This window comes from Engraulis encrasicolus, chromosome 8 (genome assembly GCF_034702125.1).
Source record: "Engraulis encrasicolus isolate BLACKSEA-1 chromosome 8, IST_EnEncr_1.0, whole genome shotgun sequence".
NCBI classification, from domain to species: Eukaryota; Metazoa; Chordata; class Actinopteri; order Clupeiformes; family Engraulidae; genus Engraulis; species Engraulis encrasicolus.
The window spans coordinates 53,587,578-53,643,488 of NC_085864.1; the positions used below are offsets into that span (position 1 = coordinate 53,587,578).

A 55,911-nucleotide genomic window follows, 5' to 3' on the forward strand; every position below is an offset into this window, starting at 1 on the left:
TGGTATTTTATTTGTGCATTCATGTTGGCAGTCAATATAGTTCCTTTCAAAATATTCCTCCTTGTGTTATTTTTAGAATTATCCAACTATTACAACATGTTTTGGCCCTGTCCCAACTTTTTTGATATTTGTTGCATGGGTCGAATTTTAAATGACCACGTATTTCCCTCAAAACAATGCTTTTGCCTCATTTTAACTCTTCCTATGTTGACCTTGTGCCATTGTGTATCTTATGCATGGATTGAATGTTTTGAAAATGGCAGCATTTTGATTTTATTCACAAAATACCAAGTGTTCCAACTTTTTTGGAATCCGCTTTGTATGAAAAGTGCAAATTTTCCAGTCATCATAAATACTTAGATTTGATGGTGGTGGTAAGTATTCATGAAAAGGTAACATTAGTGAATGGGCAGCATGCATTCTGGAAATAAGCAACTAAAAATCTCACACAGTGTCCCTTTAAGGTATGGGCTGACTTGATAAGGTGGTTAATTCACCCGAAAAAGTTTACACACCCTGAAGCGATAATAAACTAGAGGAACTCACCTTAAATTGTTAAAAAAAACCAAAAAACAATATATTTTGAAAAATCTAAAAACTTAGGTACTTGGAGTTATTTTCCTCCCAATTACCTCCTCCCCACTTACAGCAGATAAAATATGATGTAATGACTCAGGAGAAGCTGGTCCCTGGGGGAGGCTGTCATGCATTGACACCTACTACAATAGGTCCACTTAAATATGCTGTAGCCACACCACACACCACAGCTGCCATGCATTGACACCTACTACAATAGGTCCATTTAAATATACTGTAGTTGCACCACAACTTCATCTCTCTCACACAGGCTGTACTAGCAAGTAGTGTTGGGGGCACAGATCATCTACTATATATTATATTGTATTGTATTGTATTGTATTGTATTGTATTGTATTGTATTGTATTGTATTGTATTGTATTGTATTGTATTGCATTATACTATATTATATCATATTATATTATATTATATTATATTATATTATATTATATTATATTATATTATATTATATTATATTATATTATATTATATCATACTGTATTATATTCAGTTTAGTTTTCATCTCTGTACACGGGCCACACTGCAAGAAGGATCATTAGGCTTTGGGACAGCTGCCATCATGACCTAACAACATACCTCAAACACTTTTCCCCTCATATTACATATGTATGATGATAACCATGACAAACTTAACAAAATTCTCTACTGTTGTCCTTGCAGGATACATTGACACTGGTAATGTTGCATATTTTTATTTTGCTGTAATATTGCTGCTGTATGCTTGCATAATATTCGCCAATGTCCTGGTGATTTCGGCCATCTATGTGAACAGGGCTCTGCACGAGCCCATGTACATGTTTGTCTGCAACCTGTGTGTGAATGAGCTGTACGGCACCACCAGCCTATTCCCCTGTCTGCTGGCCAACGTCATCTCCGACTCGCATGAGATCTCTCTGGTCTACTGCTACCTACAGATGTACTGCATGTACACGTACGCCACGGCTGAGTTCTGCCATCTGTCGGTCATGTCGTACGACAGATACATGTCCATCTGTTACCCGCTGCAGTACAACAGCATCATGACACAGAGGAAAGTGTGTATTTTGCTTGCGCTCGCATGGTCGTCCTCCTTCTGCCAGTTCACCATCACTCTGTCTTTAAACGTGCAGCTGGAGCTGTGTGGCAACGTCATCCAGAAAGTGTGGTGTGACAACTACTTGCTTGTGCGACAGGCCTGCTCGGATACGACCATGAACAGCATATTCGGCCTCTACGCCACCGTTTTGTTCGTCGGCGGCCCTTCACTAATCATACTCTATTCCTACATCAGGGTGATCAGTGTTACGTTCAGGGCCAGTCGCGAGGCCAAGAGGAAGTCCCTGAGCACGTGTGGCCCTCACCTCGTCTCGCTGCTAAACTACGGCATCTGGTGCTCCTTCGAAATGATTCAGAGCAGACTGGGGAAAGCAAACATGCCAGATATACTGCGAGTCATAATTTCGTTAAACTTCCTGATAATTCCCCCGCTTTTTAACCCCATCATGTATGGGCTAAAGATGCCTAAGATTAGACAAGGGTGCTTACAGATCATGAAAATGACAGAGAAGAAGACGCCCCTTTGATTGTAATTAACCATTTTGGTAACCCTTTAGTTTAGGGATACATCTATTAGCACTAATACATACAATGTTAATGCCAGCATAAGTAACTTGTAAGGCATGTATACTAAGCAAACGCTAAGGCCTACTAGGTCCTTACTAAGGTTAAATTGGTAATAAATCAATTATTGTGCATGAACAAGACATTTGCGAATACATGCCTAACAAATGTTTGAGTTTGCTTTGTACATGCCTCACAAGTTACCTATACAGGCACATTGTATGTATTAGTGCCAATAGATGTATCCCTAAAATAAAATGTTACCTTAATTTTTGTTTGGCTTTTCAGTAAAAGTGTGGAGGGTGTCTCTCAGGTTCATCTCTCATCATCTCTCATGTTTTTATCAATAAAGAATGATTGTGGAAATTTGAGTTTTGTATCACAGGACGTATATGATGATCTGTAGCCTTTTCTTGAATTTTATTAGAAATGTAAAAATGGACATATTGTCAGGCGCCAAAATATTTGTAGCATAATATGTTACGGTTACGGTTAGGGTTTGCTGAGTGAATATGTAATAACCAATGGCCTCCTTTCACAGTAATACTGTATCTGAATGTACTTAAAGGACCAGTTCTGCTAATTCCAATATGCTGTTATTACTTACTTACTTACTTATTACTTATATGCTGTATTACTTACACTACCCTTGACTTGTCAGTACCCAGTGATGCTGCATTTTTCGAGTCAGCCCTTTCCGAGATCTGAGCAGAGCATAGGCCTACTCCAAATAATACCTCAAAAGGTACCAATGTTCGTTAGTTGTCTGCTGATGTTGCATAACCAAATAAATTTGGATGTTATTGGGAATAAATCTAAATTTTTTTTTGAAATGTAAACGAATGTAAACAAACACCTGCCCCCATTACAATGACCAGGATCTCGGAAAAGGCTGAAAAAATAATAAAAATCTCAGGTACTGACAAGTCCAGGATAGTGTGACCATTACAACTACATGTTGAAATTATCAGAAGTTATCCTTTAACATATTTGAGGTGGCGGTATAGCCACATTTTTGGTCCAATGTATCAAAGTTAAGTAGGCTAATATAGCAAAGGAAATATGTTGAAAACTGTGGCGGTGGTTTTCAGAAAGCTCTGTTTTACATGGACATATACGTACATCATATAAGGGATTATTCTTCTATTTATTTACAGTTTCACGCCAAAATAGGACAAAGCTCACATTTCACAAAGTTTGATTTTGAATGAAAACATGTCAGTGTATTCACATTTTTTTCATTCAACTACATAATGATGACACAGATGTTAACTTGTGAGTCTCTATGTTTACGCTTCTACAGTATTTTATACACACTGGCATGATGACTGTTGCTTTACTTGCATTGCTCAAACTTTGCAAACCATTGTGTGCTCATAGACATAGTAGTTAAAGGTGGGGTTGTAGGTTAACCATTTTAAGAATATGTACTATTATGACATCACGTTGGGGGTTCCAAAGGCCCATAGGAGTCTATGTAGAACCTTAGAATCCTGGGTGAGGTCCCGCAACGTGATGTCATACCTGCAACCCCACCTTTAACATACACCGCGCCCTGTGGTGTGTCTCCAGTTGAATAACTTGGAAGATGAAAAAGTGGATCGATCTCGGGTTTCTACTTTTCTTCTTTCTATTTTTTTAATTTATTTTTTACATAGGAGTAAAAACTTTTTAAAAAATTGAAAGAAGAAAAGAAGAACCTGAGTGTGATCCACTTTTTCACCTTCCAAGGAACACATTATATAATATATAAGATACACCGCGCTCTTCCGTGTGGTGCGTCTCCAGTTGAATAACTTGAAAGGTGAAAAAGTGTATCGCACTCGGGTTCTTCTTTTCTGCTGTCTATTTTTTTCATTTTTAACATAGCAGTAATTTTTTTTTAAGTTGCCTCTTACTGCAGATGGGGTCGCCGACGGCCCTATTCACTATTTGCTGAAAACACTCAACTACATCATAACAACATTGCTATGACAGTGCAGAGAGCCCTACGTAACATATTAAGACACAGACATTCAAATTTTGATGACAGTAAGGTTATAACATAGGTGCTGTGCTAAGGGGTTAATAGAAGAAAAGAAGAACCTGAGTGTGATCCACTTAAGCCAGTCTCAAACTACACGACTAGCGAATATGTGTCCGATTTTGACGTCGGGGTGCACCGCAAACTAGAAGAGAATCGCAACTGTCAATCTTATCGCTGCTCGCAGCCACTGAGACAATGCCCGACGTTCTATTTCCAGTCGCAAATATCAAACAGTGTTTGATTTCTACGACTAGCGATCGGCGACTCTTTGAGCTGCTAAAGTTCTATCTTAGAACGTCGCACACGACGAGGAAATCTTGCCCGACAATCGCTTAAGATGGCCCTGGGGGGGTAACGTTCCAGTGATTGTCCTAAGGGGGGTTTTCAGCCGAGAATCGGGCCGATAGTCGCGTAGTTTGAGCCAGGCTTTAGACATAACATCAGAGCAGCGCTCTCTGCTGTCCTTCTGGGGTACTGAGGTGCCCTGCTGAGCGTGGTACCGTTCCGTTTGGTACCGTTCCGTTTGCCAGGACCCGCACACATGTGATCGCAGATTCAACTCCTCAAAAGCTCCTCAACCACTTGGCCCCAAAAATTGGGGCCTCCTAAATTGAGATGGACTAAAACACGTCATGAAAAAATATTAAATTACATTACAAAATTAAATGTTAGTTCTACTGTTACTAGTATTGCAAAAATATTAATGTAACCTATTGGTAGATAAAGCAACACTTTGCATTTATTTCATTTTGCCATTTGCATATTGACATTTTTTTATAATAAACAATGTACTGAGGAAGAAAATTGTTTTGCCATTCGTACTGAAAATGAACTGAACCATCACAGCAAATCTGAGCTATGTACCGAACTGTGATTTTTGTATACCATTACACCCTTTTTTCTGAATGACTGCAAAAGCTTTGGTGCGGTGGACAACAGAATGAACAAACCCACAGAGCATTTGGAGATCATCCACATGTAAAGTCATTGGGTGCATCCCAATATGTGACCTTGCCTCCTCCACTTGCGCTTGTCTCCTCGCCCCGCCTCCTGGCCCCTCCTCCGTGGAGAAAACGATAAAGTTTCCCAGCTGTCAGCCTAGCCACAACAACTTTTGAGGGACTGTTTTTCATTCACCATAACAATTGCAAACGAGAAAAAGACTCTACAATTGAGCTTTTGCAAGATATTGAAATATAATGCTGTTGTCAGTGATGTCATCATGACGAGAAGCGAGTGGAGGAGGGAAGTGGAGGAGGCAAGGTCCCATATTGGGATGCACCCTATTTCTAAAGTTATTGGGACCAGAGAACCTGGAAGGTATGAAAAGGAAATCTCCCATTGGTGCCCATTATAGCCACAGTTCCACCTAGCTTCCACTAGTCGGCGAACACGGGCCAGTGGAAACAGAGCCGTCTGAGTGGAAAAGGAATGGATTGGAAAATGGAGTCCATGGGGCTAAATGCAAAAAAAATGCTACTGCCATTTTCAGTCACAAATGTCATGCATAAAATATTGCAGGTTAGAACTATGACTGCTGTAAGAGGCTGTATTGTCATTTTTTCCAGGTTTCCAGGTTTTTCCAGCAGGGCAGAACATTTTGACCTGTACTCGCTAGCATTCTGCGAATATTTTCAGCTTCCAAAATGGAGTTTCATGGAGCTCATTTCTGACATCCACTCAACAAATTACGTGCCACGTTACTGACTGAAGTAAGGTTGACCAGAAAGCTATATGGAAGACACTGAATGCATGGAGGTATTATAAGGTGCCCATCCACAGACCTGTAAATCTGTGTGCCTAACACTCGCGTATTTCACCCAACAGTATCCAATAGCTAGTTCTACTTGTGATTGCAAATGGGATACTCCTTGGTGACAAATTGACGTTACTTGTCCTACCAAGGCAAGAACACTAGGCTTGGAGAAAAGGCCACTGATTGGCTGGGTTACTGTGTGAAGCTGCCTGTGTGAAGCTGACCCCCAACCTTATTTTATTTACAGCACAATCCGGCACAAACATAGCACAAACAATCCGCAGGGTTATTTCAGCATTTTGGGTCGGAGGGGGGGCAGCTTCACACAGGTCACGTCACATGGCATATGGATCCTCAATAGCTGACAGTAAACATCAGCTCTCCCTGAGTAGACCACATAACATATATGGTGAGCTCAGGTAAATTGGGCCACTTTTTCCCATATAAGTGAATGACCCAAAGTGGCCCAATTCACCTGAATTCACCCCTACATGTACCAAACGAGACGTCAACATAACAAACAACAGATGTTAAAGCAGGAAAATAAAAGAAAACAAAACAAAAGAAAAAGGTTTCCTGGGGGTCCACACTAGAACAGATATGAGCTCCACATCAATGTACAAAAAACAACAAATACAAAAGCAGGAAAACATACAAACAACAGATACAAAAATAACTAATTGATTGATTGATTAATTGATTGATCAATTAATTGACCAATCTAAAGAAATAAACAGGAAAATGGTTAAAACTGTAACTAAACCTTACATAAACAAAACATTTAAACAACATTTACAACAACAGCATTTAAACAACATTTAAAAGTTAAGGTTAAACTCACTGACACTGTTCTGAGGCTGACAAGAACAGTGCACCAGTCACGTTAGGAACCAATGTTCCTGCCTAAGTTATACAGGTATACCTGTCTGTGAACCACCTGCATTCATAACCTTTAAAAAAATATCCATAGGATATGAAAATGCCTGGTTACGGCTGTGAATAATTTCACATTATCACTTTAACAATTTCACTGTATTACCTTATCAAATTTACCTGAAAGAACACACAGGAAACAGAGGTAGCATTTAAAATCTGCGAGCAGATTTTATTGTGTAACGGCCGGAGGAGTTACTGCGTGGGGAAACACCCAGCAAGTCCTGAAGTGTATACAGAAACAAACTTATTTAAAACAGTCCCAGTCCCCCCAGTCCATAACGTCATCTTTCCTATCATGAATATGTAAAACATAATATGAGGAACATATATGGTCCTAATTTCACATTATCACTTTAACAATTTCACTGTATTACCTTATCAAATTTACCTGAAAGAACACACAGGAAACAGAGGTAGCATTTAAAATCTGCGAGCAGATTTTATTGTGTAACGGCCGGAGGAGTTACTGCGTGGGGAAACACCCAGCAAGTCCTGAAGTGTATACAGAAACAAACTTATTTAAAACAGTCCCAGTCCCCCCAGTCCATGACGTCATCTTTCCTATCATGAATATGTAAAACATAATATGAGGAACATATATGGTCTCGTCTCCCCCTGTCTCCGTGGGCACTTAGTGGCGTCTGGTATGTGATTGATAGCTTCCATAGCCTAAACAAAGTTCAGCAAAGTCGTCTGGGACAGACTGGGAGGGGAGAGATGTCTCTGAGACGTCACATAAATCAATGAGCAAGGGAGAGAGAGAATAACAGGATACCAAAGTATAACCAATAAACTCCTAACGAAAGGTTACACTTTTATCACATTGTATATTTTCAATAATACATGTATAAATTTATTAACATAATTCCCTCCTCTTGAAAATATAATCATTATCACTAAACAATCACCATGGCTTTTACGCATGGTGTGTAGAATGAAAATATTCAAATATAACGGTCAGAGTTATTCAGTTATTCAGAACCATTACACTGCGTTAGTCTGCTCCATATTTGTTATTAACAGTTCCAAATTGTCTCAGTTCTTAAACAAGGCTGTACCCATGCTTGTCCAGGAAACGTCCTTCTCAAAGTCAGCAGTTTTCTTTTTTTCATCCATTGGAATCATTCTGATGGCACACGTGCATCTGCATAGACAACGCAGAGCGTCACTTTGAATCAGACACTATAAAGATCTGTCATCCAGACAGAAGCACAAATACCTCCCCAACCTCGTTGTGGGCAAAGGTTTCAACTTGTCTGACCAGTAGACTCCTTTAATAACCAGGGTTACTGCTGAGAGAGAGAGAAGTGTCGATTTCCTGCCAATCACCTAGGTCAACATAAATATTTAAGTTCTGGACCAGCAGCTTTCACATGAGCATAGGGAGCAACTAAGGCATTCCTTAAAAATTTTAAATTGGTATAGCGTAGTCAAAACATCTATGGTGTCATTCTAATCACATAAAATTAGGAAGAAATCATACCTATGTTTCGAATATACACAATGTTAAAACAAAATCATTATTTCTTGTTCTCTCAATGAAGTCTTAAACACACATAAGCCATGTATGACAGGTACAGGTACACGTAATATTCACTTCATCATCAGTGTCTATCAATCATCTTCGGATTTGTATCCACTCTCAAAGTCCATGTTCATAGAAAATCATGCAACTGTATGCAATTCACTTCAAAACCTAAAATCAGAACATTTTCTGAGAATAATAAAATAATAAGCCAATTAAATCAATGAGACAATAAAATAATGAAAAAGATTAACTCAGTGAAACAATCAGGTGTGCAGTATACCCCTAACCTGTTTTACTTGCAGAAGTGGTCACTAACTAATGTCCATAATGTCCATCTTGTTGTTGTTGTTGTTGTTGTTGTTGTTGTTGCCAGACCAGTCTCTCTCTCTCTCTCTCTCCTCGCCCATCGCTCTGTCTCTCTCTCTCTCGTGGCCACCCTTATGGGCAGCTGTCGTTGCTCCGTCAGATCCAGTCTTTGCATGTGTCCAGAGCACCCCTCCAGATGAGGGCTGTCCGAACCTTGGAAACACTCGGCCAAGCCCTTTGAGGAGAAGGTATCACGAGACACCCCCTACAAATCCAGTACCGTTCAACTCAGTCTTTCAGCAATCTTTCGACGATCTTTGGTACATTTCTTTGGCACAAGTCCGTGGATGCTGGCATCAGCTCCTTGCCTGCATGGCACTGTGGCAAACCCCCAGCGACTCCTCCAGTCTTTCTCAAGCTGGCAGGATTCAGTCCTGGCATTGTTTCACACCTGCCATCAGGTCCAACTGACCTCAGCTCCTTTAACTCTGTCCATCGAAACTCCTGGAACGTCTCCTGACGCCCCTTTGTCACTTGAAACAACGCAGTCCATTAATCCACAAAACTTTCAAAACGACATCGTTGATCCTCTGGAAACAGCAACAGATCATCTCAGCAGAGACAACCCTTTTGATGACATCAGTCCAACTGTCCATGTTGAACTTTTTTCCCCTCACTTGAGAGACAGCTCTGTCCTTGAGAGAGATTCCCAGAGAGGCAGAGAGATCTTCCACTGGCAACCTTCCATGATGATTTTTCCTCTTCGACCACTCCTCAATTTCCACCTGTAACTACAAACCAATGTTAGCACACACCCAAATTATTTCTCCGCTTTCAACAATCAGTGTCAGTGTATACACTAAACCTCAACCTATATGATGTTGTATGCATGTATGGTGCATTCTAGTGAACTTGTTCATGACCTAAAACAATTCTTTTGGCAAAATTATTTAAAACTCTACACTCTACCCCCCTTCCACAGAGAATAGAATTATTTTCTGTGGAACAGGTCAACTTCTCATATCTGAGAGGTACTTTGTGCCTACTGCAATCTCACGAATGCTTCGCACGCTTACCGTATTAAAACTCCAAGTTTCCAAAGTTAACGTTAACCAAAATAAAATAAGTTCCCCAAAATAAAGTAAATCCCAAAAAGTGTACTTGTATGTGATCATCAATGTCAGATATGACTACATGTCAACTAACTATAGTCTTTATGCTTTACATCTAACTTTGACTTAAATATCCTTGTGTGCAAGCATATCAAACTATGCAAACTGAAATCAAAAATAAAATAAGAATGAAAAATGAAATGAAACTAAAAATGAGAATGAGAATGAGTTTTTTGAACTGCTCTAAAGCATTACCTTAAACTCCTACGGTCTCAAATTTAGCGTTACTCACAGTCTGTGTCTGCCCCACTCTGTCACCATGCACCCCTGCATGCAGTGTCCTTTTACGACAGATCGTAAAATTCCTTCTGTAGCTACTAAGAGGGAGAGACACACACACACATCCCTGGTTATAACATGTGTTATTACAGATGCTAAAAAGACTCCACTGAGTAATGTTAAGAGAATTGTTACAGCTATCAATAGCAGTGACTCAAAAATAAAATCAGACATCTTAGGTGATGTCCCAAACTGAAATTAAACCTTTTAAAGAAATAAACAAACCAAAATCCCAGAAAGGTAAACCAAAGTAAAGAAATTAGAAGTTAAATAGACTCAATGTGTTTCTAAATATGGTTAGTGAAATCAACATTGTAAGTAAATGTGTTAGGTTTGGTTAGGGGTGAAGTTTCAGAACAAGATCTCATTTAACATGCATTTGTTTTATGCACTATTCATTAATTTGAGGAGTAGCACATTTCAAAAACAGTCATTATTCCATGTGCTTTAAAGAATTACCAAACAAAATAAAACATGATGCATAAAACATCTGTAAATATCCTAAAATGTCTCTCCTGTTTGAGGCATGTGTCATCCACATGACTCAATAACACTGAAGTCATACCTAAACAGGCTTTGAGCACAGTAAACGAGGAGGATAATTGTTAACACAAATCAAACCAAGTTGGAGAGAAAATAAAAACAAAATACAGCATAACCCAGAAAGTTGTAAACCAAATAAAAAATTAAAAAAAAAAGTAAAACACAAACACTTCCAAACACCCTGCACCCTCCATCACAGAGGTGCATACATCAATACAGGAAAAGGCAAACACAGTCAGCAATGTGCCGCACAGAAAGAAGCGCTCAGTGGGCATCTTAACCACACACAGACAGTAACCAGGAGACGGGTGCAGCTGGAACAGAGAAGAGAGCTATAAAATAAAAACAAACAAAAACCCATGTCACCAGTGCCGACAAAACAAAACCCAAACATTGTCGCATAACCAATACTTGAAATAAAATAGACAGCACTATTACATGAGGACAACATTTATCAAAAGTACAACAAAATGATGAAAAACAACTTTACTACATCCAGTAAAGCCCTGAAAATACTCCATGCATAGCAGAGTGGACCTGACGTCAATTAGTCAAGAAATGAATTATCAACTGTGGACTGCAATTGCATAACTACACCACTGGGAGAACCTCCCCAGAGGTAATAACCAGTACACCAAGGCACAACAGGTTCGGATAGATATGCACAGAGACGTTCCCTTTTGTTGACATAAAAAAAAGTATTCGATGTACTGACACAAAACATAAAACAAATCACAAAATACTCTGAACTGGCCGTGCCGCTGAAATAAAAAGGAAGGGGGAAATCCAGAGTGTCTGCCCTAAATATTGCAGGAGTGCGTAAACACTCCGGACAGCCATCTAAATAGACGGGAAGGGAGGAGGCGGCCAGCACGACACAAACCAAAGAAAACAAACAAACAGAAAAGAATGTAAATATATATATATATGTTTGGGCAAAACAGCGATGGGCCAACTGCCCATGGTGAATTGAAATGATCAGACCCTCGGCGACACTCTCCTCACAACATGACAGGGCGAGAGGAGGTAGAACAGTTCAGATAACAGGGTCTGTCCAACCTAAACACAGACAAAAGGGACGTGGCCAGGGTGCTTGTCCGCGCGTAACCGGACCTCAGCACAGACCACAAAGGCAGAGGTTAAACCCCCCATAGACACTCAAACACCGGGAGAGCTCTAAAAGCCTTCTATTTCGGGGGTTTGTTAAAAAAACCTTGGCCTAGTCGCCACTAACTAATTAGGCACTCAGTGGCCAAGCGTACAGCGTACTACAGCAAGACTGGGGGACACATTGTCTGGTGAACTGCACGGTTCAACCCGTTACACACAAATGGACAGAATCGGCACATGGAAAACAACAAGCATGCAACATAAAATATAAAAATATAAAGCGACCTTGGGTTCCTTGAAAGGCGCTATATAAAACCAAGTTATTATTATTATTATTATTATTATAAAATTACTACAGCCACAGACATAGTTGGCTAGTAGTTAGGTCTGCATTAAACACTTCGCAACAGAACCAAACATATTGGCATGCAGTTCTCACTGTCGGTGTTCATGAGGTCATGGTAGATGTAGGGGCTTAGCTCAACTCCCGTCAGTGAGGACAGCGCACTTAAAACAGGGAGAGAAAAAAAAAAAAAAAAGTACGGGAACACGCCATCAAAACACAACACACAATACATCAAACTGGCAACACAAACCACCTTGCTGTCCACATCGTTACAACTAATAAGATAGGATGAGATTTGTCCTCACATAAACCTGTGGCACATAACCACTTTTAAAAGCAATAAAATTAAATCATAACTGCGTCTCATAATATTTTGAAACAAGTAGGCTTAGGCCTATATAAAATGTAAGGTAAAATCTCACCCAACTTGTACATTTAGACATAACCAACCATAAACCATCCTTAAAGCAAAATAAAACCCAGACAGAGTCAAACAAAACTGACAAATAAAATAAAGAAATAAATCACAGTTGGGAGATAGCAAAAACAAACCAACTGCTTTAATGACCAGACAAGTGAGTCCAGTTAGGTAAACCCAACTTACGGCACAGTCGAGGTAGAACCCAGTGTGAAGAAGCGCCTTCATGCACACCGGACCTCCAGCGACATCCAGTAACAGTCATTGAAAAGTTAAGTACCACAGTACTGCAGGATAATGACATAACACAGTGTCGTGATCAATGCATCACAAAGTCAGTAGTGTCATTCAGGTAACAGGAAATTCATGACACTATGTCTGAACGGATTAAAAGAAAAGGGGAAAGAAAACAGAATTATCCCTCAGAAAAGCATAGACCTACGTTCAAACCAGTATGAAAACTCCAAAATAACCACACAAAAAAACAAACAGATTCATTAGGGCTTATGAAACATGTGAAAGTTTCAAAGACTACTCAAAATTAAATGGTCTTGGCTTCTAGAAAGTTGCAGGTTCACAATGAAAGTTCACAAACAAAAACAAATACATTGTGGAAAAAAAATGTATAAAAACAAAATGAAAAGAACAGAATGACAAACCACCATGGCGTCACAGCCTATCATATGCGACAGAACAAAAATGGTCCCCAAAAATAACTTTGCAGTAAATAAAAACACATACCCATTGTTTTGCTGTTTATACTCAGGAAAGTCAAATGTCTCTCGGACATTCTGGAGGATCACACCAACACGGACCAGACCGTCCTTCACTAGACGTCACAATCACTCATTCTTTACGTGCACTCAGTGAGGCAAATCACTCACATAGCCTACCCAACCCGGGGAGTGACACACACCCACACACACAGCATTCACACAGCCGGCATTCAAACATAAACAAACATGGACATGGACATGGACATGGACACAAACATGAACATGGGCCCATTGAGACAAACAGAGACATACAGACAGGTAGCCTAACCTATCAATTTAGAAAAAGTGTTAAGTTATGTCACACTCACTGCTCATTGACGAAGTGGAAGGGATATTTCGCAAGTTATCGCCATTGCCAGCTAACTTCCACTGCGAGTTGGGTGTGCACACTAGACATTGAACAAATCAGTTCTAAAAATAATTTAGAAAAAAAAAACTTTCATCAATTTTGAAAAAACAAAACAGAAAGATGTCCAACTATTACCGTACGACCTGCAGTTCTAAATTAAACACTGAGAAGTAAAATAGCCCTGCATTTCGGGGAAGCATCCTCTGTCTGAATTATGACAAAATTTTGAAAAGTTAAATTCTAATTGCAGAGGTTTAAAATTGCCATAAACAGAATTTGTTCAGTATCCAACTATTACTTTACACATTCAGCTAACAGCCAACTGCGGGGAAGTACTGCTCATTCTCTGATATGCAATAAATTAAACCATTCGTATGATGAGAACCCATTGTCTTGTAACAAAACAAGGACAGAATTCGGACAGGCTACCTACAGGTTCCAAATACAGGTAATTTCCCATGCTACATGGCAAAATTCCCGGAGACAACGCTCTATAAACAGGACATTTCCCATGCTACATGGCAAAATTCCCGGAGACAACGCTCTATAAACAGGACATTTCCCATGCTACATGGCAAAATTCCCGGAGACAACGCTCTATAAACAGGACATTTCCCATGCTACATGGCAAAATTCCCGGAGACAACGCTCTATAAACAGGACATTTCCCATGCTACATGGCAAAATTCCCGGAGACAACGCTCTATATACCGGTATGCTTGCCTGAAAAGGACTCACGTATATTACAGCCTGAAAAGGACTCACGTATGTTACAGCCTACAGGGCTTACAGCGTCAAGCCTAGGTCTTGATGCCCAACCAGCTACTAGCCAGGACTTAAGTAGTTCAAACTACTTACGCACGTCTGCGGAATGCCGTCAAGCCCCGGTCCTGGAGGAAAGATCAGCGCTCAGCCTTCGAGATCCACGGCTCTAACGTGGTGCGCACACTCTTCAGCATCAACAATGACCTGTCACCCCAGGAACGAGCTATCCTGGCAAAAATTTAGAAATAAAAAATCCAAATCCATACTACCTCTATCCTGCGGCTCCCAGGTGGTTCTTTACTCAGTCAGTCGTCGCTGAATATGAAGGCGCAGTGAGGCAAAGTCACCTACTTCAGGATCCCAGTGAAAACTTGGTGTCCAAGCATCCTTACGTCTCCATATATCAGGGAGGACAATTATTTGAGGTTGGCTATCGAAGGACCAAAACATGTGAATAATTTCACATTATCACTTTAACAATTTCACTGTATTACCTTATCAAATTTACCTGAAAGAACACACAGGAAACAGAGGTAGCATTTAAAATCTGCGAGCAGATTTTATTGTGTAACGGCCGGAGGAGTTACTGCGTGGGGAAACACCCAGCAAGTCCTGAAGTGTATACAGAAACAAACTTATTTAAAACAGTCCCAGTCCCCCCAGTCCATGACGTCATCTTTCCTATCATGAATATGTAAAACATAATATGAGGAACATATATGGTCTCGTCTCCCCCTGTCTCCGTGGGCACTTAGTGGCGTCTGGTATGTGATTGATAGCTTCCATAGCCTAAACAAAGTTCAAAAAAGTGGTCTGGGACAGACTGGGAGGGGATAGATGTCTCTGAGACGTCACATAAATCAATGAGCAAGGGAGAGAGAGGATAACAGGATACCAAAAGTATAACCAATAAACTCCTAACGAAAGGTTGCACTTTTATCACATTGTATATTTTCAATAATACATGTATAAATTTATTAACAACGGTCCTGGGGTCCGTATCTCGAAAGCGTCTTTGCTAACGACGGTAGCAACGTCCTTCGTAAGAGCGACTCAACTCTCTCTCGACACCGACGCTCACCACTAAATCCAAGGGAATGGTAAGACGGTCTTACGAAGGACGTTGCTACCATCGTTAGCAAAGACGCTTTCGAGAAACGGAGCCCTGATCAGGAGGGCTTCCCTGCCCAGTTGTCCTTAGGGCCTCCAGAACTCTAAAACCCTGCCCCCTGTTGACAACAATGCTCACTGCTCCTTGCCTATAAATATGCATGTAAACTTGCCCTGGACTCAGACAGGCGTGCTGTCTCAACATTACATAGATGTTCTTGCTCTTGATCTTTCTTGCTTGATTGATTCTCAAAAAATCTGTTTATCATACAGTACATCTGTTTATTCCTTCATACAAATTCTGTTGTGCGTGTTGTGTAAAAGCATAGCCATGCAGAACTTAACGGAATTTTCTTCTGTCATCTTAACGGCATACTTTGATGTTGGAAATGTGAAATACTTGTACTTTATTATTTTGTTAGTGTTGTATGTTTGCATCATTGTTGCCAATGTCCTTTTGATTAGTATTATTTATATGGACAGGACTCTGCATGAGCCCATGTACTTGTTTCTGTGCAGCCTGTGTGTCAATGAACTGTACGGCAGCCTGGGTCTGTTTCCTTGTCTGCTGGTTAACATGCTCTCAGATAGCCATGAACTCCAGCTCACATATTGCTACCTGCAAGTTTACTGTTTATATACTTATGGAACAGTGGAGTTTTGTAACTTAGCACTGATGTCTTACGACAGATATGTGTCTATCTGTCATCCGTTACAGTACAATAGCATCATGACACCGACCAAAGTCACCTCTCTAATTGTGTTTGTGTGGTTGTTTTCTTGTGGCCAGTTTGTAGTGACCCTGTCGTTGACTGTACATTTGCGGCTGTGTGGCAACATTGTGGAGAAGGTATGGTGTGGAAACCATTACCTGGTTCGACAGGGTTGTTCAGATCCAACTATAGTCAACATATATGGCATCTGCTTGACTATTCTCCTTGTTGTGTGTCCCCTTGGACTTATCGTGCAGTCGTACGTTAGGATATTTAAAGTTACTTTTAGCTTCGGGCCGAACAGGAAGTCCTTGAACACGTGCATTCCTCACATTGTTTCACTGTTGAATTATGCCGTTGGTGTTACGTTTGAAGTTTTTTCAAGCCGAGGACCGAAGGTGGATATACCACCCATGCTGAACATAACTATTTCAGTGTATTTTTTGATCATTCCACCACTTGTGAATCCCATTATGTTTGGGCTAAAGTTAACTAAAATCCAAGATGCATATAAAAAGTTTTATAAGCGAGTTATCCTTTAAGAACTGAGAACACATAAGGTAACTGATGACATTCACTCATAATAATAATAATGTGATTAAGTTTCGACTTTTTTAAAATGTAATTATTTCGCATGTAATAGCTGAGGCTGTTTTGATGAAGCTGCGATGTGCAGAGTTGTACAAAGTAGTAGAAGTAGACGTACTCTTACAGATGTAATTACAACACTAGTGGTATGATACTACACGGTTTCAACTTCATATTTAAGCAATATGACACGAGTGGGAGTGAGGTTGTTCTGGGACACCCTCACGGGTGTGATTCGCCGCAGGCACGAAGCCGTAGTGCCGTAGGTAATTACACCCGTGAGGGTGTCGCAGAACAACCTCACGACCACAAGTGTTATATTGCTTTTATACAATAGTTCCTTTGCTAACACAATTAGTTCATTGAAAGAAATGTTAAATTATTTTAATTACTTTATTTGATTGTTTATTTGCTTGTTCCTCCGCTCCGGAAAAATAGTTCCAGTATTGTCTTTGGTTGCTGAGCAACGCGCACCACGTTGGTTACGGTTACTTTGTATCTTTGGTCGCGGAGTGATTATTAGATGTGAAGAGTCATTCATAGAGTGTTGGCGGATACCCTCACTCCTAGTGACGTGTAAAACGCCTCTTGTCCAATCACAATTTGTGAAATAATTCGACCGGATCTAACTATTGTATAATATCTATCATACCACTAGTGTTGGAATTACATCTGCAAGAGTACTTCTACTTCTACTTGATACAACTCTGGTGATGTGAAATTAAATGTGTTAAATGGTTTGAGTGGAAGACAGATGGGGGAAATGACCCCGGGCCAGGTATAGAAAACGGGGTAACACTTTATTTTAGGGATACATCTATAAGCACTAATACATAAAATGTTAATGCCTGCATAAGTAACTTGTAAGGCATACAAAGCAAAATCAAACATTTGTTAGGCATGTATTCGCAAATGTCTTACAATAAGGGATATATTACCAATTTAACCTTAGTAAGGACCTAGTAGGCCTTAGCGTTTGCTTAGTACATGCCAATAAGGGATATATTACCAATTTAACCTTAGTAAGGACCTAGTAGGCCTTAGCGTTTGCTTAGTACATGCCTTACAAGTTACTTATGCAGGCATTAACATTGTATGTATTAGTGCTAATAGATGTATCCCTAAAATAAAGTGTTACCGAAAACGGACCCCCGGTGTAACAGTATGGCTGGCGCCTCAGCCGTTTGGACAATGGCCAAGGCGTGTATGCTGCTATAACATTTTAAATAAGGTTACCAGCTTGCCACTATACTCACTTTGATGAATACAATGCTGTCAAATGGCACAGAAGAGTATATTGGTGATGTCAAATGTCAAATGCACCAGATGACAAAACAGAAGTGCGTGGAACCCCCTTTTGTGTCCCATTTTCTATCACTGTGACTCTGCAATCCCCGCCCCCCACTTTGAAAACCACTTGTGTAGGGAACTGAAAATAAAAAATGAATGTCCGCACACTGTTCCCATCTTGCTTTTTTCTTTTTCTTTTCTTTTTCTTTTTTATTTTATTTTATCTTTCGAGCTAGTCGCTCTTCATCAGAGCGTGCGGACATTCGTTTTTATTTTCATCGTATTCTGACCTTAAGTCCTACACCTGCATCTTGGATGTGCGCACCCAGGGCCGGATTAATGCACAGGCTAGATATGGCTGCAGCCTAGGGGCCCCCACCTGCCTGGAGGCCCCTGATTGGTCAAAAGTGGGAAAAAAATGCAGAATTATGACAGGATGCAATATTGAAAAAAATCATCTGTCATGTTGAGTACATTTGGTATGTGTTGTCCTAGCATATAATTATTACACTGTCCATGTAAATTTGTCGCAAAATGTGCTTTCCGGGGGCCACACATCAACATGTAGCCTAGGGGCCCCAGGCCATCTTATTCCTGCCCTGTGCGCACCACTAGCCGAACTTGACCTCCCTTGTCGAGTAAAAATGTTAAATGTTATCCTCAAGTCATTCACTCACACTAAAACCATCTGGTGTTGTCGTTGACTGAATCACAACCTTTGGGCTACAACACCCCCTCCAATGCCACCTTTTTCTGTCAATTTCTGCTCTTTTCTTTTTTCTGTAAATAAATATGGCAAATGTCAAAACATGCATATGACTTAATGATTTAATGTGATTGCCATACTTGTTCCTTGTTCATGTGATTGCCATACTTGTTCCTTTTTCATGTGTGTCATGATCTCCCTGTTGAGCAAAAATGCCTAAAGCGCAAGTGTAGTATACTTGCAAAAAAGGCTTTAAAAAAAAGGTTGCCCTCAGCCTATAAAAACCTAAATATGCCATCAGTTGCATTCATTGACAGTAAATAGAATGGACGCCAAATCAACGCTATTTGCCATTCAACGCTTTGAAGCCAGATTTGGGAACATTCCAACTTACATTCCACCTTAGCAACGCCAAACGCAGGTGCTGATTGGACAACAACAAGACTTCTAACTGTCAAACAAACCATGTTCTGATGCTCATTGGTCAATTTAACTTTTAATATCTCTCTAAAATAAAACATCACCACAAAAAATCACCACCCTGGTAAGTTGGAGAGCAAGGGGACCTACTAGTTGAGCGAAAAATGATCCCCCTGGAGTGGCATTTAAGGGAGATACAGGGTTTTATGTCTCTCATAGGAATGAATGGGATTTGGCCATTTTTTTGTCTTTTTGGGTCCAACCTTGGCTCCAACTTGGCTTCAACAATGAAATAGAATTTTGGCCTCCATTCTATTTACTCTCAATGGTTGCATTTAAACTCCAAGACCCTCATCTTGCATTATAATGTGTTATAGTTAACTATGTAGTAGCAGTTAAGTTAACAGTTAAGTTTTAAGGAGCCCTACTATTTATATACACGTGTCAATATTTCAGCGAAATAACAGCATACATATTTCAGCATCTCAACGTCTCAATTCTTCAGTTAACTTCAGGTGTAACGGAGGCTCTGTGGAGAGTTTAGGCTGTGCTAATATGGCCGACCTGTGCGGACGTGCTTGAAATAAGCGATGACGTATCTAGTCTTCCTATATCAGGGGTCCCCTACCTTTCTGGGTCAGAGGGCTACCAAGGGCTACCCGAGGGCTACTGAGAGCTACCCGAGGGCTATTTTTGTTCAAAATCCTCTACTGATGTTTTGACATAATTCCCAAATCACTCTAGGTTGAATGATAATTTGCTTATAAGTTATAAGGAAATATTCGTTATAGGCTATAAAGAAATAATTGCATATTTAAATCAAGAAAAACATTAACTGTGACTAAAATCTTGTAGTCGACACTGTTTACAAGAATCATGGTGGGCACCTCAGAAGCTCCTGGAGGGCTACCTGGCGCCCGCGGGCACCACGTTGGTGACACCTGTCCTATATGATGTCTATGGGTTCAACTCCTAACCCGCCAGGTTAGTGGCGGGAGTAATTAACCATTGCTCTTTCCCATCCTCCTCCTCCATGACTGAGGTACCCTGAGCATGGTACTGTCCTGCCGAACTGCTCCCTTGGGGCGCCTTTGGGGGCTGCCCCCTTGAACGGGTGAAGCATAAATGCAATTTCGTTGTGTGCAGTGTGCAGTGAACCCTTGTGTGCTGTGGAGTGCTGCGTCACAATAAGCCCATACGACTTTGTTGCGGACGACCAACGTTGACGGAACCATGTGAGCGAGAACTTCTTGTCACGATGTGGGTGTTATTAAATACAGCGCATTTGCAGTCGGCCACAAATATGAACGAGACGATGAGCTCGCACCAGTTTGCTCTACTAACACACCACGTGTGAGGAGTGGGGGGACAGGCAGTGAGGAGGAGCTGAAGTGGGGACCTGCGCAAACTTGTGTAGAGGTGTGAGACAAGACCCATATAGGCCTACACACGTGAGTGAGTTGTTGACCAACCAGTTCATGGGCGCGTGACCTCGGAGGCAGTCCGCCGACGAGCATTGAAGGGGATAAGCAACTGCAGAGGTTGCAAGATCTGACTGCAGCCGCATTCATCCCGCGATAGTTTTACACCATGTGACATGTCACCTCGTCAACGCAACGTCGACGAAATTTCGAAGTTTGACAGGAAATCTAACCGTCATGCAGCATTTTCCATCCAGGGTGCATTGCTGTCTAAATGCGCATGCATGCGTTGACACATCTCGAATGCACCTAGTGACAATGGGAGTTGGAGTTTCCCAGTAGGGCTTTCACTTCACTTCACTTTATGCCTAAAGGTGGCCCGAATAGAGTTGCCAGATGAGGCTGAAGATTTCCAGCCCCAAAAAATGCTCAAAACCCGCCTAGAAGCACAAAATCCTGCCCAATTCTATTGATTTCTATAGCAAAAATTGGTCTGTTTTTTTTCTGCTAAATGACATTTTTTCCCACACACGGCCACCCTAAGCAGCCCAATTGGATGGGAAACAGATCCAATTTTGATCTTGGCCTGATTTTGGCCTGCCTTTGTCTCTGCTCATTTTGTCTCATTCATTACACAGTAACAAATATTGCAGATTTAACATGCTCTGCTCACATTCGAATGACATACAGTGTTGAATTAGTGTCAAATTGACACTGTATTTTACTGTGTACAGGAAAGTGGCCATTTCTTATGCTTGGGATTGTTTTCAGACAAATGCATTTATATATTTAGTGCAAGAAATAGACATATAGTACAGGTGTTTTCAGGGGGGGTTTGTAAAGTTTTTTTTGTCATATTTGCCAAGGTTTAATACTCGTGGAGTAATATTTTAAATCAAGCAGAAGGGGGCGCACCTTGCATTAAATTATTTTGTGTGTGTGTTTGTGTGTGTGTGTGCGTGATAACTGTCTAATCAGTCAAAGTCCTTTTCCTTTTATTGAACCACATTCAGCTTTTCAATCACAAGACACTGTGCAGTGTTATTTGATAAAAGTAGGAACATTTAATAGGATTTGTGTGCATATATTTGTGAAATAAAAGACGGAAATAAAAATGGTGAATTAATTCCTATTCTGTACAATATTCCTGTTTTTAAAAAAGCTAATTCAGAGCCTTTCCTATACAGATAAGTAATGACATTCTTCATTATAAAACAGCATTGCACACAGTAATGAATGAACAGGTAGACAAAGTCTTCATTTGCTAATCAGAGAGATGTCAATGCACTGTGTGGTATCAGATGTGTTAGAAATATACACAATAATATTGTAAATAATACAGGTGACATGTCCATGCTATATTACTCGAAAATACGCCTCTATGAAATGAAAGTAGCTTTCGCAGAAGTCATCATGCTTAGAACTTTCCTTCGGATGTCCGGTAAGTTCAGGCCATAGATCAAAGGATTTAGTAATGGTGGAATCACAATAAATTCAAGGGAAATCATCAAAACTAGAGCATCTGCAATTTGACCAGGTTCATACCGACTGAGAGCAATATCGGAAAATGATGCTATTGAATAGGTGACAAAACTGACAATGTGCGGTAGACATGTTTGCAGGGCTTTGCCTCTAAACTCTGCTGTGCTTTTTCTGCAGACAATGAGAATCCTGATGTACGTGAACAATATGAAACTAGCTGGCAGAAAGACTGTAGTCAAAGTAACCAAATAGCCATAGATATTGTTTGCTACAGTGGACATACAGGAAAGCCTTACCACTGCCCAATTTGAGCAGTATAACCGTGGTATTTGATTACCACACAGAGGTCTTCTTGAAGAAAAAACTACTGCAATAGTCATACAAAAGAATGCCCAGAAAAAAGCGCAGAAAATAAGCAAAAACGTTTTTCTTTGTGTCATGATTTTGTGATAAAGCAAAGGTTCGCATATGGCAATATATCGATCATATGCCATTACACTTAGCACAGTGAATTCAGAAATTGCATAGCTGTAAATAAAAAATAATTGTATGAGACAAGCAGGGCGGGATATTCTGTGAGTATTTGACAAAAGGTCAGCGGAAAGCCTCGGGAACAGTGCAGAGCTGCCGAACAGAGAGTTCAATAGCAGGAAAGACATTATAAGATAGATGGGTTCATGAAGTGATTTGTTTTTGAATACAGTCAGCAGGATAGTCACATTGAAAAGTATGATGAGAAAATATGCCAATATTGTTATCAAAAAATATACTATCCGTACATGTTCATAACTTTTAAATAATGTGAAATTAAAGTACGGTGGTACTGTTTTATTGTCCATTCAGTATCCGTAAAAAAGCTGCCCGGGGTCTCTGAAAACTAGAAACAGCTAGGCATGAATGGCATGAACGCAAACAGAATACAAATAGTTGATATTGTTTAGTCATGTCTATCAGTCGTTGTTGAATGTAAACAGGCTCTTATGTAAATATTGTTCTTAGACTTGCGCTACAGAACAGCATTTGTACTTCAAAAATTATATATTATTACATATAATAAAATATATTCCATTATTACATCTTCTATTTCAGCATTTCCTTAGCCAAGATATTATCATGACTTAAGATTATGTTATAGAAGTGGTTGTTATACTGTTTGTATAGCTGTCTATATAACAAGTCCTAGTTAAGGTCAGCTCAAGTAGGCGTTTGGAAATGTAGGCCTATAACTTTTCATTTATGATGAACAAAATGAACAACCAGAAAATGCAACATGAGGTTTGTCCTTACAAATTATAAATTCACCTTAGTGAAACATCAACCGAATATCAGACAATAATAAATAATATTATATCATCATAATAATTATAATAATAACAATAACAATAATAATAGATAAATCAGGTGTGCCTGTGCAGCTGTATAGGTGTGCATGGCATGTAAAACTGTGTATTAGAAAGCTACCTGGCAAGAAGAAAGCACATACTCTGTTACTGTACCTTCAGCCTCACTTGTTTCAAGGCCAATCTGAGGAATCTAACCTTCAGTTCAGCTTTAAGTCCGGTTGCCAAATCTCTTGGCAGTGTCAACTCCCTCATCACACTGCAGACTGTGTTCGCTAACGCCCTTAAGAAATTATTTTCCCGTTTTGACTAGAGATGCACCGGATCCTGATTTTTAGGATCCTGCCGGATACCGGATTCACTGCTTAAGATCCTGCCGGATCCAGAACCGGATGCTGGATCCTATGAAAGGGTTGAAACATATCATCTACTCGCACACATGGGCCCTTTTTATTAGGTTGGCTCAAACTATTTTTTGGCTTACTGCCACACTGTCTGCAACGGCCACTTCCAAAGTGCGTTCAGTCCATGCAGTGATTGGGGTTGTGGAAGACTGACTGAAAAGACTAGGCTAGAGATGCACCAGATCCTGATTTTTAGGCAACCGGATCCACGGATACCGGATCCACTGCTTAAGATCCTGACGGACCCGGATTCTGTGAAAAACCCTATTATCCTGCCGGATCCGAAACCAGATCCGGATCCGGTGCATCTCCAGTTTTGACACTTGTGATCTTAACACTGACTCAATGGAACTCTTTCATGATTTAGCAGATCAGGATCATCTTGAAATAGATAAGAATAACACCAGACTACTGTAAATCCAGCATTTAAAAATGTGGTGAATGCATTGTACTGTATGTGATAGATGTGCTCTGTATCATTCCGGATGTGTTCTGTATTATTCTAGATGGAAGTAGCATGGGAGGTTTTTTAAAAAGTCGGCGTTACCCCTGTGCTTTTTTCAACACATTGGCATCGAAAACGTGGACAAGCCTCGCAGGGGAGGCAACCACAAACGTCTTTTACGGCAACAAGAGACCAATTACATACACACACTTAATACTATGTCTCCAGCAGGCTTAAACGAGGAGTTTGATATTAAGCCATTCTTATAGGTAGGATGCGTTCAGGTAATTTGGGCCATCAGCTAAATTGGGCCGGATAAGCATCAGTGTCTCATTTCTTTTAATTCTACAGACCAATCACCACAAATGTACTGAAATTGTTGCAACATTACTACTCCATCTGTGTAAAGTCATTTGAATAGCACAACACTTTTTTAATGGGCAGGGGGAACTCTCATATGGAGCGTGACAGAAGAAAGTACATTTTCGGTCTTGCCAAAATAAGAAATCGTCTCTACATAAAATAAGGATGATACTGTTTTCAGATGTGATAAAAACTGGAAAAAATGTTTTCAGGTTTGAATATGTGCCTTTAATCTGGAAAAACATAGTTGTGGCAACATTGTGATGTTTAAATACCTAAAAACATTTTTAAAAAATCGGTCCATTTTAGCTGATCATGTTAAGGTAAAATGGGCCGCCCCTTTCAGGTCATTTGGGCTGTTTTTTCTATGGGAATTACCATTCATATTTTTTACAAAAACAATGTGACCATTATTGAAGATGGAGGTGTCAGGGTGGCTCTTTCAATGAAGTTTTGATACTGTTTTATGATGTGTTGAAAAAAATTGAAAAATATTAAAATCACCACTTATTTTGTTTTTCTTTTGTGCAATTCTTAATTTCACCATTGAAATGAATAGGTGGCCCTCTTTACCTGAATAGGTGGCCCATTTTATCTGAATGCATTTTTTTCATCCAGGATGACACAGCTGTCAATAAAACTTGTAAAAATGTATAATTTGTACGTTAATCACCTTATTTTTTGTCATGAAATGGAAGATTATGAGTCACTTTATGCAATCAAACTAAACAAGTTTGTGTGCACGGGAATTTTGCTGACGCGCCACATTGGGCGCAAGTCTACCTGCAGCGGCCATCAGGAAGTAGGTAGGCTACAGAAGCCTGGAAGTGCAAGCAGTTTTTACATATTATAACGCACATTAACATGTTTGAAAACAAAATTACATTTTCATACACACGTACATCTAAAAAAAATAAACCAAATTCTTCTTTCATAAAACACATTATCAAATGTAAAAAAAAACCCAACGCAAATCTACAATACACAAAACATTTTTAAAAAATGATCTGACAAAACAATTTATAAAAAACACATTAACAAGTTTGCATCACCAGGTACTGACAAGTCAAGCGTAGCATGAGCAATACAAAAAAGCATATTGAAATTGGCAAAAGTTCCCCTTTAATCATGTTCTTGGAATGTTCCTGACCATGTTCTAGGTGGTGAATTTTCATTATTATATGGTGTGACGTCATCGGTCGAATGCTCCATTCATTTCAACGGGGCTCTCCCACGTTCGCACGTCTGTTATGTAAGGGTTAACGTTCGGCGAGAAGGTCGCTACCGTGGAATAGCAGCACGACAGAGAGAATCTTTAGACCCCGACGCGGAGCGGAGGGGTCTTGTTCTCTCTGAAGTGCTGCTATTCCACAAAGCGACCGACTCGCCGAAAGTTAACCCGCTTATTATATGGATATACTTAAATGATTCACACATGGCGGGGACATTTCTTTAGGCCTATTTAATGTTAAGATTGTTGCTGCGCAAAACAAAACAGTGCCGTTGTGGAACACTGCTAGGCAACAGCTAGGTAGCCAGGACAACAGGTGTTGTCTATCACAGCAGCTGATTAGAGTCTTGTTGAAAAGTCGCTTTAGCAGTGAAAAGTCTTGTTGCCATTGATAGCGGTCTGTTATAGACCAACCCGTCCGTTATCGAAAATTATTATATGGTTGTGACGTCATCTGTCGAATGCTCCATTCATTTCAACGGGGCTCCCCAACGTTCGGACGTCTGTTATTTTTCGATAACGGACGGGTTGGTCTATAACAGACCGCTGTCAATGGCAACAAGACTTTTCACTGCTAAAGCGACTTTTCAACAAGACTCTAATCAGCTGCTGTGATAGACAGCACCCGTTGTCCTGGCTACCGCTGTCAATGGCAACAAGACGTTCACTGCTAAAGCTACTGGCTTGTATACAAGTCAGTGGCTAAAGCGAATGTTTCATATCACTCCGCAGGGGGTCCGGTCTTTTGTCACTCTAATCAGCTGCTGTGATAGACAACACCTGTCCTGGCTAGCCTACCTAGCTGTTGCCTAGCGGTGTTCCACATCGGCACTGTTTTGTTTTGCGCAGCAACAATCTTAACATTAAATAGGTCTAAAGAAATGTCCCCGCATGTGAGAATCATTTAAGTATATTCATATAATAAGCGGGTTAACTTTCGGCGAGTCGGTCGCTTTGTGGAATAGCAGCACTTCAGAGAGAACAAGACCCCTCCGCTCCGCGTCGGGGTCTAAAGATTCTCTCTGTCGTGCTGCTATTCCACGGTAGCGACCTTCTCGCCGAACGTTAACCCTTACTTAATGCCCTCTGGGAGGCGCTATTATTCTGTCAGGACAAAAACAAAGCGTTACTCTGGATCTTTAATCCCTACAACCATTAGATTATTAAACAAGGTTGTAGGGACAGAGTTCACTACTGAACGTTCAATTTACTGAGGGTTGCTCATCACTGAAAAGAAAATAAAGGTCCGCAACACTGTTAAATGCTACCAAATATTTAATGGCACGATGTTTCGGACTAACCGTCCTTCATGAGAGTGCAACCACTTTTCAGTTATCTTACGTTTGGTCCAGCACCTGTGCCACTGATGTGCGCGCATTCTTTGACTTTCTGGGCTGCTCATCACTGACAGGACAGCGTGTTTGAATGTACAGTATGTGTTAAAATGTGTATGTCTTTTGTTTTCTTATTTATTTATTGTTGTTTTCTTTAGGTTTTGTATTTCATTTTCTAATCTTTTTATTTATACTATTTATTCATTGACTGATGGAGACTGGGACCGCAAACTGAATTGCCCTTCTGATGGGACTAATAAAGTTATCTGAATCTGAATCTGAATGCTCCTCTGAGCCCATGACCTCAGCCTAGTTCCTGACCTAGCAGAGCTGTACCAGAGAGAGTAGAGTAGAGAGAGAGAGAGGTTCCATTGGCCCATTGTTTCCGGGTTCTATTATTGCAAGGGAGAGGGGGTGAAATCCCCCCTTAGGCAGACCTAAGGACTGTTCTATTCAATGCTAGGAGTATTATGACACGCCCCTTTAGGCAGACCGGAACCTGGTCATGTTAGGTGCCCATAGCAACCTACTATTAGCTTTGCATATCTCTATATACTTAAAGAATCTCTGGCTGTACTGGCCATCTGGCATAGTAGGCATTTCCTGGTGGGCCCCGCACCCTCGTCGGCCCCTATTTTCAGAAATGAAATTAAAAAAACGTTCAGCCCTGAATGTCTCCAGTGTAATAAGGGAGTTGACACTGCCAAGAGATTTGGCAACCGAACTTAAAGCGGAACTGAAGATGCCATTCCTCAGATTGGCCTTGAAACAAGTGAGGCTGAAGGTACAGTATAACAGAGTATGTGCTTTCTTCTTGCCAGGTAGCTTTCTAATACACAGTTTTACATGCCATGCACACCTGATTGATCTTTAATGTATTATTATCGGATGTTAGGTTGATGTTTCACTAGGGTGAATTTGTAATTTGTAAGGACAAACCTAATGTTTCATTTTTTGGTTGTTCATTTGTTCATGAGAAATGAAAAGTTATAGGCCAACATTTCCAAATGCTTACATGTGCTGGCCTTAGCTAGGACTTGGGTAAGGGAATGCTATAACCGGTAGAAGAGGAAATACTGTATAAATATATGCAATTATACAGTATATTTTCGGTATTTGTGATTTTTTTGAAATACAAATGCTGTTCTGTAGTGCAATTCAAAAAGATCAATGTTTACATAGAGCCTGTTTACATACAACAATGACTGATAGACTACTACTATCAACTACTTGTATTCTATTTGCTGTCCACAGCCATTCATGCCTAGCTGTTTCTTGTTTTCAGAGACCCCGGGCAGCCTTTTTAGGGACACTGAATGGACAATAAAACAGTACCACCTTACTTTAATTTCACATTATTCAAAGGATATGAACATGTACGGATAGTGTATTTTCTGATAACCATATTGGCATATTTTCTCATCATACTCTTTAATGTGACTATCCTGCTGGCTGTATTCAAGGACAAATCTCTTCATGAACCCATCTACCTTCTGATGTCTTTCCTGCTATTGAACTCTCTGTATGGTAGCTCTGCACTGTTCCCGAGGCTTTCAGCTGACCTTCTGTCAAATACTCACCGAATATCCCGTCCTGCATGCTATGTACAGTTATTTGTCATCTACACGTATGGCATTTCTGAATTCACTGTGTTAACTGTAATGGCGTACGACAGATATGTGGCCATATGTGACCCTTTGCTGTATCACAAAATCATGACACAGAGAAAAACGTTTTTGCTTATTTTCTGTGCTTTTTCCTGGTCATTCTTTTGTTTGAGTGTTGCAATAGTTTTGTCTACAAGGCTACCTCTGTGTGGTAATAAGATACCACAGGTGTATTGTTCGAATTGGGCTGTGGTAAGGCTATCTTGTGTGTCTACTGTACTTAACAACATTTGGGGCTATTTTGTTTCTTTGACTACAGTCTTTCTGCCAGCAAGTTTCATATTGTTCACGTACATCAGGATTCTTATTGTCTGTAGAAAAAGCACAGCTGAGTTTAGAGGCAAAGCACTGCAAACATGTCTACCGCACATTGTCAGTTTTGTTACCTATTCATTTGCAACATTTTCCGATATAGCACTCAGTCGGTTTGAACCTGGTCAAATTGCAGATGTTGTGGTTTTGATCATTTCCCTTGAATTTATTGTGATTCCACCATTACTAAATCCTTTAATCTATGGCCTAAACTTACCGGACATCCGAAGAAGAATTCTAAGTATGATGACTTCTGTGAAAGCTACTTTCATTTCATAGAGGCGTATTTTCGTAATATAGCATGAATATGTCACCTGTATTATTACAAATATTATTGTGAATATTTCCCACATCTGATACCACACAGCGCATTAAAACTCTGTTATTAGCAAATGAAGACTTTGTCTACGTTTTCATTCATTACTGTATACAATACTGTATCATAATGAAGAATGTCATTACTTATCTGTATAGGAAAGGCTCTGAATTAGCTTTTCTAACAGGAATATTGTACAGAATAGGAATTAATAGACGTTTTTATTTCCTTCTTTTATTTCACAAATTTATTCACACAAATCCACACAAATTTTAAGAAGAACATTGTCCAGAAGAGGAATTAATACTAATATTAATATTTTTCTTTCCTTCTTTTCGTTAACAAATGTATGCACACAAATCCTATTAAATGTTCCAAATCTTAACAATGCACATTGTCATGTTTTTGCAAAGCCGAATGTGGTTTAATAAAAGGGAAAGGAATTGATGACTGACTAGACAGTTATTGTACAGCCTTGCAATTGATGTGTATAGTGGAAAAGTAATTGACGACTTGATGATTAGAGAAGTGGTGGGCAACTGGAGTTACATGGCACCTCCTTCGCAATACCAATTGTACCAATAACAAACGTAATTAAAAAAAATAAAAAAATATTTCACCCCCCCCCCCAAAAAAAAACAAAAAACACACAAAACGCTACAATTGAAACAAAAAATATAAATGCATTTGTCTGATGAAAAAAAAACAATCCCAAGCACAACAAATGACTTCTTTACACAGTAAAATACAATGTCAATTTGACACTAATCATACGCTGTACCAATAACAAATGATATCACAAAAAAATTACATACACTTTAATTGACATCAAATTCACATGGAAGCGAGTATCTGCAACAAGCATGTCCCTGGGCTAATATGCAAAATGGATTGGTGTGTTATTCTCTACAGTAATGGGCCCTCAGTCTTCCATTGTTCCATTACATTCTGACACAATTTTTGTCACGCCGTCAGTATCTATAGGCTTTCGCATCTTGTTTTACTTTTGTGACTGACTGTAAAAGGGTGAATTAAAAGAAAATTACACCACAGCTCCGCAACCCACCCAGTAACCCTTGTCGACCCAAACAGTAACCCTTCACGACCCACCCAGTAACCCTTCACGACCCACCCAGTACCCTTTCACGACCCACCCAGTAACCCTTCACGACCCACCCAGGACCCCTTCACGACCCACCCAGTAACCCTTCACGACCCACCCAGGACCCCTTCACGACACACCCAGTAACCCTTCACAAGCCACCCAGTAACCCTTCACGACCCACCCAGTAACCCTTGTCGACCCAAACAGGACCCCTTCACGACCCACCCAGTAACCCTCCACGACCCACCCAGTAACCCTTCACAAGCCACCCAGTACCCCTTGTCGACCCAAACAGGACCCCTTCACGGCCCACCCAGTACCCCTTGTCGACCCACCCAGTAACCCTTCACGGCCCACCCAGTACCCCTTCACAAGCCACCCAGTAACCCTTCACAAGCCACCCAGTAACCCTTCACAAGCCACCCAGCACCTCTTCATGACCCACCCAGTAACCCTTGTCGACCCAAACAGGACCCCTTCACGACCCAAACAGGACCCCTTCACGACCCACCCAGTACCCCTTCACGACCCACCCAGTAACCCTTCTCGACCCACCCAAACAGTAACCCTTCACGACCCACCCAGTAACCCTTCACGACACCCAGTAATCCTTGTCGACCCAAACAGGACCCCTTCACGACCCAAACAGGACCCCTTCACGACCCAAACAGGACCACTTCACGACCCACCGAGCACCCCCTCACAAGCCACCCAGTACCCCTTCACGACCCACCCAGGACCCGTTCTCGACCCACCCAGTAACCCTTCACGACCCACCCAGTAACCCTTGTCGACCCAAACAGGACCCCTAAACGACCCACCCAGTAACCCTTGTCGACCCAAACAGCACCCCTTCACGACCCACCCAGTAACCCTTGTCGACCCACCCAGTAACCCTTGTCGACCCACCCAGTACCCCTTCTTGACTCACCCAGTAACCCTTCACGACCCAGCAGGACCCCTTCTCGACCCACTGTACTGTATGTTTCTAATCAACATGATTTCACAGAATTCTGTGAAAGGAACATGCGCCATTATGACACAATATCTGGCAGTTCCCAAAGATTTTGCCAAAATTTTGCGGTGGGTCACAGAAGTGCTTTGCGTTATGGGCCCACAGAAATCCTTTCACCGAATTCTGACAGCTACATAGCAGAGTGCATTAGGCCGAAAATAGTTCACTTTGGCATGCAACCATGGAAACTGACACAGTGGTCCAATAGAATGCTCTTCCATCTAAAGGCATTGGCCGTCAAGATGGCCACCATTTTTCAAGATGACCACCCTCTCCACTAAATAAGACCAAGAATAGTTAACCGTCTAGAGTCTAAGGCCTCTCAGAGGCTTGGAGGTAAATTGCAGCACCTTGACTTTTTTCAAGTATTTCAACTAGCTGTAAACATCTATGCAAAAGTCGCACATATGGTTGTATTCTGAAAAGCCTAACAAAAATGAATATGACAGTAAAGTGAATGTAATGCAAACAAGCTTTATTTAAATGAATCAACTGTAAAAAAAATAAATAACCCGTTTTAGAGGTCTTCAATCAGTGCAAGAAAACACACTGTAAAAAATAACCCGTTTTAGAGGTCTTCAATCAGTGCAAGAAAACACACTGTAAAAAATAACCCGTTTTAGAGGTCTTCAATCAGTGCAAGAAAACACACTGTAAATACTGTACATCTAGCCAAGACTTTTGAAGTTTGTACCTCGTAAACAAAAGTGTTTGCTACATGAAAGTAAAAAGAGCATTTAGAAATGTTTTGTGGTAACACTTTAGAATAACAGGCGACTATCAATCACTTAAAAAGTATCAGTAACACATTTACAAATGTTTGTAAATTATTAATGAATACTATGTAAAAACTATTATAGATGATTTATAAAGCTGCTTCCAAAGCAATCATAAAGTATTAGTAGATGAGTTGTTAATATCTACAAACTATTTACAGAGCATTTACAAACTTTTTACAAAGCTTTTTGAGCCTGTTATTCCAAAGTGAAAACACAGAGGCATGTATGAAAACTTTCATCTAGGTAATTTGTATAAGGGACAATTTCCATTTAAATGATCTTTTAATGTCTACAAACTATTTACGGAGCATCTACAAACTATTTACAAAGCTTTTTGCACCTGTTATTCTAAAGTGAAAACACAAAGTCATGTAGGAAAACTTTTGTTTAGGTAATATTTACAACGGACAATTTCCGTTTAAATGATCTTTTAATGTCTACAAGCTATTTACAAAGCATTAAAATATCACTTTGTTATTATTATTTTCATTATTGAGTACAGATTTGCTGAAGTAATATATATGGTGGTCATGTGGATCAGCGATGTAGTATGGAATACTTTGGCCATTGTATTTATTTCATCATTGTGACCAGTGTCAGCATCTTAAATCCTATCAGCATTTTAAGTAGTGGTGGGCCGTTATCGGCGTTAACGTGCTGCGATAATGTGAGACTCTTCGCGCGACAAAGAAAATATTGCACGTTAATCTATTCTCAAAATATGGATTTGGGGTTTGGGGATGCGCGTCACCATCGCGTTCCATTGACAGACGCTTTCAGACTGCCCTCCAGTCGCTTCGCCTCTCCACCTGTTGGTCAGCAAACCTACTAAATATGAACAGTGTTTGCATGCTTTAAACATTAATCTCTCTGCCGTGGTAGGTGTTGTTTTAGTGCTTTTTCATAAGTGGTAGACTAGAGAACAGTCCTGTTCCAGAAATCTTGCCTGTGCCATAATTGCAAAACATTCCGTGTGATATACATTTTCAAGATTGTCAAACTGAAACTGTCAATATCTACTCTCGCTGAATGTTTGTGTTATGATCGCGCATTTGCGACTCATGTCAGACGGTAATACACCTCGCGGTTGTTGCGCTTGATATAGCCAACCTTGCGGTCATCTCGCTTGACTTTTTAATAATATATATGGTGGTCTTTGTATTTATTTCATCATTGTGACCAGTGTCAGCATCTTGACTCCTATCAGCATTTTAAGACAAGTGTATTTGAGTGACATCGTCAACACCTTTCATTGTACTGTATATCTGCCATACTTACAGAAGTGATTGTAAAAGGCAGGTGATATGTAGCCTGCATTAACATGAAACCCCTTAAAGGGACACTGTGTGAGATTTTTAGTTGTTTATTTCCAGAATTCATGCTGCCCATTCACTAATGTTACCTTTTTCATGAATATTTACCACCACCATCAAATTCTAAATATTCATTATGACTGGAAAAATTGCACTTTTCATACATGAAAAGGGGGATCTTCTCCATGGTCCGCCATTTTGAATTTCCAGAAATAGCCACTTTAAGCCCCATTTTAGTTTATTACTTAGTAAACTTTCACGAAAAGGCCAAATTTGGCAATAGACGACACAGTTTCAACGGGCAGCATAGTTGCAGTACCTGTTTTGACCATTTCCTGCACAGTGTACCTTTAAAGGTTTAATATAAAATAACCATAACAGATTTTGCATTTGACTTATAAACATTGCAGAATGTGGAGTTTCTAGCAATCATTTTGCCATGTCTTATGTACATCAATGCATTTCTACTGTTAACTAAATAAAAATACATCATACTGAAGCGTGAATGTTATATCATGTTCTGCATTTCAAAACGATTACATGATTAAATAATTTTTTATATGCATCTCGAATTTTAGTTAACTTTAGACCAAACATAATGGGATTGAGGAGTGGTGTCATTATTAAAAGAAACACCAAAATAATTATGCGCAATGTAGGTGGCACATTTCCCTTTGATACCCTGCTTTGAAACACTGCAAATGAAACAGTTATTGAATAATTTAACAATGAAACAATATGAGGAACACATGTATTTAAAGACTTCTTGTTTGGTCCATTGCTAAAAGTAACTTTGAATATCCTGACATACGAGAACAAAATGAGTGCTAACGGACCGACAATGACAACAATAGTCATGAACAGGCCATATATGTTGACTATAGTTGTGTCTGAACAAGCCTGCCTGATAAGCAAATAGTTGTCACACCAAACTTTCTCTATGATGTTACCACACAATTTCAAACGGACACTCAGAGACACGTTAACTGCAAACTGGACAAATGAAAACAGCCACGGAGCCACAATTAGAGAGGTGACTTTGGTCGGTGTCATTATGCTATTGTACTGTAGAGGATGACAAATCGACACATATCTGTCGTAAGACATCAGTGCTAAGTTACAAAACTCCACTGTTCCATAAGTATACAAACAGTAAACTTGCAGGTAGCAATATGCAAGCTGGAGTTCATGGTTATCTGAGAGCATGTTAACCAGAAGACAAGGAAACATACCCAGGCTGCCGTACAGTTCATTGACACACAGGCTGCACAGAAACAAGTACATGGGCTCATGCAGAGTCCTGTCCATATAAACAATGCTAATCAAAAGGACATTTGCTATAATTATGCAAACATACAACACTAACAAAATAATAAAGTACAAGTATTTCACATTTCCAACATCAGTGTATGCGGTCAAGATCACAGATGAAAAGTGCGTTGAGTTCCGCATCTCTACACTTTCAGGCCAGGGGTGCCGCTAGACCTATTTTACAGCGGCACGTGCCTGGGTATTGATTTGTTGTGCCACAGTATGACTTTCACAACAAAAAAAACCCTTGCTACCTTGGAATTTAGCTCAAGATTAGCACAGAGTAATCTACAGAATGCGCACAAAATAGTGCACACGCACCACTTGCAATAATATAATTAATTTACGAGCTTTTTCACATAAAAAGCTGCAAAAAAAGATTCTTATCTCTTGGTGCCCTACTGTGCCCTTGTATAGCATTGGGTCAGCTGACACCCCTGTTTCAGGCAACAAAAATACTGTACATGCATCAGGAGCAAACTTTTACAAGTGGTGTGTTTGTTCTTGCTCCTCATCCTACAGAAATGAGCAAGATCAAATGTCCATTCATTTATACAGTGTGTAAGGCGTCTGATTGATTCAAGGTGCCAAGGAAACACATGGTGACGTCAGTGGCTCAGGTAGCGTTTCAAGCCATGCAACACCATTTACTTCAGTATTAGGAATCTTATGGTTTCCACAATGGTGTTTGTAAAATAAAGCATTCCCAAAGTGAAAAAAAGATGGTTGTCGTATCGCACATCCGAACAAAAGGGTGCTACTGTGTGGTGAGTGAACCTTAATGCACGCTATAGGCTACCATCTCAGGCATGCTTCAATAATCATTGAAAGGTTAATTATAATAGTACTGCTCTACTATGACATAAACATAACACAGGGCCTTTACTGTAGTGATGCACTACGAATCGGTCAGTGCCATTCTGGTAACAACAAATAGCATAAGGCCATGTTTTAACGAGTGTAGGCCTAGTGAGTAGAGCAGCAGAGGAGGAAAGCAGCAGATAATTACATGGTGTCAAATGACCTTTTGCTTTCCAGATGGCTCAAGTTTGGAGCAGTCCTCAGGGGCTGCTGTTGGTAGAGCTTGGTGTACAGCTAGACCAGAGGTTCCCAAACTTGACCATGACAAGGCCTTCCATATACCGGTAGATTCCAGCTAAGGCCGCCCATACATCTTGTTTTTTTTTGTTTCTTTGGTGTATTTTAACTAGATATGCCTTTTTGGCCATGCAAAGTTATGGGCCTATATTTGCACATTGGGCACCTTTTAATTGTATTATCAAATTCTTGTATTATTATTTATTTCAATTCTTTTTTGTTTTTAGCTGAACACCATTTCCTGTCCAGGGACTATAGATGAAAATTAGCCGTGTGGCTATGATCTGGCTCAATTTTATATTGTGCACTGTCCCTGCTAAATAAACAATAAATGAAATGAAATGCCGGTATATTCCAGCCAAGGCCCCCCATATTCCGGTATATTCCTGCCAAGGCCCCCCATATACCCGTATATGCCAGCTAAGGCCCCCATATACCGGTATATTCCAGCTAAGGCCCCCTTTAAATGGGTCGTAGTACACTATTTTTCTGTGCATCTCCTTTCCAAGCTCTACCAACAGCAGCCCCTGAGGACTGCTCCAAACTAGAGCCATCTGGAAAGCAAAAGGTCATTTGACACCATGTAATTATCTGCTGCTTTCCTCCTCTGCTGCTCTACTCACTAGGCCTACACTCGTTAAAACATGGCATTTGTTGTTACCAGAATGGCACTGACTGAGTCGTAGTGCATCACTACAGTAAAGGCCCTGTGTTGTGTTTATGTAATAGTAGAGTACGGTAGTACTATTATAATTAACCTTTCAATGATTATTGAAGCCTGAGATGGTACGGCGTGCATTAAGGGGCTACGACAAGGTTCACTCACCACACAGTAGCACCCTTTTGTTCGGATGTGAAATACGACAAGCATCTTTTTTTCACTGTAGGAATGCTTTATTTTACAAACACCATTGTGGAAACCATAAGATTCCTAATACTGAAGTAAGTGGTGTTGCATGGCTTGAAACGCTACCTGAGCCACTGACGTCACCATGTGTTTCCTTGACACCTAGAATCAATCAGACCCCTTACATACTGTATAAATGAATGGACATTTGATCTTGCCCATTTCTGTAGGATGAGGAGTAAGAACAAACACACCACTTGTAAAAGTTTGTCTTGATGCATGTACGGCATATGTGTTTCTTGAAAGTGTAGACATGCGGAATTCAACTCAGTTTTCATCTGTGATCTTGACCGCATACACTGATGTTGGAAATGTGAAATACTTGTACTTTACTATATTGTTACTGTTGTATGTTTGCATAATTATTGCCAATGTCCTTTTGATTAGTGTTGTTTATATGGACAGGACTCTGCATGAGCCCATGTACTTGTTTCTGTGCAGCCTGTGTGTCAATGAACTGTACGGCAGCCTGGGTCTGTTTCCTTGTCTTCTGGTTAACATGCTCTAAGATAGCCATGAACTCCAGCTCACATATTGCTACCTGCAAGTTTACTGTTTATATACTTACGCAACAGTGGAGTTTTGTACCTTAGCACTGATGTCTTACGACAGATATGTGTCTATCTGTCATCCGTTACAGTACAATAGCATCATGACACCGACCAAAGTCACCTCTCTAATTGTGGCTCCGTGGCTGTTTTCATTTGTCCAGTTTGCAGTTAACGTGTCTCTGAGTGTCCGTTTGAAATTGTGTGGTAACATCATAGAGAAGGTATGCTGTGACAACTATTTGCTTATCAGGCAGGCTTGTTCGGACACAACTGTACTCAACATATACGGCCTTTCCATGACTATTGTTGTCATCTTTGGTCCGATAGCACTCATTTTGTACTCGTACGGCAGGATATTCAAAGTGACTTTGAGCAAGGGACCAAACAAGAAGTCTTTGAACACATGTGTCCCTCATATTGTTTCATTGTTATATTATTCAATAGCTATGTCAATTGAAGTGTTTCAAAGCAGGGTACCATCAAAGGTGAAGGTGCCACCTATACTTCGCATAATTCTTTCAGTGTATTTTGTGATAATTACACCACTCCTCAATCCCATTATGTTTGGTCTAAAGTTAACTAAAATCCGAGATGCACATAAAAAATTATTTCATCATGTAATCGTTTTGAAATTCAGAACATGATATACGTACACATGTACAGTAACATTTGTGATTCATAGTACATTCATGCTTCAGTATATATGATGTCTTTTTTATTTAGTTCACAGTAGAAATGCATAAGACATAGCGATATGATTGCTAGAAACTCCAAAGTCAAATACAAATCTGTTATGGTTATTTTACATTAAAATGTTGGTTCAAAAAGCTATGTTAAGTGTGCAATTACTGTTGCGTTAAAATTGTGGTAGCCTATATTTTGTTAATTTTGGTGTCGTGTCATGTTAATGTTACCCAACACTTGCCTTATACAATAAGCTCTGAAAGTAACATGAATAGTTGAATTTTGAATGTTAAATGTTCATTTGTACTGTATTATTATTGACCACTTATTGTTACAGTCTATCACTGTTACCTTTCCTGTCTTGCACTTACAGTATGTCAGTCCTGTATATGTCTATGTCCTGGCATGGTATAGAGAGAAAACGTAATTACATTTTCCTTGTATGACTTGTGCCTATGAAGAAAGTGACAATAAAAGCTGACTTGACTTGACGTAACATACAGTAATAATATAGAACAATGAAAGGTGTCGATGATGGCACTCAAATACACTCGTCTTAAAATACTGATGACATCCAAGACGGTGACACTGGTCACAACGATGAAATAAATACAATGGACAAAGTTTTCCATACCACGTTGCTGATCTCGTCCACATTTTCCATACCATGTCGTTTATCCACAATAAAATGCAATATTATTCCAGCGAATTTGTATCAGCGTACATTGGTTGCTTTGTTTGTTAGTTAGCAAGATTAATCTCGCACAAAAGGTTTTTCAGAATTGGCCAGATGCTGGTTAGCAGGGCCGGATTAACGCACAGGCTTGGTATGGCTGCAGCCTAGGGCCCCCCACCTGCAAAGGGGCCCCTGATAGGCCAAAAGTGAAAAATTGCAGAATTGTGAGAAGATGCAGTACTGAAAAATACACTTCTGTCATGTTGAGTGCCATTTTCTTTCTATTTAACCCTATCGCGCCGGACGCATCATATTTGTTTCATCAAATTCAAAGCCCTCTCCTCACTGACACAAACAAAAATCGATCTCAAAAACATCCTGCGTGTCATTTCCAAACATCCTGCAGTAAACGGAAACCGCCACAAGAGAGCAGCGGTCAACAACAAGTTGATCACAGCTCGGCGAAAAATGCAAAAATGGAGTAGAAGCGGTTTCCCTGAGATATCGTCAAATTGCAAAAGGTTTGTGTACAAATTTCCGAAATATAACTCTACATCCTTTCATTTGAACACTTGCTTTGTGCAATTATTCAAGGAAGAGTTTATATTTTTACACAGTGTTGCAGAGAGATCGTGCTAAAACTGATGAAACAAATAAGCACCATCCGGCGGTGGCAGAAAGTCAGCCATCAATGCATTTCGCCATAGGGGAACTTACAAAGCATACCACGACGATCGTTTAACAAAACACACAAGTTGTTTTACTTCAAGACAAAGATATTGCCTTAAGAAACAGGTTTTACTTACAATTTTGAAAATGTAATGCAAAATGTTGAAATTATGATCTCGTAAAAAATGCATTGAAGTGAATGGAGAAATGGTCCAATTGTAGTAATGGACCCATATAATAAGAATAAGAATAATAATAATAATAATAATAATAATAATAATAATAATAATAATAATAATAATAATTGTATTTGTATAGCACTGTGTCATACAAGGCATGTAACTCAAAGTGCTTAACAAATGGGGAAAAAAAACATTGTTAGAGATAGATTTAAAAGGAGAGGTATAGAGGAGAGGCAGAAAAAGCAGGAAGGCAGAGGAAGAAGAGATAGACAGAGAATGTAGAGTCATAAGGTCAACGTAGGTTAGGACCAGGATTCTTAGATGTGTAAGGTCCATAGTGGCTGGGCCTATCATAAGTCATAGATAGTCACACAGAGATTGGGCGCTCAGGTGCGGCCCCTGGTGGCATCAGGGGTGAGGAAAAACTCCCTTTCGCTTGATTCATAGTTTGTAAGGGGGGAAAAAAAGCTCAGTGAGGTCTGAGAAAAAAGACCCCCTATAGTCAGGAAGAAACCTCAGGCAGAGACCAGCGGCCACCTAGGGGAGCCCCCTGCCAGGGCTGGTTGCGAGTAGTAAGGGCGCTGCGGCAGCTGGGACACTATGACGCCTTGGCAGCTAGGAGTTGGCAAGGATGAAGAGGTGGGTCTTCAGCTGCTTCTTGAAGGAGTCGACGGAGGTGGCTGATCGGATCTCGATGGGGAGGGCGTTCCATCTCTTGGGCGCATAGCAGGCAAACGCGGCGTCGCCGATCTTCTTCTGCGGGGGGGGGGGGGGTCCTTAGCAGCTTGGCATCAGTGGACCTGAGAGCTCGAGCAGGGGCATAGAAAGAGAGCATGTCTGAGATATAGCTAGGGGCAAGTCCATTTAATGCTTTAAAAACTGTGAGCAGAATCTTAAAGTCGATTCTGTATGAGACAGGTAACCAGTGCAGGTCTGCCAAGACAGGAGAGATGTGCTCTCTCATTCTGGTTCTTGTTAGGATTCTTGCCGCAGAATTTTGAATGAGTTGCAATTTGTCAATTATTTTTTTTGGGAGACCAGAGAAGAGAGCATTGCAGTATCCTACTGGTGACAAAGGCATGAATAAGTTTCTCAGCGTCTTGTCGGGGGGCCAAGCCGCGCACTTTGTTGACATTTCTAAGATGGAAAAAAGCAGATTTTGTTATCCTGTTGATGTGAGGCTCAAAGCTCAAATCCGAGTCTATGACCACACCTAGGCTAGTAACCTTATCTTTAATGTGCATGCTTAGGTCACCTAGGCTTGAGTGGAGTTTTGCACGTTTTTTCTTAGGCCCAATGAGCAACACTTCAGTTTTGTCCTCATTTAATTTTAGGAAGTTACTGTTCATCCAATCTGTGATGGCAGACATGCATTTAGTCAAGGCATGAATGGCAGTGGTTTGGCTAGGCTCGACAGAGATATATAGTTGAGTGTCATCGGCATAGCTATGAAAATTAACATTGTGCTCTCTGATGATGGAGCCCAGGGGCAACATAGTCCATGAGCCAGACCACCGATCGCAATCGAAAGGGTGGGCAAAGTCTTGTTGGTATTTTATTATTGCTATATATGTCCAGTTTATGAATTGGTATGATAACCTTTGCAGAACAGTAGCTTTATCATATTTATCATGTATTTCTTATTTGAACCATTTTACACTAAAAACGCCTAGGCTAATTTGCCAATATCTTGATAAATTGAACATAAAAATGACTTTGAGATAAATATATTTATAGGAAAAGATGTTATACAAAGTTCTTGGATAGTTCAAAGGGCACGTTACACATATTTCCCACTTAATTTAGTTCAGGCCCCCATTTTCACTGACTTTTCATTTAAAAATGAGGGTTTATTTCTCAAGAGTGAAAATACTGGAAGATTGGGTAAAAAAAATAAATCTCCTATGCCTCACCACACAATTTTCCCAGTACATTACAATACAGGTGGGTTTTGTATTACAAGTTTCCTTAATAGTTATGTTTCATTATCCAAACAAAGTGTAATGTACATGTACTTAAATGTAAACTAATTTACAGACACACTCGAATTTGATATGTAGACAACCTATTTGATAAAGCAGAGACTACACTTTTTACATCGACTAAGGGTGTTCGGAGAGGATAAAGTAACTTTTTGTACCATGCTGTTATTGAGAGTGTACTACACTATACAATCCAGTGGCATGCACAGACATTTTTGGGGGCAGTTGCTCAAGGTGGGGGTGGGGGGCGTGTGGAACTTCCAGTTGCCTTGCTAGGTTAGAGCAGGAGTGGGGAGCCGTTTTCATTCGTGGACCACTTCAAATTTTACAAAAGGCTGCACTATGAACACAGATCAGGATTTCCCCCTGCTGTTTAGGCCTATATTGAAGGTGGGCACCTTCACAACAGACCCCACCTCCACTAGGTCCCCTGAAAACAACTTAAGTGCATTGCAAATTAAATTTCTAAGAGTTCTTTACAAAGCATGTCAAATTCCATTTGAAACTGCATACGATTAAAATTACATCAGGGGCCGTAAACGGCCCTTGAGACATAAGTTACATTCCCTACCCTTGAATTATAAACTATATTATATCAGGGGGAATTGTCACATGCTTTTGATCTCAAGAATTTCTACCGTAGATGATAATGCCAATATGGAACACATTGTGACAAAATAAAAGGGAACTGTCAAAAAGGGCCTTTTTTCGTCCAATACTGCGAAGGGGCAGGTGCTTTAGCACCACCAAGTCCGTTCCTATATCTGTGCATGCCTATGATACAATCACTTGGGTTTGGAAATCTAATCATAAAAGTAAAGTCCCAAATCAACAGACTGACCCACTCTGCACTGAAAGTAGTGGGGGTGAGGGATCACCCCACCTTCAAAGCAACATACTGTATGAAGAGTCCAGAGAGCAGGCCAGTAACAGGGAATAACAGATTACATGTTTCACGATTATTAACAATCAAAAAATTGAAGAGTTGCATTCTCTTACAGTTATTACTTCAGTGTCTGGTAATGAAAGAACATTTACCATGTGAAAATAAGTGGTGGTTTCTAGATTCATATGTTATGCTATTCTCAAATTTTGATCATTCCACACATAACCCAGAGAATACACATAATGTGCATGCGTGTTGGTGTGGCAGTGGCTGTGCGTCTGTGCCTGACAGATGGAGTTGACTCTATGAGCTTTATCTGCTTGCATTTGTCTCCTTCTGCTCAAATATCTACCTTCATCTGGCTGTCCCTGCTGGTAACTCTTATAATGTCGTCTTAGGCTGAGTTTCCCAAAAACATGTAGCCTCTTAGTGCAGCTGGGGTCGCCAGCGACCCTATTCACTTGCTGAAAATGCTTAACTACATCATAACAACATTGCTATGAAATTACAGAGAGCCATAGTGCTGCTCTAAGGGGTTGTAGTAATAAGTATTACTTAAGTACGAGGCACCCTTTAGACAATATCAGGGATAAACATCAATTCAAGTTTATACAATACCTTTTCTTGTACATGCATGCTTAACACATGTGTGGGGAAAAGGCCTATACACTTTTAGTGGTGATGTGTACTGTATATTCCTGATATACTGACAAGGGGCCACCTCATACTTGTGTACTTTACCTGTACCTCATACATGTGTAATTTGTAGTTTCCAAAGTAGTTATTAAAATGGGTGATTTTATTTTTACTCAAATTACAATTTGGCCCAAGTATTTTACTTACATCTACCTTGAGTACTGATTACCATTTACCATAAACTATCTATTTTGAACTAATCTATTGGATTACTATTTAGGGCTCGCCGGCCCCATAGTGCGACAGCCCACAGACGGTACACAAGTTGCAAGCAACTGGCTGAGAATAGTAGAGCACACACCAGGGACTAGATCTGAGGGAGTAGCAACGCAGCCTGAAAACAGTTTTTTAGAAGATATACAAGACTTATTATTTATTAACAAAACTTATTCATGAATGTAATCTCACAACAGGGAATTAAATGAAATCCACCAGACTATTTCCTTTGGTAGGCTTCCCAGCCTTTGAAATTGAAGGTCCCAGACCCAAACACAATGAAATCCAGACCCCTAAATTCAGAGTAATGGGCTATTGTATCAATGAGCTGACCCTAGGCCTGCAACTTTGCCACACCAGGGCACACATAATTTTGTTGTCATGATCGTCAGGTTATTGGAAGATGACTTGTGTAGAGATAGACAGAGGTCATGAAGGGTGCTATTTAAGGAAAGCAATAGAAATACAAACTGAAAGTAACTAACTTTTACTCAAATTACATTTTTTGTATTTTTTTAAACTTTTACTCAAGTAGATTTTTAAAGAGGTAATTTTACTTCCACTTTGAGTAGAATTTGAACCAAGTAATGGTATTTTACTATTTCTACTTAATTACATTTTTTAGTATTCTTTCCACCTCTTAAAGCCTCCTACTGCAAATGGGCCTGGCGACAGGCCAATTCACTCTTGGCTGAAAACGCTCAACTACATTATAACAACATTGCTAACAATGCAAGAAGTCTTAGGTAACCGATTAAGACTTGGCCATTACCATTTGGTGACAATAAGGTTATAACAGAGGGACTGCGTTACAACGTTAAAGCCAGCCGGCCGGGGTGCACCACATGACAACCGGGGTACACTACATGACAGTTTTCTTGAACTACTTTGTACCCAGTGCGAGTACTACCAAGCCATCAGGTTATTTGATAGGGAATATCTTAACATGAAATACACATTATCTAATGTAAGGGGGAAGAGGCTAGGGCTACAATAGAAAAATAATGTAAAGTAAATACAAAAAATAATCATAAAAACACAAAAGGACAGTGCAGGCCGTGGAAAGCTCAGAGCCTTAAAGCTCACGATGAGATCAGAGCTCTTTCAAGCAGTTTTTCATAAGCTGGGGCAGGACTTGGAGCTGTCCATGTATGTATTCATGAAGCATTTAGGTGTCAACTCTACATAACATCGACAAATACGTAGAACATAAATACAACCTGCTACCAGCTTTTCTGCACTCAGCATGGTGTGTGAATCAAGCCAACTTCCACCATGTGAGGACTGCCTCCTCATGCATGCTATGTTTGCCAACTATCAAGGCTGGCATCTTGAGAGCAAGTCTTCAGCAGCATCCACAAATCCCAAGCCCACTTGACCATGGTTGGGCCAACTATGAAAATGACCAGCTCATTATGGATGCGGCAATCTCCAGCCCCTGAGGCAGTGCTACAGCTGATGTCTTGCAAGTGCAGCCATCAATGCAAACTGCCGGATTGCCAATGTCTGAGAAGTAGCTCAAAATGCACAACCCTCTAAAAACTTCAGACATGCGTATATCAGCATGAAGAGGATAATCATGGTGACATATTTCCAGATGCTTACTGGACTGAGTCAGATCTTGAGGACTGAAATAATGCTCTTTAGTTTATTTTAATATGGTTAATGTGTATTTGTTCATGGTGTTTGTTCATGTTATTCTTGCTGTTGCAGGACAAGTTTAATAATAATAAAAAAAACGATTTCACATGTTGTCATTTTTATCACATTTTGTCATTCACATATTGCTTAGGTGATTCTATTAGGTCTATTGGTATGGTCTAACAACAGTTTTAGGGTCTTGATTGAAGGGAAAGCATCCCTGAGGAAATGTAAGCACCCTGTGTGGTCAAAAAACTGCATAATAACAAACAACAACAATACAGTTTTCACATTTCCGTTTTACTGGTTCACCATTTCAACGCATGATCTTTCACTAACTACCTCTTTGCAATGGTTATCATGCCATATTAATGTACAGTATATGGTTGTCACATGTTAGTATGTGTTAATTCATTATGTTTTTGGTGTTGCTTTGCTGTTGGGGAAAAAGTAAAAATAAAAATAAAATAAAAACGGATTTCATATGTTATCCTTTTTATCACATTTTGTCATTCACATATTGCTGAGGTGATTCTATTAGGCCTATTAGTGTGCTCTAACAACCCCTGTAGGGTCTTAATAGAAGGGGAAGCATCCCTGAGCTAATTCAAGCACCCTGTGTGGTCAATTAACTACATAATAGCAAAGAACCACAATACCGATTTTCACATTTCCATATTACTGGTCCACCATTTCAACACATGATAACTACCAAAAAGCTACCTGTTTGCAATGGTTATCATGCCAAACTGTTTACTTGAGATGTCCAAGGAGTCAAAAAAACAGATTAGAACTTGCCCACCCGTTCGATTGCGAGGGGTCCATTTTTGGGACCTGGCTCAAGGCCTAACATATAGAGAGAGAAGAGGAGAGGGCCCAAGCAACTACCCTGAGCAACTCCAAAAGGCACATCATACTTGTTGGAGACATATTATCTGATGGTGACAAAAAACTGCCTTCCTGTAATATATGTTTTGAACCACTCTAAGACGTGACCGAACAAGCCTACCCAAGATTCAAGGCGGTCAATTAGTATGTTGTGGTCTATCGTGTCAAAGGCGGCACTGAGGTCGAGGAGGATAAGTGCTGAAACTTTGTTTGCGGCAGTATTGAGCCTAAGATCACTTATTATTTTGGTTAGTGCTGTTTGGAATTTTTCCAAGATATCATTCCCAGCCAGATGTTGATTAAGCTGTTTAAATACAACTTTTTCTAGTACCCTGCTTATAAAGGGGAGGTTTGATATAGGTCTGTAGTTGTTTAAAGAATTCTGATCTAAATTTGTCTTTTTTAGGAGTGGCTTTACCATGGCTGTTTTGAATGAGCTTGGAAAAATGCCTGTAAGCATAGAGGTGTTAACAATTTGCAGTAAAGGTGCTGCTAAGCAACCAAGTATGTTTTTTAGCAGATATGTGGGGATCGCGTCAAGGCTGCAGGTAGACTGCTTACTTTCCCTGACTATTTTACAGAGGTCGTCTTCTGTAATTGGACAAAACTTTTGGATGCTCTCAGGTCTCCTAGGGGGGTTTAACCCTCCCCTCGGTGTATCGCCTGAGTGGGCGACAGGTTGCTGCGTTTCCACCTTGGATGCCTTCTCTAATGTCTGCAATGTTTTTATTAAAAAATCTAGCAAATTCCTCGCACTTGGCATGTGATGCTGCATTTAGGTTGTTATTGCTATGTGTTGGATTAAGCAGGTGGTCAATAGTGGAAAAAAGAACTTTCGCATTATGCTGGTTGTCTGTTATGATTTTGGAAAAATATGCTTTTCTCTCTGAGCGTACCGCATTATTGTAGGAGGAGATCTCATCCCTAAGGGATTGTCTATGGACTTCTAATTTAGTTTTCCTCCAAAGACGCTCGGTTACTCTGCATTTTCTTTTTAAGGCTCTAAGTGAGTCATTCATCCAAGGTGAATACCTAGCTCTGGTTCTTGTCGTCGTTCTAATTGGAGCTATGTTATCTAGAATTCCTCTTAAGTTGTTGTTGAAGCTATCAACCATTTCATCAGGTGTGCAGTGACCATTTAGTAGGTCACCTGATTTGATGAGGTCTGAAATCTTAAGCTCAGCAGAGGAATTAATGCGTCGTCTGTGAATGACATTGTTGGGTGTGCTAATTTGTGTTGAAATGTCAAAATCAAAAAACACACAGTGGTGGTCGGAGAGGCCGACGTCCGTGACCGATATATTGTTGATATCAAGTGCATGTGAAATAACAAGGTCAAGTGTGTTGCCTTTCCGATGGGTAGGCTGTTCTGTAACATTCTGGACGAGACCGAATCCATTTAATGTGTCTAAAAAGGACTTGGCTATTGCGTCATCTGATTTATTTACGTGGATATTAAAGTCGCCAGCAATTATTGCTTTATCATAGTTAGTAAGTACGTCCGACATGAAGGTGGAGAAATCAGATAGAAATGACGAAGAGAATTTCGGTGGACGGTACAGAACAATAATAATCAGTTTGAGGTTTGCTTGGACCCTCATTGCCATGTATTCAAATGAAGAGAAAGAGCCCAGATTCATCTTAGTACAATTAAATTTGTTGGAGAAAAGTATGGCTACGCCTCCGCCTTGTTTATTTGGTCTCGGGACGTGAAGGAATTTGTAATCGGAAGGGCAAGCCTCAATAAAAGTAGCCACCCCGTCGTCTTTAAGCCATGTTTCGGTAAGAAACATAAAGCTTATGTTTTTGTCCGAGACCAGCTGGTTTACTACAAAGCTTTTGTTGGTCAAGGACTGCATGTTAAGTAATGCAGCATTAACATTCAAAGTAGTAGAGCTATTGTTTATGCGTTCAGGTGCAATCGTAATTAGGTTGTTGTGTACACAACCAGAGGGTCTACATCTGCGAGCTTTCCTACGGGTAGTGACAGCGTGGATAGCTAGTGGAGTACTATCTGTTGGGCACGCAGTGTCTAAGTTGGTGTAGTGCTTTGGATTTGAAACACCTGTTAGTCAACCCAAGGACCGATGGGCTTCGAGGGTCAGCTCCAGGTTGGTCGCGAGGAGACGAGCACCAGATCTGTTTAAGTGCCTTCCATCTCGTGCGAAGAGGTTTCGGCGGTTCCAGAAAGCGGAGAAGTTGTCAACGTAGGGAATGGCTTCTTGGCGGCAGTGTCTCATCAGCCAGACGTGCAGTTGGCGGATTCGGGAGAACTGGAAGGCAGAGAAACAAACAGAGGGGATGGGGCCTGAGATAGCGTATTTTTTTCCAGTGCTGCGAAGGGTATTAATAAGGGAGAGGAAATCGGACTCAAGTTTTTTAGACTGCTGCAGCTGGATGTCATTGGACCCTGCGTGGACGATGAGAGTTGTGGCAGTAGGATACTGTGACAGCGCGTCTGGTACAGTCGACTGGACATCGGCTACGAGAGCTCCAGGTAGGCACCACGTCTGGGCGTTTTGTAGGGTTACGTGGCGAACCATCGAAGATCCTATGAGGACTGTTGATGGTCGCCGGGGTTCTGAATGGGCAGGCTGCTCTCGAGTGATTTGCCTGGGGGTGGCGAGGGTCCGGCGGCTACTGGGTCGCACTCTTGGTGGTAGAGGCTTGGGCACCTGGTGGGAGGGGGGGACAGGGTCAGTTTCTGCATCGATGACTGTGTCAAGTACAGAAAAACGATTGCTAGTCACTAGAGGTGGTGAACATTTCTGCAGTACTCCCCTGCCGCCGTTAACCACGTCCGTCCAGCTACGACACGCGACGGGAGTGGAGCACGGTGGATTCGGGGGGGACTTCGGCTGGTGTTTGCTGTGGCCTGGGAGAAAAGATAGTGTAGTTAGGTTGGCGCTAGTATTACTGGTTTGGTGTTTCAACGTGGTGTTATGGGATTTTATTCAAATATATATATGGGATATATTCAAATTACACATCAAAAATGAATAATGATCTATATTACACTCATAAATAGGTTGTTAAGCATTCGATCAGCTATGTTTTTACATAGATTTAAAAAAAATACCCAACCAGGCTGTGGGAAATGTAAAATATGGTCCTGCTAAAACAAGGATAGGCTTTAAAAAATGGCAGGATCTCACTAAATATTTAAAGATAATCCTCAAATTAAATTGTCTGACAACTTTTTTAAATTAAAAAAAAGTTGTAAATGCATTAAAAGTCATTTTTCAATGGTCATGAAATTGGAATTTCCATTCTCTTTAAAGCCTGATGCATCATATATGATGCATTAAATATCTCAGTGACCTTAACAAAATTTTGATTTTTTTTTACATTTCTTATAAGGGACCAATATTGAAGCAAATTCCAAAAAAATATAATTTTCTCTCATTGCTTTCATGGTTCAGGTCTCACAGGGTTAATAGTCCTCTTTCAAGATCAAAGTTTTTTTTTAAAATAAAGGTTACAACATGATAATTACATTGTTATGAATTAACATGTTTTCAGGATCTGTTTGTTTGGAGTGTTGTTTGGGTGGATAAAGACACTACTGCTATGGTAATATCCATGTGCTGTTTGTCAGGGCACATCATCAGTGATGAATCATGGTGTCAGTCAGCCAGAGTAGGGCCTGTTGTAGCTTTAAAGGCAAGGGTCAGGGCCTTGTATTCAATTAGGGCATGAAAAAGAGGAGTGGCATGCAGTGACATTTGCAGCTGGAAGACCAGTCAAGAGGGAGTTGCAGTAGTTCAGGTCAGATGGACAATATCAGAAGTTGAGTCAGTCAGGTCAGATACAGTCTGATGTTATGTAGGCCTATATTTAACAGTGAGAAGCGACATGACTGGGAAACTGTGGCTATGTGGTCAGCGAATGATAGATGATCATCAACAATGACACCTAGATTTCTTGTGGCCTTATTTGAGGCAACAGTAGCAGAATCCATATTGAGTTCGATATCATGGCAACCTAAATCTTTGGCTGGGATCACTAGCAGTGCATTTGGGCGAGGCTCAACTGAAGGTCGCATTCCTTCATACTTGTGGATAGCTAAGAGAGGCAAGCAGAAATATGTGTGACCGTGGAGTCATCTGGCACAAAGTAACTGTGCTTCATTGGTGTAACAGTAGTATGAGAAGCTGTGAGAACAGATAACATGAAGAAGTGTATGTGATGCGCGCACATCCAGTAAAACAGGTGCTAGATCAAAACCACAGTGCGTAAAGGAAGAAAGGAAATCCGCACACTGTTGCTGCTCACCGATTTATTATAACACAACGTTTCGTCGAAACGTTGTGTTATAATAAATCGGTGAGCAGCAACAGTGTGCGGATTTCCTTTCTTCCAGAACAGATAACATGGCCAGGTGATGTGGTGTGCATGGCAAATAGGAGTAACAGCACCAGCCCTTAGGACACCCCTGTGGAGAGGCAATGATTTGAGGACAGCTGACCTTGCCCTTGATACATGCTGCCACCAGACTCAAAGAATGTCTGGAAAAGAAACATAAAACTCAATTATTTATCTAAGAGAGATGTTAAATAATCATGTTTCGAAAAAAAATGCTAGCTGGTGTGTCTGCACAAAGATTTTTAGATTTACTACAAAACAAAAAGAGATGTCCATAATCTCTTCTGAAGATATCTTCTGGTTTACTAGAAACAAAATAAAAGAGTAATTTTGAGCTTGGCCTTTTCAGATTTTGAGGTTTTGCATTTTGAAATGTAATGCATCTTTTAGATATAGTCCAATTACCATATTAAAACATAACATTTCAGAAAACTTACAATACAATTTTTTCTCACAAATATGCGAGTAATCACCAGATTAAGTTTCATGGTGATATCGGCAAGCTACATTTTTTGGCCTATTCACCTGGAGTGTCTCTTGACCCTTACAATCAGCCTATGGCAGCCATGTTGAAAAAAACTTATTTCCCTAAGTCAGATTTTACTAGATTTTTAGATGCGTCCCAGCATCTCTATAAGAGGGTCTGTCTGTCCGTCCGTCCGTCCGTCCGTCCGTCCGTCCGTCCGTCCGCCTTCAATTGTGTCTGAAACGCATTCCTTCAATTGTTCCTTCCTGTGGCCACAAGGCGGCAGACTTGCCATTTTGGACCGGAGCGAATGCGTGCAAGCATAGCCTTTCTATACTAAACCGGATGCTAACGTTGGCGAAAAGTAGCCTAGCCACAGGCTAACTGACAAACGTGAGGCCAACAACTCAGCCGATCGTGATGTACGCCACAAATAGACCAATCGACCTCATATTTAGACACTACAATGTTGATTTCTGCCTTCGATTTTCATCAGTTAAGAAATCTAGCGTCGGATTAACACATTATTAAGGTAGTAAAGCGAGTTGCCGCCATGTTTGTTTTCCAGAATCACCCGGGTAGAGAGCTCACGTGCAGCATTCTGGGTAATTGAGTTTCAATTCACCTAAAGGGTGAACCCATAAGCGCATGATTCACCCAAACGGTTTTATTTATTTATTTATTATTTGTCGATGTTTAGATTCTTTCCCACATGCACATAATGCTGAAATGGCGTGATACTAAAGGTTGTTAGGCCTAATAAATGTCTGGTAATTTGTAATGTAGCCTACTTCATCTAGGCTATGTGAAATTTCAAATCATAGCCTATGTTTGTTTTCCAGAATCACCCGGGTATAGAGCTCACGTGCAGCATTCTGGGTAATTGAGTTTCAATTCACCTAAAGGGTGAACCCATAAGCGCATGATTCACCCAAACGGTTTTATTTATTTATTTATTATTTGTCGATGTTTAGATTCTTTCCCACATGCACATAATGCTGAAATGGCGTGATACTAAAGGTTGTTAGGCCTAATAAATGTCTGGTAATTTGTAATGTAGCCTACTTCATATAGGCTATGTGAAATTTCAAATCATAGCCTGGTTCTTTTCCAAATCCAAGAATGATGATAAGCTTATTATACCCTAAACTGCAAAAAATAAAGCCATGTCTCGCCATTTTGCTGCCTTGCTGCCTGCCACAATATTTGGAGTGTCCATAATGACCAATAAACAAAAAGTACATCCTCGGGGGGCGTTGACAGAGGAGGCCAGGGGGGCGTTTGGGGGGGAAAATGGCATAGTTGGAACTGGCATAGAGGGACGCATCTGTTGTCCGCCTGTCGGCCTTGTTAGTATGTCATTTAGCAGGTCCAATAGTAATAGAATCCATAAAAAAAACTTTTGTATCAATTTTTTTGGGGTTAAACCCTAAATGTACNCGCCTATATGTAGAACCCAATTTTTGAGGGTTTCCGCTAACACTCGTTATTTTACACTACATGAACCAGACTCTCGCCAGATGAATACACGTTCTGCCCAGAGCCAAGGAAGTAGGAGTTTTTACAGCTCCACACGGCGCGACTCAGCCGCCACTTTTTACGTTTCGACTGGGCACGGCACAGCTCAATCGTAAAGCAAAAAGTACCGGCCGAGTCACGCTGTGTTGAGCTGTAACCGTTGCCTTGATTTAAGACAAGTTAAAAGAGGGAATATGTCGCTATGCTACACAGATCCATTCACTTTCACTAGCTTAGCAACATAATCCGTCTTTTAACTTGTCTTAAATCAAGGCAACGGCTTACATGAAAAATAAGACACTTTACCACCTTTATAAACCCCAGCCAACGATTTTAACTGTATTAAGCCCCAAAATACTGGCATACCCCTTTAACCCTTAACCTAACCTTAACCCTAAACCTAACACCAAATCGCTTGTTTGAAACTAGTGAGTCCCAGTGCAGTGCCCACTGCAGTTCGGCAACAAGGACGCGCATCACTAGTGACGTAGGCACGTCCGGACGAAGCACCCTTGTTTTTGTGAGTCCGATAGATCTCCATTCTGTATTGCAGCACCTACAAAGGGATGAGATGCCAAGTCCTCCATGAAGGCTGTACATCGGAGGCCTTTGAGATCCTGTCTGGGGTGCGGCAAGGGTGCTTGCTTTCAATCTTCCTTTGTGAAACAATTTGAAGACCACCTTGCTGTATGGCTCAGAAACCTGGAGAATCACCACCACCAGAATCAATAAACTACAGACATTCAGCAACAGATGCCTCAGACGCCTACTGGGAATCTTCTGGCCCAACACCATCACTAACACCAACCTGTGGGAACTCACCAAACAAGACCCAATAGAAATTCAAATCAGGAGGAGCAAATGGAAGTGGATATATCATACATTAAGACGAAAAGAAGCAATAACCAACCAGGCACTGACATGGAACCCACAGGGGAAAAGAAAAAGAGGCAGACCTCTGTGAAAGGAGATCCCTGGAAAAATAGTGTGCTACGACCCATTTACTAGTCTACTTGCCATGAGAGGGGACCCGGAAATGTTTGGTACCCCAAAGTTTTTTGATGGAAATGTATAGTATAGGTCCCCAGTACATAGAAACTGCCGGATGCTACTTTGTAAATGTTGAGCATTTTTTTTTATTAGCATAATTAGCATAAATTAACATAATCACCTTTATGGCCTTATTACAGGGACAGTTTGACCAATCTACACAATCTTGATGTGGGTGTGGGGGTTTTGGAGGCTGCTGAAGTCATTTGTGACATTTATAAATGCCTACCAGATTCAAAATTCCTCTTAGTGTCAAGGGTAGACACATTTTATGCCTTGATGAGCTGATTTTAGCAACGTTTTTGGGTAATTTACATACCATAAACCTTACCTATTTCAATTATTTCTACCCATGGCCCTACTATATGAAGTAGATGAGCTACATCTATTGCCATGCCAAAGACATAGAATTAAGGTAGAGACTTGAGGTGCTGTAGTACAGTGTATGTGGAAAGTGAGTGAGGTTCTTATTTTCAGGAGTTTACTTTATGCAATCGAAAGATTTCATGGTTTGTGCTAACTTCAGTTAGGTATTTAAGTTTGAGGATCACTTGTTTTTTTCCCCTCAATATTTTGTAGGTGGAGCGACTATTGTATGTCATTATGGCACTAGTTTATGTGTATTTTTATTAGCATAATGAGCACAAATTAGCATAAGCGCCTTTCTGGCCTTATTACATGATCAGTTTGGCCAATCTACTCAATCATGATGTGGTTTTGGGGGTTTTGGAGGATGCTGAAGTCATTTGTGACATTTATGCCTGCCAGGTTCAAAATTCCAGTTCATGACAAGGGGGGAGGGGCATTTTATGCCTTGACAAGCTGATTGCTGCAATATTTTGGTAAAATACACATGTATTTTTTTCAATGATTTAAAACCATACTAAATGTAGTTAACTGGCCATATCTAAGGCAGTAACATAAATCATTGCAATGCAGCTTGTGTTGAAAGTGGGTGAGAAGAGAATGAATATGATAATAGCTGATAATGCAGGTCAATTGCCATCCAAAATGCCCAAAGCCACTGTACAGGAAAAAAAATGAATCACAATAGAGAAAAAGCAAATTAAACTAGGATAATAAAACAACAATAAACAAAGTAATAATAGTAATACAATTTCTTAGAGCATACATTAGAAATGTTATTAGAACAAGGGTGCAATTATGGCAAATTGTTCTCTGTCAAAGAGGTAAAGCCCCTTTGATGCCTACACATGATACGTAGACTAGCAATTACAACAGTAAGAACACATACAACACAATTACTCACAACTTGGGCTGGTTGCTATGCTAGCCAGCATCCGTAACTATTACACTGTATACTAGCTTCTCTACAGAGCCATCATCATCATTGTCACTGTCTTCATCTGTTATAGTCTCTTCTTCACCATCATCCCCTTGATTCTTGGAACCTGTTGTTATTGGGTGGGTATATTGCAACACGTAAGGATGAGGTGAGGATAGCTGAGAAGAACACCAATACGCTGGACAATGGTAGACTTGTTGCCTTTCCTTAGGCATCCATTTTCATCAATGATTGAAACTGGGACAGGATTCAGCTCATAGTCAAAGACTGTAAACAACTCTACTTTTCTCTGGGTTCAAGCCATCAGCAGTTGAGCAAACTCTTCTCTTTACTTTCATCGTCACAACTTTATTTGAGATTGTTGCATGAAATCCCACCAGGGATTGAAGAAGAAAACAACGTGTTCATGTCTTTGTCCAATTTACACTGCATCTTTCAGATTGACCTTTTCATCTGCCACCTGCCCACTGATAATGTGGTGGAGGGTTGTGGAGTCTGTAGTGAGAGTTTTCTCATAACACTCACAATTTGAGCCCAGTCTTCTCAGCATCCAACTTACATTGTCCCTCCCCATCCTCTTTGTGTATCTTGGGCTTCGTTGTTTTATCCAGTGTTTCTGTATACATCTCACTCAGTGACTGGGACAAATGGGAACAGATTACACATGACTGAGTCCACACAGAAACCTGATCAGAGTTTGTTGAGATACCTTTTATCTCCAACTCCCTTACCTCGCCTTATGCATGTCTGGTCTCCAAACACATCTGCACCCATATAGCAAGATAATCCTCCATGGCAGCATCAGGGATATGCTGCATTTCAAGCAGGTGTGATCTAACTTGCATAAAGGTGATAACCAGAAGCATCTGGTAGCATCTGTTGAAGACAATGTCGCGTCAGACCAGGTCTGCGGCTGTGTATTTAAATTTTAATTCTTAATCTCACAGAGGAAAAACAT

At 40.4% G+C, this 55,911-nt stretch overlaps 6 protein-coding genes across 6 annotated transcripts; 4 read left to right on the top strand and 2 right to left on the bottom strand.

The window, feature by feature from the left end:
* The first annotated feature begins 1,218 nt into the window (after positions 1-1,218).
* Positions 1,219-2,160, top strand: LOC134453985 (olfactory receptor 11A1-like). Its single transcript, XM_063204730.1, has one exon. It carries the CDS (start codon positions 1,219-1,221, stop codon positions 2,158-2,160), a length of 942 nt encoding a protein of 313 aa, XP_063060800.1.
* A 13,788-nt stretch (positions 2,161-15,948) lies between these two features.
* LOC134453987 (olfactory receptor 11A1-like) lies at positions 15,949-16,872 on the top strand. The gene has a single exon (XM_063204731.1). The coding sequence runs from the start codon at positions 15,949-15,951 to the stop codon at positions 16,870-16,872; it is 924 nt and encodes a 307-aa protein (XP_063060801.1).
* A 5,254-nt stretch (positions 16,873-22,126) lies between these two features.
* Positions 22,127-23,076, bottom strand: LOC134453784 (olfactory receptor 52K1-like). The gene has a single exon (XM_063204535.1). It carries the CDS (start codon positions 23,074-23,076, stop codon positions 22,135-22,137), a length of 942 nt encoding a protein of 313 aa, XP_063060605.1. The 3' UTR covers positions 22,127-22,134.
* A 5,572-nt stretch (positions 23,077-28,648) lies between these two features.
* On the top strand, positions 28,649-29,612 carry LOC134453988 (olfactory receptor 52K1-like). Its single transcript, XM_063204732.1, has one exon. The coding sequence runs from the start codon at positions 28,671-28,673 to the stop codon at positions 29,610-29,612; it is 942 nt and encodes a 313-aa protein (XP_063060802.1). The 5' UTR covers positions 28,649-28,670.
* Positions 29,613-34,374: 4,762 nt separating this feature from the next.
* On the bottom strand, positions 34,375-35,313 carry LOC134453989 (olfactory receptor 10A6-like). Its single transcript, XM_063204733.1, has one exon. It carries the CDS (start codon positions 35,311-35,313, stop codon positions 34,375-34,377), a length of 939 nt encoding a protein of 312 aa, XP_063060803.1.
* A 2,117-nt stretch (positions 35,314-37,430) lies between these two features.
* Positions 37,431-38,372, top strand: LOC134453990 (olfactory receptor 10J5-like). Its single transcript, XM_063204734.1, is given in 1 exon segment — positions 37,431-38,372. A coding segment is annotated over 1 exon segment (942 nt).
* Positions 38,373-55,911: the final 17,539 nt, after the last annotated feature.

Excerpts from the sequence above, each read along its gene's own strand:
- LOC134453988 (XM_063204732.1), top strand. The coding sequence starts at position 28,671 with ATGGACAATAAAACAGTACCACCTTACTTTAATTTCACATTATTCAAA.
- LOC134453989 (XM_063204733.1), bottom strand. The coding sequence starts at position 35,313 with ATGCGGAACTCAACGCACTTTTCATCTGTGATCTTGACCGCATACACT.
- LOC134453784 (XM_063204535.1), bottom strand. The coding sequence starts at position 23,076 with ATGGACAATAAAACAGTACCACCGTACTTTAATTTCACATTATTTAAA.
- LOC134453985 (XM_063204730.1), top strand. The coding sequence starts at position 1,219 with ATGACAAACTTAACAAAATTCTCTACTGTTGTCCTTGCAGGATACATT.
- LOC134453987 (XM_063204731.1), top strand. The coding sequence starts at position 15,949 with ATGCAGAACTTAACGGAATTTTCTTCTGTCATCTTAACGGCATACTTT.